The sequence below is a fragment of the Dermacentor andersoni genome, chromosome 11, assembly GCF_023375885.2.
Source record: "Dermacentor andersoni chromosome 11, qqDerAnde1_hic_scaffold, whole genome shotgun sequence".
Lineage (NCBI taxonomy): Eukaryota > Metazoa > Arthropoda > Arachnida > Ixodida > Ixodidae > Dermacentor > Dermacentor andersoni.
This window is the reverse complement of record NC_092824.1, coordinates 112,691,046-112,763,134: the sequence shown is the minus strand read 5'-3', so window position 1 is coordinate 112,763,134 and position 72,089 is coordinate 112,691,046. Positions and strand designations below refer to the sequence as shown.

General features: G+C 44.8%; 2 protein-coding genes and 2 non-coding genes across 4 annotated transcripts; all 4 read left to right on the top strand.

Moving 5' to 3' along the window:
- Nucleotides 1–18,058: 18,058 nt before the first annotated feature.
- On the top strand, nucleotides 18,059–18,131 carry TRNAA-AGC (transfer RNA alanine (anticodon AGC)). The gene has a single exon. It is a non-coding gene; the product is annotated as a tRNA-Ala (tRNA).
- A 4,068-nt stretch (nucleotides 18,132–22,199) lies between these two features.
- Nucleotides 22,200–22,272, top strand: TRNAA-AGC (transfer RNA alanine (anticodon AGC)). The gene has a single exon. It is a non-coding gene; the product is annotated as a tRNA-Ala (tRNA).
- Nucleotides 22,273–27,748: 5,476 nt separating this feature from the next.
- LOC126539507 (carbohydrate sulfotransferase 11-like) lies at nucleotides 27,749–38,057 on the top strand. Its single transcript, XM_050186377.2, has 2 exons — nucleotides 27,749–29,386; nucleotides 32,153–38,057. The coding sequence occupies exons 1-2, from the start codon at nucleotides 29,294–29,296 to the stop codon at nucleotides 33,152–33,154; spliced, it is 1,095 nt and encodes a 364-aa protein (XP_050042334.1). The 5' UTR covers nucleotides 27,749–29,293; the 3' UTR covers nucleotides 33,155–38,057.
- Nucleotides 38,058–38,906: 849 nt separating this feature from the next.
- On the top strand, nucleotides 38,907–67,696 carry LOC126539509 (uncharacterized). Its single transcript, XM_050186379.3, has 7 exons — nucleotides 38,907–39,001; nucleotides 40,706–40,792; nucleotides 56,006–56,050; nucleotides 56,484–56,525; nucleotides 57,638–57,658; nucleotides 61,885–61,947; nucleotides 64,362–67,696. Exons 1-7 carry the CDS (start codon nucleotides 38,978–38,980, stop codon nucleotides 64,503–64,505), a joined length of 426 nt encoding a protein of 141 aa, XP_050042336.1. The 5' UTR covers nucleotides 38,907–38,977; the 3' UTR covers nucleotides 64,506–67,696.
- Nucleotides 67,697–72,089: the final 4,393 nt, after the last annotated feature.

Genomic DNA, 72,089 nt, shown 5'->3' with positions numbered 1-72,089 from the left:
TATCATCGACTAACGCCGCTTTACACAGCACTGCTCGTTCTGGTGAAACAGGGTGCAGCTCTTCGCATTAGACGTGTACCTGCCTGCTCATGGGTGTCTTTTCAATGTCTTTAGGCAAGCGTATGCGCCCGGTCGAAAAAGAAACGCGCCTTTTCGCCGAGGATATACGGCGTGCTCCGTATGCAAAATGCCTCCAAGTCACGTCCGACATAGCTTATGTTCGGGAATGCAGCAAATCCCATCTCGTCCCGTTATCCGCGATTCCGCAAATGTAAAATGTCCCGGCGACAGTCTCCGAGATGTTGCGAAGCTGGCACGTGCTTCTGCGGGATCTGTGCTCTTTTGTAACGCGAACGCGCAACACCCCGTCATATTCTACCGTCGCAAATTTGCGTTGCTTCGTTTCTCTTTCCACATACGGTACTGGTATGTGCCGCTTCACGCACCGAACGCGACGTTGACTGTTCTCAATTCCCCCTTCTTTTCGAGGAAGAATAATTTTGTGTCGCTGCAGGTTGTTATGCCACGTATTCGTAAAAGATATTTCTTAACGGTCATTGTGAGTCCTGCTCCGTGATTACATGGACATACAGCAGCCGTGACGTATTATTTTTTTGAATCCGAGAAAGCTCTTTCGACGTCTCGAGGACGTGGTGTGGCTTTCTTCGGAGACGAGATTCGGCGCAAGGGAGCTTGCTGAGTAAGTAGTGTCGCGTCATAGAGAATGCACGAATGCGTTGCATCATACGATACACGTGCAAAATCCGCCAAATTGGCTAGTGCCGTCTAACTTAGCACTTTATCTCCTCTCCACGTTACATAAAAAAAAAACGGTGGATAAGATTCTGAGCTTGTGATCCTGTCAGATTGCGCTCTTTTCTTCTTCTACGGATGGATAACGGTTCAAGAGCCAGTTAGATCTGCTTCTCGAGTAATGCATCCGCACTGCAGCTGATCGTGATCTTGAAACGACTGGGGTAGTCATCTCAAATTATACTCGTGTCTGTCCTGTTTCGTGATGCAACACAGTAGTCTCCCGCCAAATCTGTAGCCTATGTGTCGCTGCCTCTAAGGCTTCACCTGTCTTGGTCTCAATTTGAAAGGTCTAGGTGATACGTTAGCCAGTAAGACGTGACACTTGCAGCTCTGGCTTTGCAACGCGCGTGTGGATAAGCGTCGCCATTCTTTACATTTAGGTTTAGCGGGACGCTTGTAAATTTGCCCAGTGGCCACGTACCAGAAACTTGCTCTACAGAGGACGCATGCTGAAGCGAACTGCATGGAGCAATAAACTCATTTGCAGCATTATAATCATCAACCGCATAGTCATTGTCATCATCAGTCAAACTGGAAGGAGAAAACATTGCTTGTAGGATAAATACGAGTTCATTATATTTTCATTGAAGTGAGAGGAAAGAGGTGACCTTAGACAAGGTGTGTGACGCGAGAAATGGATAACAGGTGGCGTGATAAGGGCAACATTTCGCATATTAGGGAATCGATGAAGAAGTTGTGGAGGAAAGCTATTGATGTGTCGTGATGTCTTTCAAGAAACGTGCACTAAGATAATATGCCCATTGAAACTACAGATCTGAAATTCTCGGCCTGGCAGACAGCATTTGCTTATTTCGTAACTGCAAGAACGTGGGCGCGTCAATTTGGGCTCTATTGTCTTGGACATGACTGCCACAAAGGCCGCCTAATATACAATGCGTTCTTATTTGCTTTTTCCAAATATTTCATGCGTTAGCACAACTGGTATGGCTTAGTGCACCCGACCAGCTGGACTATATGATCAGCTATAAAATGGTGTTCAGGTTACGTAAAGCGTTAATCAAAACCCAACCAGGGTTTCCATCACGCATAGAAAAAAAATGTATGGTTCTGTATATACTCAGTTGGTTATTCGGCTGTGTGTTTTTGCCATGATTTTTATTCCGTGCATTGATGTCTGAGTAGGGACGAAACAGTAGCGAACATGCCGGGTCAGCACGTGCTAATACAAGACCATCAGTTGACTCGAACGACATAAACACGATGGTTTTGTGTGGAAAGATAAGGACACACATGGCCCTCCAACTTCTGTCAAAACACAGGCACTCGGCATTTCAGGACCGCTGAGCTGCCCATTGAATGTTCAAAGCTTAAGCCCATCGAAGTGTACTTACAGTGGTTTAAGGGCAGCATCGTTCCGGAGCACGGGTGAAACAGAGTAAGGACACGTTTGTGGAATACAACACTTGCACAGTGAAGTAAAGCGCAAGACAAGCCGCCTACTAAGCCGAAAGATACAGATTGCCAAGTTTCATTTTTTAATGATACGTATAGTTTGACGTTTAGTGTTTCTTGATAGGCGCTGTCAACTCGCCGCTAACACTGGCGATAAGTTTTTGTACATGGTGCCACAGCAAGAAAGACAATAGGGTTGTTTCCCTGCTCGTCTAGGCGGATTACGTGCAAACGGATTAACGTACTCACGTCCATAAACCTCACACGAGGACGCTCTGCCGTGATTAAGTAACTTGTTAACAACTTTTAAACTCGAATGAACTGAGTATATTGCTTGACGTGTCCAACAATCCCACCTACGCGCGATACCCGAATCGCTTTATACACAAAGAATGGTGCCAACCTCTTATTTAATTTCATTAAAAAAACAATCTAGAAGCGCAGAAGAAGATGTGTCTTCTGCTCGGCTATACCTACGCTGTCCCCAATGAAATGCATGGGGAAATGCCGATAGTTTCTAATTACGTAATATCTAAACCGATTTCACAAAGCTTTGCTTCACTTGAAGAAAAAAGAACTGAAATGTACTCCCTGCTGCAAAAAGAACTCTACTTAGCCGTGTCATTGATTAATAAACCTGACGTAAGTTAATGAAACCTTCGTCGGAGTAATACAAAAGCACAAGGAATTATAAATTTTGAACAGTGTAAAAGACTTAAACTGAACTGTGATAAGGCTCCGCCTGTTTTTGAACGTTTAAAGTTGACTATAATGACTTATTACGGGTAATAATGACTGCCGTTATCGTTTCAGTGCACCTTTTGGAGTGGTACACGCAATAAAAGAAAGCGTTCAATGTAAAATTTATTATGTTTGGTTTTATACCGTATTCAATTTATTAGGTTTCCCTAAACAGAAGTGCAATAGGCTTTCAGGTACAATATTTCAAGGTTAATGTTTTATTCTCCAGACGCAACCCTAATTCTGCCAGATATATTATTACGATATCATCGAGTGATGCTCAAGGGACGAGCCGCCGCGAGAACGACGACGAAGTGGGTCTGTGCTCTTGGCGCGAGTGAGTGTCGGCCTGGCGGTCTGGCTCCAGTGTAAATGGCTCCTGCCCCGAACATTCGCTACAGCCGCTCGCCCTCACCTCGACGCCATCAGTCTCGTTCGCCCCAACCCCGCCGCTTCTCTTCGCCGCCTATCGCCTCCCGGACCCAGCCGGAAAACTAGGCACTGCAGCTTCTGGAGGTGAAGCTGCGTTGTCGACCCTGCCCTCAAATCCTCTGCTCACGTTACCAACGAACCAAAACCTTCTTGACGTTGACGTTGACGGCTATCCTGTCACTGCACTGACAGGATAGCCGTCGGTGCTGTGCGGTACTGTGCCGGTACTGACGGTACTGTGCGGTACTGTGCGGTACTGTGCGGTACTGTGCCAATCGGTATTAGCGGTACTGTGCCAATCATCGGCATGTGTACGGCACGTGTTAGCATCGCCGGCCGCCACACTCCTGTCCTCTTCACCGTGATTGCTCATTGCCCTCACGACCTCATTCTCATCCTCGATTTTCTCTCCGCGCATTCTGCTCTTATTGACTGCTCTGCCAGTATCCTTCGCCTTGAGTTGCCGATGCCCGCAGAACCTTTTGACGCACCTCAGTGCCGCCTACGCCCCACCGGCTTTATTCGCCTGCCACCAAAATCAATAGCCTATATTGAACTCTTGTCTTCCCCACCAGTCCCTGATGGCGAGTACCTCGTCACTCCTTTGCCCGACATATCACTACAGTATGACGTTACCGTGCCTCACATTATACTAACTATTACTGCGAACCGCACTTTCATGCCTATCTTTAACTTTGGATTATGCAACGCCCCTGCCACCTTTCAGCGTATGATGGACTCCTTGCTCCGAGGTTTCAAATGGTCCACATGTCTCTGCTACCTCGGCGACGTCATCGTCTTCTCGCCCACGTTTGACACTCACCTTGAGCTTCTAACAGCTATACTTGACGTATTTCGAAAGGCGAAGCTGCAACTTCACTCGTCCAAATGTCGTTTCGGCGGCCGCCAAATTACTGTTCTGGGGCACCTCGTTGACGCTTCCGGAGTACAGTCTGATCCCGACAAAACTCGCGCTGTCCGAGACTTCCCGGTTCCGAAGACAGCCGCAGACGTTCGAAGTTTTGTAGGGCTATGCTCGTACTTTCGTCATTTTTGTTCAAGATTTTGCGGCAATTGCTAGACCCCTCACTAATCTTTTGAAGAAAGGCGTACAATTCTCGTGGGGTACTGCAGAAGCCGCCGCCTTCTCTCGTCTCGTCACTCTTCTCTCCTCACCACCCATTCTCGCCCACTTCGACCCTGATGCCCCTACAGAATTGCGTATAGATTCCAGCGGTCATGGTGTAGGTGCCGTCTTAGCCCAGCGTCAGCGTGGCCAGGATCGCGTTATTGCTTATGCGAGCCGCCTCCTCACACCATCGGAGCGCAACTATTCTATTACGGAACGAGAATGCCTTGTTGTAGTCTGGGCGGTTGCGAAGTTCCGTCCTTACCTTTACGGTCACCCTTTTTCCGTAGTCACTGACCATCATGCTCTCTGCTGGCTCTCATCGCTAAAGGATCCTACAGGCCGGCTTGGTCGATGGGCTTTGAGGCTACAAGAATTTTCATATTCCGTGGTCTACAAGTCTGGCCGCCTGCACCAAGACGCTGACAGCTTGTCGCGTTACCCTGTTGACGACCCTGACTCCTCCAATATTACCAGTGCTGCTTGCGTATTCTCTGTGTCGCAGCTGCTTCATTTCGCCGACGAGCAACGTCGCGACGCCTACATCAGAGCACTCATCGACCGTTTTTAACACTCTCCGGCCGACGCCACACTACGCCTCTTCGTCCTCCGCGAGGTACTCTGTACCGTCGTAACCTTCATCCGGACGGCTCTGAGTTCCCCCCCCCCCCCCTACTTGTCATACATAAACAACCCCGCTCAACCATTCTAGATGAGCTTCACGACGCACCAACGGCAGGACACCTCGGCGTATCTCGAACCTATGACCGTGTACGTCACCGTTTTTTCTGGCCTGGCCTTGCCCGTTCCGTACGACGTTACGTCGCCGCTTGTGAACTTTGCCAACGACGCAAGAAGCCTTCCCAGCTCCCTGCTGGTTACCTGCAGCGGCTTGACATCCCTGCCGAGCCCTTCCATCCTGTCGGCTTAGACGTTCTCGGCCCATTTCCGGAATCTACATCAGGAAACAAGTGGGTTGCAGTCGCGGCGGACTACGCGACCCGCTACGCCGTAGCCCGCGCTCTTCCGACCAGTTGCGCAACTGATGTTGCGGACTTCCTCCTGCATGATATCATTTTGATTCATGGTGCTCCGTGTCAATTGCTAACAGACCATGACCGTACGTTCTTAGCCAAAGTCATTGACGACATCATGCGTGCCTGCTCAATACAGCATAAATTTACCACCTCCTACCACCCTCAAACGAACGGCCTCACTGAGCGTTTGAACCGCACCCTTACAGACATGCTATCCAAATACGTTTCAGACGACTACCGTGACTTGGACCAGGCTCTACCTTACATTACCCTTGCGTACAACTCTTCCCGTCTCGAAACTACTGGCTTTTCGCCTTTTTACCTCTTGTATGGCCGTGAACCAACGCTACCACTGGACACTGTGCTTCCGTCCACCACAACTTCAACTAGAGCTTATGCCCGTGATGCTATCGCCCATGCTGACCATGCTCGCCAATTTGGCTTTGGTCACCAGCGCGTGAAGTTGGCCTTTGTGAAAAACTGCTTTCCTGTTACGCAGGCCCATATCGCGTGATCCGCCAAGTGACCGATGTCACCTACGAAATCGTTCTAGCCACGCCCACTACGTCCTCCGCTGTGACAACCAGTGACATTGTCCACGTCGCCCGACTCAAACCCTACAACTCTCCACGGGCCTTGGATATTTAACAGCACCGTGACGGCGCTTTTTCCGCCGGGGAGTAGTATTACGATATCATCGAGCGATGCTCTAAGGACGAGCCGCCGCGAGAACGACGATGAAGTGGGTCTGTGCTCTTGGCGCGAGCGAGTGTCGGCCTGGCGGTCTGGCTTCAGTGTAAATAGCCTGTATATAGCCTGTTTCATCTGTGTCTTTCCACACGTAACAATATAAACAAATTATTAATATAAAGCAAACGTCTGCTTCCATCGATCACTGAAGAGCCGAATAACTTTACAAAAATCAATTAAGCTTGCAGCCGCTGAATGAAAATATATCACATGTACATGAACCGAAAATTTACAGTTATTCTTGAGTACGCTTCTGCTTTGAGCAGTGCTACCACAACAGTAAACGAATACTTTTTTGGGTCATACACTAGCGCCTCATTACAGCATTCTGTTCGAAAAGCCTTAATAACCTTGTTTATTGAAAGTGTCATTGTAGCCATGTATTACCACTTAGCATGCACTTATGTTGATTTTGTACTATTCGTCTGGTTTTACTGGTCGACTTCTACCATTGTGGAAACTGTAGAACGAGCCGTTTCGTCGCTTTCTTTCTTTCTTTCTTTCTTTCTTGCACTGTGAAAGCGCGATATAGAATTATTGTTTGTTGCTGGAAGAGTTTTCACTTTCCCTAATCTTATCCTGCGATTGATAAACAATTTATCGCTTGTTGAGAAGCCGATGACACAACACGTGTCATCTTTTCGAATTTCAACCAAATAGATTTCTCAGAATAAGCACTCAAACGATGCATGTGTACCTTTACCCACAGGTTGCAGAGGGGCTAAAACGCGCAGCTATATTAACGACAGCGCACAAAAAGCTATAATTTGAAAAGAAGTCGTTTTCGAACGTCTTTAACGCTGCCCAGTGCGCACAACGTCTCCGGGCATAAGTAGAATCAAAAGCTAGGTGAATTAGACCAAGTAGCATCATGTGGCATCCGTATAGCGTGCCCTTAAATGTAAGTGCACTCGAGCACTTCTGAATGCCTCCTTAATTAAAGTGCGGCCGCCGTGGCTCGCAATCGAACCCGTGACCTAGTGCTTCGCAGCAGAATACGCTATATAAGGCAATATATTTTAGTGTTACGCAATTTTTAAAAATTGCTTGGGGCAGACAGCACAATTCTTGTCCTTGAGCTGGATTATTCAAAGAGGCGGACATTACTAGCACGAGGAATCGAAACACTTATACAGCTAATTCACAAAGATTCACTTATTAACTTCCAAATTAATCACTTTATGGCACATATTGCAATTTACAGATTGTGGCCGGTGAGTTTGCAAGACGTATTCACTTTAATTTCCTGGATGACACCACTTTCGAGATGTTATTTCCCAATGTGTAGGACGAAATACATGGGCGTTTCAGTTACCTTTGTTCTGCAATGCATAAAGGAGCGTTTTGTTAAAATAGTAAGTGGAATAACTGCATTTTTACGGCGAGTTTGATGGCGCATGTCTCCAAACCAGTGTCACTCTGGAAATTCATTCAAAGTGGATACGCCTTGCAAACTCACTGGCGACACTGAGTAAATTGCAATATGTGCCGTAAAATAATCAACGTAGGAGTTAACTAGTAACTTTCTGTTAATTAGTTGAATATGTGCTATGGTTTCTCCTGCATGTCGGCCTCTCTGGATAATCCAGAATTGTTATCGGCAGCAGGCGATTTTTAAAAATTCTGCAAAATTCAGAAATGATCACCCCGTACAGCAAATGAACCAGCACGGTGGGTACAAACGGACACACCTGCTCACATTTTGGGGAATTAGAAGACAAGCGCCCCCAAATAGATCGACTAGTTCAGTCTGTTGTTCGCCGTGGAGAGGAGTCTTCAAGAATTGCTTAGAAAGTCGTGCAGGTTTGCATGCAGTCTGTACGGTGCATTTTATGCTAACAAGGAAATGACACATATCAGCGTTGCACTCGATTTATTTCGTATTTCGTGTCGTTGCGTCGAAGCATAAATCTCGACACTGCAATTTGTGAAATAGCACGAAGAATAAACGCTGATGGCAAATTGCGTTCGGGTTCAAACATAGCTCCTGTATACACGCACTGTTCAGGAAATAGACACGCAAAGTGTAATGTCAAATAGGAGGACAAAAGAGTCAGATTATTTAGGGGAACTGTCGGAGCAGCCATCGATGAATGTTATCCAACGGCTCCTCCCTGCAAGAGGGAAAGTAAGAAAAAAAAGTCAACGAGTGGAGACGAAAAGCTATCGCTCTGAAACAAGACAATATATGTGCTTATCAGGCGTCGCTTCGAGCACAATATACACGACTCTCACTTTCGGCGCTAAGCAGGGAAACACAGTTTGCCGGAACATTTTGTAAGATAGAAGCAAATGCAAATACTATGTATGGTAATTGTTTGTAGACCTTCATGATGTCACTGCAACCCGTCCTTTCTAGAGCTGAAATACCTGCACACGTGTGGTTTGGATTTAGTAATTTAAAGCTAGAACCAAATTCGTTTTCCTCGTATTAGTAGTAGTGGTCGTGTAGAAAGCACAGTAAAAGCAGCGGAACTATAATACTTGTGACAGCAGTAATGGCGGTAATGAAAACATTATTTATTTATTTATTTATTTATTTATTCATTTATTTATTTACTTACATGTACCTTACAGGCCTTCGAGAAGGCATAGTGTAAGGGGGGAAATACGGTAACATATTAGTATGGAATCGGGAAAGAAATAAACATCAACGCTGATGGCAAATTGTGTTCGTGTTCAAACATAGCTCCTGTAGTAGTAATTAGTAGTAAATAGTGATGGTAGTAGCAGCAGCTGAAACAGGAGCTGCAATGGTAGGTGCTGGCAGCATCAGTTGTACAACTGCAGTGGTCGAGCTCGTAGTAGTTCTTTCGCTGCATTTACGGTACGCAAGCAGTAAAAGGGAGGTGGCACTGGAGGTGCTAGCCCAGTACCGATATGGTGGCGGTAGTCGCAGTGATAGTTTTGACTGCGGCGGCAGTAGTAACAGCAAAAACGGCGTTAATTCTTTCATTAATTTACTGCATTCTCGCTACTTAAATTTCTGATGAAGCACGATTTGGGTAGCGTGCAAACTACAAGGCGTCTATTTAACTTTAGCCACCATGATGGCATGGTTGGTTTGAGAGACGTCAGCTAGGCAACTGCTCCGTACGAGCGTACTTTCCCACTATCATCACACAGGCGGTAGTAGAAAATGGGTTATTCCACCTACTATATAAGCTGTAAAATAACATACACCATTAAAAGCGAATAAAGGCGTAAATGTGTCTAACTACAAGTTTTTAAGGTTGTAAAGAATGAGTTAAAAACACATTCACATGAGTCATCACTTTCAAAGGTGGAAATTGGTGTAGATATGAGAGTTACGCGCTTAAAAGTTAATAACGGTGTAAATTTGTCTATAACTCCCGCTCTTACGCTTTTTATGCGTGTAAAGAGTGAGTTGAAAACACATTTACAAGATTTGTAACTTCCAAGGGTTTAAATTAGTGGAAGCATGTGAGAAATACAGACATAGTTACACCCTTCTTCACTTATTGCAGTGTACTAGAATTTCCACGCGACCCGTGGTTAACCTTTCCTTCGTGTCTCACCGTGTAAAGGGCGGTTCCCCTGCAGCAGTTCTGCGAAATGCAACGCGCCTGGGTCACGTTGAGCGTTCGGGGAAGGTACACCTTGTTGAAAGGAAAAATACATCGAATCAACCAAGCCATTTAGTTCAGTCTCAGTCTGTGAAAGAGCCACCCAACAGTTTACGGAAATTGTGAACGTTCAAGTTACGTACCAAGTTGAGGCAGATCTGAAGCTAAAACGAAAGAGAAACCACGTGATCCCGTCAGTAGAAAAGTTTCATGCCGAACGAAGATGAAGTGATCTACTCTTTTCTAGCAAAAGAGTGATGAGCACACTTCAACATTTTTTATATCTAAACTTGATTTATCGCCATTAATAATTTATCAGTGACTTTGCTTTTCTCGTTCATTTCATTTCTTCTCAGTCCTCTCCATTTGAACAATCAAGCCTTGCATAAAATAATGATATCTACAGGTTTTGTTTCACTCGCTCTCAGATTTTAAAAGAAGAATTAAATAGGAATCACCATAGCGAAATGATTATTCATTACAATGCCTTAAAGAGAATGCACCACGAACCGTGTCCCTGAAGTCTTCTCTTGAACACGTGCAACAACGGGACTAGACGCACAGTGTTGGAAAGAGAAAAGAACAAAAACAAGTACACAAGATGGACGGAACAGTTAAGACCATTACGTCGAAGCCACAATTTATGAAGATAGACAGCTGACTGTACCCCCCTTCCATTCACGTTATAACGCTTTGAAATCACTCGCAGCCCTGATTACATCAATAATACTACGGATCGCTCACTGAATGTCAGCTGATTGCCGTCTTTATCGAAGAAAACATGCGTTTCAAGCGTTATATGTTTCGTGTATTTTGTATAACAAGCGCTGCTGTCCCTAGAACACTGAGGTTAAGGTGGCGACCCTCGGGATATTCATATCACCTGCACTTTACAGCTTTAGACACCTAGAGGATGTTGACAGACGCCTGTTCGATGTAGCAATATTAAGACTTTAATTACGTCACTCGAAGCTCATGAAACAAGCGTCCTCATAACCATAAGGCTAAGTATTGCGTTACAGTAGTGCAATTATCAATTATGCAGAGCTTACAGTTTTTTCGTTTGTTAGGGTATCGTGTATAAGTACTCGTGCTTATAATGGATTTATTTCGTGAACGCAGTTCTTACCATTTCTTTGTGTGTCTATAAGCACGTCTACAGCATTTTTTTTCGTCATGCCGTATCCTGAGCAGCTCTAGGTAGTTATGCCAAACTCGTAATCGAACGAAGAAGACGGCCCCTACAAATCACTGTTTTCGTTATATACATATCACACATCCTTCGTATAAAACATACCGCTAGCAGTACATCCGAAAAAGGCGCGCCGCCGGAAATATTCGCTATGACTTCTGAGTAGGGACAGAGAAGCGTACTAAGGCTTACCTCGAAGAACTCCGTCTCGGACCTTAGACAGAAGTACGCTATTCGTCCTGGCGACAACAGCTGTAAACGAAACCACTGAGGTAATTTACAGTAGAAACAATAAGCGCTGTAGTTCAACGTCCCGACATGGCACAGGGTGTTAAGAGGGTCGCCCAAGAGGAAGGTTCCGGATTTTCCACCAACTGATCATTAACGTGCAACTAAACCATAGTACACGAACGATTTTGAATGCGCCCCATCGAAGTGCGGCCACTGCGACTGGGAATCGAACCTGCAACCTCATGCTCGGCAGCGCAGTAGCTTATTCGTTGAGTCACCCCTGCGGTGCAGTACACATGCAATTATCCAATCATGTATTTGGTTTTCACAGAAATTCCAACGAAGTCGATTACGCGACCTACTCTTAATGACTGGCACACCTGGCAGCCAAAGAGATTCAGTCCAGGCACGCGCGGCTCTTATCAATACCAAGAGATATTAGGTGCAATAATGTAGAAAAAAATTAACCCTGCACTGCTGCTACACTTATGGAAGTGCCTATATATAGCAGACGGATGCTGAAGCGCCCTTGCCTTAAAATGTATTGAAAAAATTTTACCTTAGCATTTGAAACTTAGACCTCACTGCGATGTTTCGAAACTTCCTATCTTTCGCATCTAGTAAAGAAGAAAGAAGAACGAGGAGTCATGAACTAATGACGGACGGACGGAAAAAAACTTTAATAAGAGAAGCAGCTGCGAGTTTGCCAGCCCGGGCTCAGGCCACCCGGACTTTATGTGCGGTGAGGCATAGCCTTTGCATGGCTGCCCGGGCCCGCTGGATTGCCCATAATTGGTCGTGTTGTTCCGAGCTAGCCAGAGAGCTTAGCCATCGCTCCTCGAGAAGGTCCGGTTCTATGTCGTCCTCTACGTATATTGCTCTGATATTTGTGCATTTCCGTAAGATGTGTGCCATGTCTGCGTGTTCGTGCTTGCAGAGCTTGCAGCTCGCGTCTGGGTATTGTTTGGAATTTACTCTATTTAAGTGGGCTGGGTTTCGGAACGTTGTGGTTGGCAACCTTCTCCAATATGTTTCTTGAGACCTGTCGATTTGTTTGGGTGGTTTTGGGCATACTTCTCTTTATTTCGTATAGTCTGTCAGTATGAGTCAATGCAAATTAACATGTGTACGGGATGATGATGATCATTGTTACTTATTGGAATTCACTTTGAGACGAGTCACTTAGCCTGCTTGTTAATCATCAACGTCCCCCTGCGGCAGCGCTCCGAAGCCCAGTCATAGTGCAACGAAGTTACCGCGACAAAATCGGTGAGAAGACCTGTTAATAGAGGCTTTAGCGTTTGTGTAAACTTAATTTCGTGTACGTATTATCACTTTACAGGATCCGTGGATGGGAGTAGCAACGCTGGTAGCGACAGGTTGTGGCGTTTTGTCGAACTACAATACAATAAAACAGCTTCTTTCTTTTTTTTTTTTGCTTGTTGTTGCGTTTTGAATTGAATGGCTGATCTCGTCGAAGAGAAAAATCATATAAGAACTGCATTCTAATGATTAAGTCGCTACCGACGCGTTACAACAGCAGTGAAGTAGAAAGTGTTCATCGCAGCATTAGATTTTGGGCTCCGTGGTTAGACTGTGTCACGCGACGTCGCCACCAGCGCTGTTGCTACGTTAAGCTTTCACGGTAGCGCGGCATGCAGCAAATGGTGATACCTTTACGGGCAAGCTAAGGCTCTTTATCGCTACCTAAAAAAATAGCCCGTACGAAGGCATATTAAGAGCAAAATCGATGCGCGGATTGTGCAAGCAGAGTGATGTGCCCAGGTGCCAAACTGCCTCGAGGTCAGAAAAAAAAGAGACGTCCTCTACCAACAAAAAGCCGTAAGAATAGGTATTTATCGCACGTGTCACACCAGACGCTTGAAGTAAGCAGGTCTAACAGCCCTGCTGTCACGCGCCTCACAAACAACATCTCGCAATCAGCCGCCCTGTCACCCATTTCTGTTCATAAAGATCACAAGGCGCCGCCGCCTATAGCCTGCAAGCCCATCGAGGGCGTCCATTTGCCTGGTGGAAAGCCAATTAAAGATCCCGAGCGCCCGCGTCGAATTGTATGAATATTCAAGCGAGTGGCGTTGATTGCTTGACGATGAGAACTCCTTTGATTGCAGTAAACATGGGGGAAAGTGCTATTCGGGAGTCTAATTTAAATATTGGCCCTCTGCGACTTTTTTTCTCTGCTTCCACAGTAAAACGAAACGCGCAGAATAGCGTTAGAGACGTCAATTCATAAATGACATTACTCAGTTTACATTTCGGATAATGTTTCATTCTGCAAGAAAAACACAGCTCTAAATATAATATGACAGGTGGACGAAAGAAAGGACGAAAGGAAAGAAAGAGCACAAGATACAAGGAAAGTTGCAAAATATGAGATAACTTTTTTTTTCTGACGATGGTGTCGACGACGTAAACAGAAAATTTTTAAAACGTTGTGACCTAGTTTGCAAAAGCCGCAGCCATAATTTTATTTTCTTAATAACAATCGGTAGGGACCCTTCAACAAACGTATCGTGTGTCTAAAGCGCTTGGCTTCTAATGTAGAACCGACTTAAGTAAACTTTCAAACGACGACAAAAATTAATTTAAAGGCGACACACAACAGAGGAACGAGGCTTGACCTACTTAATATTATGTGCGAATTTTAAAGGAGCAGCTCACCAAGCACTGATATATCGGAGGTTTTTTTGTTTGATAAACATCGCTTTGATTGTTATTCGGTATCTTCTGGAAATCATCGTATATTACTCTAGGAAGTAGCAGAGCGCACGCTTTTCTCTGGAGCAAATAGAGCGAAAATGATTGCGTAAGTTCGCGAGTGAAAATTACCCAATCGCTCGACGGAAGCCTGTTTTCCCTGAACAGTCTCAGCGCTTTTCTCCCAAAAAGCCGAGTGCGTGACAAACTCCGATAAGCGTTGACCCTACTTTCATACTTTAGCTTCAAGGACATTCTTTAGCAGCAAAATGTAGTCCTTCTGCTCGGTTGAGCTCGTGGTTTTTCTTAGGTAGACGCATGTATAGTGCACTTTTTGCGGTCTTTTTTATGAATGATAGAGATTACGCACCTTTCTATTACAGCCCTACATAGATTGCACTACATTTTCTAGAGGTGAGCGTAACAAGGGTGAAAAGATGTTCAGTGTGATATTCATCTGACGATGTGTGACACCCAATGGCTCAACATTTCGTGCTTCCAACGAAACGCACATCTTCCTCACTACACCCACAGGCGTGTTCAAACTAAAAAAAAAAAAAAAAAAAACTTGGTTTACGGTACACTAAAAGATGACGGATCCACTTCAGGAGTGGGCAGGACATTCGTGCTTCAGGTGACTAAGCGAGCAATCATTGAATCGCACGTGCAGGGCTTATACTAAGGAATTACCGAAAGCAACGGTATCCTTACCTTGAAGAAAATGGCAACCACCAGGTGTGGTGCGATGAGAGTGACGATAACAATAAGCTGGACGCCCAGTCGCATTCTTCACAGCCGTTCATTTGCCTGCACGCAGTTCGGCACAACGCTTCATCAAAGCAAGTCGAAGCACATCACTCCGCATCGACCTGCCTAGCCTAGCAGTAAAATGCTGCCATAAATGAATAGCTACGATTACGTGATAGCTAAGATGCAATAAAAGTCACTGAGTGGTTGGTTAACTCATTGGCTGACTGATGGATGCGTCCCGAACGTAGCAAATGCACTGTTAACTCATTGTTAACGAGTCTCTAAAAAATAAACTCTCGAATTAGCGTACGGAAGGGATAAAAACTGGAGGAGATCCATCGCGGTTATAAAGCGTAACTGAATATTAATGTGATGCAGCTATCTGGCTAAAAAGACGAAGACCAATACGCTGCATGAGCATTTCACAAGATATCCGCAATCAAGCTCACTAAACTATAAACACGAATATAGCGAGAACCAACGGCAGATTGCAAGTGATATTTTTCGAGTTTCAAAGCTAAGAATGCTGAAGCACATAACACCTGTTACTGTAAAGCTGCCGGTAGATTTAACCCGAACGATGAAGAGACATCTTTATAGCAGTTTAACTTTGCCAAACACGAATGTTCTTTGGAAGGGATACACATTAAACAAGTCCATTCCAGGCACCCCATTGAAACATATTCAGCGCCTTCTTTGCAACCAAAAAACTCGCTTGACGTATCTTCTCTGTGATTGCTTTCGTTTCAATGCACTTTGAAGAAATACGCTCTGCACCCTTTTAGACAAGCTTGACATCCTTTCCATTACAGAAAAAAGAAGGAATTATTGGACCTTGGTCGCAGCTGATGTCGGCCCGAGTTGCTCTAAAAGCATCGCAAATGAATGAAATCACTTCCATTTCTAGTGCTCATGTAGACAGATTGTCTTCATATCTCATTTTGTTAGTTAATGTTTTCTAATGTTAATGTTAGTTAATGTTTTCTAATGCAGAGTAGCAAGCCGCACAGCTACTCAGGCTAACCTCTGCATTTCATCTTTTCTCTCTCACCAGCACCCTCCACAGGAAAAGTAAAAGGGCGTTTAAGGCGTGATCGGGTTAAATCTGCGGTGACGGCGACTTCACCTCCTTCTTGCAATGAGCCGCAAAAACCTGCACAATTACGTCACCTCCCGATTTTGAATCTGAACAAGAGTCCTTCACACTTACCCGCATCGCATGTCCACATTCGTTGAGCAGCGAGGGTTCTCACGCCGTGAGCGACAAGGGTTGCTCGCAAACCACTCGACGATCTTTACACGAAGCAGCGACAGAGTCGGCCGGGAACGAAACTGGAAACTTTTCCTTTGGCCAGGTGAGCCTCGAATTGCACGCCGCCGAAAGTGTCACGTACGCATTTTTTCGGGGCGCACGCCACCGCCGACAGCTGGATAAATTCCTCAGTGTGTAAATGGCGTGTCGCCGCGTGAGCGGGGTTTCCACTGGCACGCTAGAATGGCACCTAGATCCGTGTCTCGGCGCTCAAAAGCCGACAGGCGATTTTCGGGCGGACGAGCTTTGGGATGCGCAAGAAGGTTTGCCAGCGCCCGGCATGGACGCGACGATATGCAGGCCACAGGGAGTCGGTGTGGCTGAAAGCCGTAGCGGCGGTGTTCTTGAACTAAATAGGACGGGTGAGTTTGCACAGAATGCTTTAGATTTGAAACGTCACCTTCTAGAGTTCCAAAAATACGCCGCAGAAAGAACTAGGAAAATTAAACAAGTACACTTCTACAACACACACACACACACACACAAAAATACATTCTTTGACTCTGTAGAGCGAGGAATGTACAGAAAATTTTCAGTGTAAAAGACATCAGATTTGAAAACGAATTGTCAACTTGCATTCTTGCACATTTGTTATTATCGGCGGATGTTTATTTAAAAAAAAAAAAACAATAGTTTATAGGTACTGATATTTTTTGTATTTGGTTCTACAAAGCGATACTTGGGAGTGGTTATATCTTAGGTTATATTGCTTGCTAATAGATAAGTACCTATTATACATTGTGTTAAACCTGATCGCAGGCTTCCGAATAAAAAAAAAAAAGAGAAGCTTGGTGAAAGAATGCATTTTTCAGTGCGTGCCATATGCATCGTAGAAAAATGAGTGGAGAGGGACATACAAATTTGCTTTCATGGAACTATTTCGAATGCTTCATCTTCAGCATCGAGCATTTTCACTGAATTTGGGAGAACAGGGATTAGGCTAGTTGCTACGGATTCATAGTTACTACAACGCAAACAAAGAAGGCGAAGGGTACACATGAAACGACAGGACCGTACGCCGAGCTTCAGCTGACGTTTATTTTTTTTATTAGAAATGAATGCGTGCTGCAACGACACGTGCACAGTGCAAAAGTGCTCCTCAAAAACCCTTCGGCAAAGATTGCCGCCTGTTCAGCACAATGTAATTGACATCAAAATCATGCTGATGATCCAAGAAAAATATCGGAACATGCTGAATGTATACAATCAACTAATTACTGCATTCGTTATCTTCTAACGGCCAAGGTAAATATCCGTATTAGGTCACCTTGTCTTTATCACACTTTTTTTCATGAATTTTTCATTCCGCGAACCCTTTGTTGGCATTAGGATCTCCCACAGTCGCGTCCCTGTCTATCTATATAGGCCGACGCCACTTTGTCTCTATCATCATTCTTCATTGCCTACTCTTATTCCTGGAATAATTATACATACTGTTATTCCTCAATATGCATAAAACCGGGTGAGTCATCCATGCTGATGAATTCATTGCGCTTACTTCCATATACATTTTCTGACTTTCACCTATTATACTAAAACGTCAGGTTCAAACCTATTCATCAACAATGACGATGCATTTCTCCCTTGTAAGAAGGTTAACGAGGCGGTATTTTCACCTTCAGTTCCCTCACACGGCGTTCCGTTCGCTTACGAAAGCGCCTAGTACTCGAATTCGTCCACGTGCATGGCAGGCGAAATTCTGTCAGATTCTACAGAAAACTTGAAAATTTACTTTGCGCTACGCACGTCAACCTTTTACACTTTACAGCTGTTCCGAAAGTACAACGGTAATCAAGAGAGCCCTTTTAAAACGCCGCGCGATGCCGCGTCAGACTAGCCTGCGACGGCGGCGGACCGGTTCTTTCTTATACGCTGGTCTGCTTTCCGTGAAAAGTAAGACTCTTACGCGGTAGCTTTTAAAACCGGTACCATTACAGTTTCTGATCGTACGGGGGTGTAGCTCAGATGGTAGAGCGCTCGCTTAGCATGCGAGAGGTACTGGGATCGATACCCAGCACCTCCACGACACTTTTTTTTTCTTTCTTTTTTTTATACTGTCAAGTCGACTGATTTGCTTGAACAGTAGTTCAATTGAGAACGACCTCATTGTGGAGAGCGTTTGGTTAATTTAGACCACCTGGGGTTCGGCCGGCTGGATTTACAACGAATAATAAATCACCAATTTCGTAACCACTGACATCTTAATTTATTAACACTGAAGGAGCTCTAGTAAACGGGGAACGTAGAATAGTAAAAAAAAATATGACAAGGTTTGGGTAAACTGGTTCAAATACACAATATAAAAGAAATAACAAATTCAGTAAATCGGGAACACAGCCATAAAAACGTACAGCGTTATATATGAAAAAAAAAAATAATGTCCGACAGAACATAGATGGTTTGATTAGGATGTCAAAACTTTTTGTCTTCCCGTTCGCGTCCCGAAGCACTTGCGTCATCACCGAACTTGAACCACAATTCCTTCGTCGATTCCGTGGTCGCTCGCGACTGGCAAACCTTGGTACTTTTGTACGTCTTCTAATTCCAAGATCTTTGCGTCGAAATGACGTGATAAAAATGTCGTATATGCCCGACGACAAAAATGTTTGCGGCTCTAACAATTGCTGTGCAGCTTTCTGTGCAGTTGAATGAATATGTTGTAACGCGTTTCAGGCCCCGATGTGTTCCCGTATCTAGGCAGTTCCCGGTCTAGGCAGATGCTCACTTTACCTTTCTTAACTACAGTGACCTTGTGACTTGACCATTCCATCGGGCCCTTTACCTTTGATATTACGCCTTGTTCTTCCATGCGTTGAAGCTATTCTTGAACTTTGTCTTGAAGGGCTACTGGAACTCTCCTGGCTGGTACGACGACTCCTATGGCTCCGGGCTTTGGCTTCGTTGTATACTCCACCTCTTTCAAATTTCCCCGTCCACTGAAAACTTCTGCGAAAGGCTGCGCAGCTAGGTATACCACTTTGGCGTGAACGTTTTGCATACGAGAAAGAAACCCGAGACGTTCCACCACTGATCCGCTTAGAGTCAGGGGGCAAATTTTGTGCTACCACGAAAAACGGCTCTTTGTGCACTCTGCTATTTTCAAACAGGCGCAGCCGAATTTTTCCTCTCAGTAACCTTATGGCCGAAGAAAGCGGTAAATGTGGCGTGGCAGGTTTGGTGGGGCTTGTTCGGCAGCTTTTTAGCATGCTCGCTTGAAATGACGCAACAGTTAGCGCCTGTGTCTAGCTTACACGTGAACTTGCGGCCTTCAATGCCAACTGTTGCACTCCAATGTTCTGTCGCTTCGACTGCGCTGACGGTCAGGACTTGACCTGTTAGCCAGCCATGGAAACATTGCCTTTACTTTTGGTCTCTTTATCCGAAACGAAATTCATGAAACGTCAAGGCTGTCGCTGGTTTGTATAATTCTTCAAATTTCTCAAGCAAAATAGCGACGTTATTTCTATTCACTTCATTCTCGAATTTAAGGCCCTGTAAGCTTTCCTGGCCTCCTATGCAACTGTAACCTTGCTGCTTGTTCTTTTCTGGACTGCTTACTTAACTGGGTAGCCATGGAGAACAATGTGGACTCACTTTTCCAAGTTTTCGATCCAAACCATGCGTCTGCTGACGGGTCCAGTGGCTTCCGCTGGGGTAGCAGCGTTGACGGGGCCGACTCAGCGACAGTGATAACCACCGTGTGTGCGAGTCGACGTCAGGCAATAAACAACCTTATTGTGAGAATGAGAAGGAGTATATATACAAAGTAGTGCCGCACTGGGTCACGCGCAGTCCATACTTTTAAGCGTAACGTCGCGCTTATTAAGCCTTCTTCCAATTGATTCTTGCACAAGAGATCCGCGCGATATGTTGCAAAATTCGAAATAAACGTCCTTTATTATCATTACACGCACACTTGAATGACTAACCATTGATGATGATGTGCAGAGAAGTGGCCGCGGTAGAGGACTGGGCTTCCTTCACTGTCGAGTCTACTTCTGCGACTGCGATGCAAAGTGAACGCAAGCCATGAAATTTTGATTTACTGCGACTGCGAAATATTAAGCAATAAAATGCAGTCAAAACCATCGACAATGGTTGCCAATGGAGGCAAATAGCCAAATGCTTCTCGAAAGATCATACACTCTATCAAAAGAAATGTGAGCTTGCAGGCGAATATTTGTTGCACTGAGGATATTTAGGTAGCGTTTGTCGTTTCATTGTGTAGTACGGTAGGGAACAGAGCCGTTAATCAGCACATCTATAATATAGATGGTTACATATTTAAGCCAATTGATCATATATATGTGTTGTCTCCAGCGGCCAGAGGGCCGGCGTGGAAGGCAACAATAGAAAAAGAAATTCCTGAGGCAACTGCCATCCTCCTCTCCCGCCGCTGCCACAGGAAAAGCAATGCCACCTAGAGAAATTTCTAGGTGGCTGCGGGGGGAAAGGGCGGCGACAGAAATGGAAGGGCTCTCCATCGCAAGCGCTGTGCCGCAGCCTTCTAAAGAAAGAAGCTAAGTTACGGGATGTTAAGTACCACTACCACGAAATTATTACGAGGCACGTCGTAGTAGGTGACTCCGGAATCATTTTGACAACCTGGGGTCCTTTAACGGGCGCTTAAAATAAGCGCAAGAGCTTTACTGCATTTCGCCCCCATAGAAGTGCAGCCGCCGCTGCACGAGTCGAACCCGCGAACTCAATCTGAGCAGCGCAATGGCATACCCACAAAGCTACCGTGGCGGTTAAAGTAATGATATAACTTCCTTAAACCAACTGGCTACCGCAGCCGGAGAATAGCCGCGCGCAACGATGGGGACGTCATTCCCAAAGCCGTCGATCCGCCGGGTGCTCGGTGTGCTCGGTGAAAGAAAGCTATTCATAGATGGCGCGACTGGCAATGTACACTACTTTCTTCAATTTGTAGTTGACATTTGTAGAACGTTTGCACGCATTTTTCACCTGTGAAAAGGTGTCAACAAGAAGTAGTCGGCGATGAGGAAATTTCGGATATTATCTTCGATAGCGACGTCAGTGACGACTCAGGTGACGACACTCACATCCTTACATAGTCTCCTGAAGACGAAACAATGAAAACAAGCGGGATTTCGAAAACTGCCGTGCTGCTCTCCATGCCTGAATTTTTGAAGCTGTTTCATAGAAAAATGAATCCAACATTCACTTCGGGTTCAGAACTGAAAAGTGTTGGTTCAGTTTGTAAATAGAAATTATTTGTTCGTATTCATCGAGGATTTATTACCGCTTGAACATTACAAAGGACGTGGCAGCAGGATTTACGTGGCACTACTATGCGGCAAGAATAATCGGTATGGTGTGCGTAAGTAATACTTGGTCGTCAGTGGGTTAAAAGGATAAAACAAAAACCGCTAGATCAAAATATTCTTGAAAAACTTTATTTTAGTAAATTATGCGCTGCATGTAGGTTGAACGTTAGAGAAGAAAGAAAGGCAATTTTGTTTTAATTTCTTGCCGAGACCGCAGCGTTAATGCATCAGTGTGACGTTGCGAATTCAGCTGTTGGTTTCGTTAGAGTACAAGGCAGTCCATCCTTAACGATAAGTCCCAAACTGCCTATGTTAAAACCCATGACATCACAGCAAGTTGCTGCGGGATCTTCTAAGGGGACGTCACCACTTGTTCGTTTTTGCATATTTTCTGGCTCACTAGGGCTCTTCTTACGGTAAGAGGGGCTTTTCTGGTATTGCAAAAGGGTAATTTGCTGCTGCAGCTGATATTTTGTTTTCTCTATAGCGTTAATTTAAGGAATTTTGGCACCACGAGTGATCGAACCGATAGATCTATCAATAGCCTAAACAGAACATAATAGTTCATACTAAAAATGGAGGAAACTGGTTATCCGCTGCAGAAATTAAAATTCCCTATGGAAGAGAGAATGGCGGTAACGCGACTGCAGTCAAAGGCCTCGTTTACACCCCACTGATGGCACCACGCCCAGTGTGAGTTGCTCGTCAGAAAACCGGTCGCGCTGCTCCACTTTGTTCGAATACGAGTATTCCAAGGTAACGAACCACAAGGACTCTTCCAGTAGAACAGGACAGCGTCCGGGGGTGTAGCTCAGATGGTAGAGCGCTCGCTTAGCATGCGAGAGGTACTGGGATCGATACCCAGCACCTCCACGACAACTGTTCTTTTTTTTCGCTCTTTTGCAAATTGCCGTCATGCTAGAGTCACTGTTGCTGAAGTTTTATCGAATAAAAATGTGCTGTGTACACAGGATTGTGTGGAGTTCTGGGCGAATTACACCAGCTTGAATGTCGGCATCCGAATCAATATATTGATGATATTCATAGTACTAATGGGCAGTACAGGCTTTAGACACAGATAAACGCAGAGGCGCACTAGTGTGTGCGCGTCTGAACAAATATTAGAATAAACAACAACAAATATAAATAATTTCTTTTTTGATTCTGTATCAGTTCTTGTTGCCGGTGGTCTGGAAGAAGTCGCTTGTTGAATTCGGAAAACAGGAGTCATGGAATTAGGCAGCTGGCATACTGTATTATCTCGGCATCCCCTAGATATCGTTCATCGTTAGGATGTAAAGCGAATATTTCTTTCCGTGTAACTTCGCCAAGCATTCTATTTTAGTTCCTGTGCTTTGTCCCACCTAATATTCGGCATTTGAGGCCTTGATTACTTAAAAGGCCAAATAATTTCAACTCCTTACAGGGAGAAGTGCTCACTGTAGTTGTTCTTTTCACTCCATTTGCTCATTGTTCTCAACCTGCTCTTTCTTTGACCAACTTTAGGACTTCCTGCAGACTGAAATGACGAGTGTAAACGTGTTTACTACTTTTGTAACGGGTTGATCGTTTGGTCGATTACAAGAAATTCGTCCTGACTGGGTGATTACTGGTTTTAGTGATCCAGGTATACGGTTTCAAATACAAGGCAGCCCATGATTTCCAAAAAATGGCTACATGGGATGCCTTTAATAGCTGTCAGTTTCGCTTAGATTAAAATTATTGTCGCCCACACAGGAAGGCAGTTATTACGTGATCAGAAAGGTGAACCTTTCTGATAGACAAAGAACAACAAAGTTCCACAAGATCCATTGCTCCTCCAAATATCATCGCCCGCAAACAGGAAAGAAGGAAGCCATGTACAACTGATTTAACACTAAAGAGACGCTTAGTCACAAGAGAGAGAGAGAGAGAGAGAGAGCGAGAGAGAGAGCAATACTTAATTTCAGAGACGCGGAGAGGTCAGCCTAAGCTATAACTAGCTCTGGCCTGCTACTCGGCACAGAGGAAAAAAGACCGGGAAGAAAAGTAGTAGTAGCAGCTGTAGTAGTAGTGGTGGTGGTGGTAGTAGTAGTAGTAGTAGTAGTAGTAGGAGTAGTAGTAGTAGTAGATGTAGAAGTAGTAGTAGTAGTAGGAGGAGGAGTAGTAGTAGTAGTAGTAATTATTATTAGTAGCGATAATAATAGCAGTAGTATAGTAGCAGTGATGACGATGAGAATGAGGATAATGCTTATATACTTGTGAGAACTGACGAAAGCTCAAGAACATCAATTTTTAAGTCTGTTCTCATTAGAGACTGGTATGTTACGAGGGTAAGTATTAATTAAAGAACTTCTCTTTCTCTCTCACTTCCATGCGTCTCTGCATGCATCTGAATTCATATTTATGATGGATAATTGTTTACGTAATTATTTCACAGTACATATTGAAAATAAAATAAATGAATACTGTTAAGCACAGTTTCCGGACGGGACAAGAGAAAGACACCGACGCACAGCACAAGCATTTGTCCTGTGCGTCGGCGTCTTTCTACCGTCCCGTCTTGAAACTGCGGTCACCAGTATTCATTTATTAGCATGAACCAATTAGCCCAGCAACAAGATTTGCTAACCATATTGAAAAGATTTGAGGGCCTGTACAGTGTACAGCCTCCCCAAAATTAATATCATATTCTCACGCGAGCGAACAGCTCACGGCGCGCCAGCGGCCTTGTAGAGGCATCATCATCATCATCATCATCATCATCATCATCATCATCATCATCATCATCATCAGCCTGGTTACGCCCACTGCAGGGCAAAGGCCTCTCCCATATTTCTCCAACTACCCAGGTCATGTACTAGTTGTGGCCATGTTGTCCCTGCAAACTTCTTAATCTCATCCGCCCACCTAACCTTCTGCCGTCCCCTGCTACGCTTCCCGTCCCTTGTAATCCAGTCCGTAACCCTTAATGACCATCGGTTATCTTCCCTCCTCATTACATGTCCTGCCCATGCCCATTTCTTTTTCTTGATTTCAACTAAGATGTCATTAACTCGAGTTCGTTCCCTCACCCAATCTGCTCTTTTCTTATCCCTTCACGTTACACCTATCATTCTTCTTTCCATAGCTCGTTGCGTTGTCCTCAATTTAAGTAGAACCCTTTTCGTAAGCCTCCAGGTATCTGCCCCATACGTGAGTGATGGTAAGACACAGCTGTTATAAACTTTTCTCTTGAGGGATAATGGCAACCTGCTGTTCATGATCTGAGAATGCCTGCCAAACGCACCTCAGCCAATTCTTAGTCTTCTGATTATTTCAGTCTCATAATCCGGATGCGCGGTCACTACCTGCCCTAAGTAGATGCTTTCCCTTACCACTTCCAGTGCCTCGCTACCTATCGTAAACTGCCGTTCTCTTCCGAGACTGTTAAACATTAGTTTTCTGCAGATTCATTTTTAGACCCACCCTTCTGCTTTGCCTCTCCAGGTTAGTAGTGGGCTTCGCTCTTGTAGAGGTAAGGTCACTCCTAAAGTGAACAGGGCAGCAGTTGACACTCAAACTGGAAATCGCCTTGCACGCCTGCGCATACTGTCACCGATCTCCTCACCCTTCGCCGCTACAAAGCCGCTGACACAGCGTACGGTCGACACTTGCACGATACTTTTTTGCGATGCTGTACAAGTTACATCACGATGATATACGAGCACACTACGTTGCGGCATCTCTGAACCCATGTGTCAAGACAAGAGGCTTGTAAAAAGGCAAAAGCTGCCCTCATAACCCTGTAGGCTTTTAGTCGAGCCACTGTGGATTTTAGCCTTGGCCGCTTCTTTCAAAGAGAAAATAATATTGCTTGAGTGATTGATTGATTGATTAAAACACTCATAAAACGAGTCAAACACGTTACTTTTGGTTAATTATAGTGGAACACTGCACAAGTTGAACATCACCAAAGAATTTGCACGAAATCCACTTTTATGCAGATATGGCTAGATCTTTGTTTAGATGCCGCCTTCCCACTCAAATGACATGTTTTCATACGTGGACAAAATATGGGGTCGTGACAGCCGAGCGTCTAAGATGCGATGCAGAATTTGCACATATTTCGGTGTCGAGCCTATGTTACGCAGATGCGAGCAGTCTCAAAGCGCCGTCGCAGCTGTCGGCACGTCAAAACGCAGGTAAAGCGCCTTAGACAGTTTCACTTGCCACTTTCTTTCATCGTATTCAAATGTTACGTTCACGACACCTCGCAAAAAAGCGAACCGTTTGCAAAATTCAAGGAAAAATAACACTACGTGTGTTTTCGCTTTCACTCAGTCGCTTCGCTGGAGCCTTAGCATCGTCCTTTATCCGTTCTTTTTTCTGCTGTCAGAAGATAGTTATGCGAGGCTTTCACGAAGCAGAACTAGTGCCACGCATTTCGTTATGCTTGACGAAATGTTGGCCACACTTCCTTCGCTGTCTCAGATGCGGGGCTCTTTCTGCATAAGACTCAATGGCTATGGTGTTGGGCTGCTCAGCACGAGGTCGCGGGATCGAATCCCGGCCACGGCGGCTGCATTTAGATGGGGGCGAAATGCGAAAACACCCATGTACTTAGATTTAAGTGCACGTTAAAGGACGTTATGTGGTCTAAATTTCAAGAGTCCTCCACTACGGCGTGCCTCATAATCAGAAATTGGTTTTGGCACGTAAAACCCCATAATATAATTTTTTTCTTGCACTGTGTTTCAAAGCATCGTTGCTTACTGTCAAGTCTTCTTGGAGGGTATCGTCAAGCTGATATTTATGGCTTTAAAACAAGTAACTAAAAAAGAAGCACGATGATCACGTGTACGCGCTAACGTCGCTTTGTCTCTGGGTGATGTGGTAGTTGCTGCACGCCCTAAAATGCGCGCCTTCAAGCATACAAATATTGTTCGTAACATAAAAGTTTATGTGCGCATTCAATCATAAAATGTGTGTAGCTTTCGCTAAAGTACAACTGTAAATACCCTATGAGTGTGGCCGCTATGTCCGTTTTTTTTTCTTTAGTTATCTGTTGCAGTCGCATAAACACGAAACCGAAAAGTTTGTAGTTGCAGTCGACACAGTAGCTGAAGGCGATGTGATTGAAGTTTCACAAGAATTCCCTGCGAAGTATACATTCATTAAAAGCACACAGTTTGTAGATTTACTTATGGGTCACTCGGCACAGCCTTGATCGTTCAATACATCCCGACAGTCCTACAGAAGTGCATCTACAGTGACATACGTTGCTAGAATCAGACGAGACCTTTCTCTCTTAGTGATGAATATTACTGCAGGAGGGTAATTTACTCAAGACATGGGAGCCGTCGCATCATTCCGACTGACATAAAAAAATCTGTACACAAAGAGTTTCTCGACTGTGGAGCCACCGCTGCACTTCCACGAATGCTATCCTTGACGTCACAAAGTTCAAGGAGCCAGCCAACTACTGCATTCGTAAAAGCATCTCACGCAGTGAAGCTCCCCCGAGACAGATAGCGAACATAAATAAATGCACATAAAGGGGCCGCACAAAAGGGTTGCAGCTTTATTATTTCCACTATCTCTCTTGCTCTTAGAACCCAATTTCCTCTCACTATCAAACCATTGAGGAACTGGGTTAGAGGTGCAATGGCTTCCACGTATAGTTCCGATCGAACAGCTGCGAGCGAATCTTCCCCAGCGACGAACTTTTATGCACCGTCGCTTATGACCATGAGGTCACGACGTCGCTATACGAGAAGACGGGCTTGGACTCGCGCGCTTTCCTCCAGAGTGGTAGGTGTAAATCAAACGCCTTGCTAAGAGATTCACCTATACACTCCGCACGCCGGCTGCTTTAAGAATGCAACGGAAGCGCCGCTTCTTTCGTTCCCAAAGAGGGGTCTTTTCCCGTCGGACAACCAAGAGGTTGTCTCGCTCGCACGGCGGAGCGCACGAAAACTACCCAGAAAATGAGAACGTAGCCGAACAGAGAAGCAATTGCGAAGAGGCGTGATTTCTGCAGAATCGGCAGACACACGAGACGCGAGCGGGGAGAAGAAAAACATATACAGACGTACGGTAAACCAGCACGCAGCATGACGTTCTTTGAGAACAGGACCGCGTCTCGGCGTGCTCGACGGCTCTTTATTGAGGAGCGGCAGGAGGTCCTCTCGGGTGAAAAAAATAAATAAACCTCTCAGACTTGGGTGCGAAGGGCGTGGGAGCGCGAAGAGAACTAAGAAAACAAAAGTGGCTCGGCCAGAAAGCATCAGTCTCCGACAGGCAAGAGGGAAGGAGAGGGAATACGCGCGCGTGCGCGCGTGTGTGTGAGTATTCCTAGACGTAACGAGGAGATGTTTTACCACCATTTTCTTTCCTCGTTTATTTTTTTCTTCGCAAGAGACTGCACATGCTGGAGATCAGCGGCAGCAGCCGCGGCCGCAGCAGCAGCTGTAGGCATAGCGCGAGCTATAACGGAGTTGCACGCCCGTGGTCATTTGTGCCGCATCTCGAGGGAAACCTGCGGAGACGACGTCACTTGATCCTAAGACACGATCCGAGTGAGACGTCCTCAAGCAGTTAGTTTGTCTCGCGCCAGCAGAGCAGCAGAAAAGGCGTCCGCCCCGCATCCGACAGACTGAGTCCCGGGTTGCCAGCTCACACGCGGATTGAAGAAACAGGCCCGAAAATATGACTGCCCGACCTCCTGCCTGGCGAATGCATAGGACGATTCTACGAAGAACAGCATCGGAAGACACTCTGTGATGACTACGCCGGTCACGTAGTGTTTACCAGAGAACAGAGCAAGAACCACAGCGAATCCCATCGGCGTGTGGGTCGACCTCGTAGACGATGCCAAAGCGTGGCTGCCGGTCTGAACCATGTTTATCGTGGGTGCCTGTGTGTGGTTCGAGAGCAGTGTAACCCGGATCGCAATATTACGGGTGTGACAAAGAAATACACGTAGGACCTATCGCATTGATGGCTGAGTGGTGAGCTGTACGATGGAAGAGAAACTAAGAAATTCCCGACTCCAGGACAAAGAACCAATCAGGGAAGTCAGTCGGATGTTAAAGCGCGCAAATCCTATCGTGGATCGTTTCTTGCATCCCGTCTAGACTATGCACGTCTACGTGGTCCAGGACAGCGGACACAAGGAATGAAAGAGTGATATTAAGATTGTGTTAACGACGGGGTGTATGTTTTTTTCACCGCCGGAAAGTATCTAATTGTTGGTATATTTCAGAGCCGACCGACAGCAAGGGCAGTATGCAAGGTGTATTATGATAATTTTTGCGTGTTGCCTTCTAATCACGTTAATGTCCGAAAACTTGAGACCTCAACAGAGCTAAGGATGGTCTTATGGCTGAGATCGGGTGGAACGTAGAAACAAAGCAAAATATGAAAAACAGTCGCTCGAGTGATATGAAAGTCGCTTAAGAGGTAAATCAAGATTTCGCGTTATTGTGGTGCTGAGACTCTCGCGTATATGAGTTGCTACGGCTATTGCCAACTGAAATGACGCTTCTACTATGATTCCGCAGAAGACATCTGCCGCAAGGTGTAAGCTTTGAAAACTGCACGCCCCCATGGAGTGATATTTATTACGACGTGAACTGAGGTGCGGACCGTGTACTGCGGAGACGTCCTGCCCAACGGGCAACTTCCTCTGTGGACTAAATTATTTGCAAGTTTACGCCAGCCACTACACTGCGACAGAAGCCACGACAGTGTTGCTAATGTGATCACGGGGTGTTCGTGCAAATAAGCTCGCGGTGAGCATTTTCGTTCGTGCGCAGCATACTGGCGATCCCTTATTGAAATTATTGATAGTGCACAAGACCTGAACGCGATGCGGCTTCGAGTACACTTGCGTGACCATCTCTGAGATGTGAAGTGAACTTTTTGTTGAAACATGAGCGGAGAGTCACCGAGCTGTGAGCGATTGACGTTCACGTGCTTGTGTATTTGCGGATGTCTTTTCGTCTTCACGACCGTGTTTGTGCAGGTAGGAATAACCAACATCCACTGTTTTATAATCTTTACTTCACTTTCTATGGGTTATTACTCACTCTCCCGCACGTGAAGGCAGCCATGATTGCGACCAGCTTCCCGCGTTTCTGTACGTCGTTTCTGTGTCTCTGTATAGTAAAGGAGCAGAAGACCTCCTCAATCTGTTTAGCCGACGGTCGTTATTTTACAAATACCAAATCTGAGTTCATGAATTCAAACGGGACGCTTCACCGCGAGAGATCCTTAACATGATCTCATGTGTAGTCACCCAGCAAAAAAAAAAAAAAAAAAAAAGAAAAACGGGTTAGCGTGTCGACGTTCACTAGGGTTGCAATATGGGCTTGTTGGTAATGCATCTTCAAGGGGTGTACGGTAGCGCGATTAAAAGACGGGGCAAAAGAAGACACACAGGGAAACACGTCTATGACTCGGAAAATAACGCGTTGCTCACGGTGTTACCAACCTGGTCGAACCTTCCAAAATACACATGCGGCTTGATCCATTCGGGGGCATAAACTGAAGTTTCCATTTCTGCATTACCGACTGTTTTACAGACAGCTGTAAGAGGTGACACGGTTCAACTGCCAAGTCTTAATTTGTTCAGTGGGGAACCATGAAAATATAAAGGCGTTGCTTTGTGCTTCGCGCCCATTTCAGTTTTGTTTAAACGAGCCTACAAATCTCACCCGAGGTTGCTAATAGTGTTAAAGTAAATTTAGATGTTCTTAACCCGTACATTACTGTTTCTAACTGCAACTGGAACATTTATCATCAGGTGAAGAACATTCAGCCTATAAGGAGTTAAGACCTTCACAAAGTACAAAAAGTACATGTACAGTTAGTTGACGCACGAGTTGATTTACCATAAACGTGAAATTGGGATGTCATGAGTGCCGTCACACTAAAATGAAGACTATCCCTCGATCGAATATATTTACCGCATTCTGTAAATTAAAAAAAGAAAAGAAAGGAAACAGATAAGCAGGCACTTATCTATAGCAGGCTGAATATTGCCACGTTGTAGTGACAGTGACGAACACAATAGCAAAAGAATGAACAACCCTTCCCCTACCGGAACATGGGGGTAAGCGAAGCTTGTCCTGCGTGCACCTGACCTTTGTCGCAGTTAAGTAAGGTAATGGTGGTGGATTGCTTTGGCCTCCAACTCCCTCCACTCGGGATCTTCTTCTCGTTGTTGTCGGATTGCCTGGGCTCGGGTCGCTCTAACGGCTGGATCGGCGCGCCGACGGCGAAACACTTTCACGGGCGAGTTCTCGCCGCTGCTCGTCGAAGGTTGCCAGTTCCTCGGGGGAACGCACTATGCATGGCCGTATCATCCGCTTTCCGCAAATGAACTGAACAAAAACGAAGCCGGTGCAGCGCACGTGAATTTCCTTTCCTGCCATTTCCCTCCCCGGCTGAAACGAAACGGTTCTGATTGCGCGCGCCTATGCAGCTGGAATCGTTGCTGGATTCACGCTCCGGCGTCGCGGCGCAGCTGTCAACTCATGAAACCGCCCTTTCCTGCAGCTGCTTTGTTCCGGGAGGAACTGATTTGTTTTTTCTGCGTGACCACAACGCCACCTAATCTTGTTAGCCAATACAAGCTTCACCGGAAAAAAATGTTAATCATGAAACTAACATTTTATTGGGAGAACCTGTGCCTACAAAAGCAAGTGCCACTCAAAGCACAACAATATCGGCAAGCACAGTCGGCGATAGTCGAAATCCGATCTGCAGGTCAGGCGCGTCGGCCTTTATACACGACTCGCGGAAGGTTCCAGCGTAAACGTTGGTGCTCACAAACCTTTTTGAAAGTACGACACTAGTCGCGTCGCACACGCAATCTGATTACACAAGGTTCAGCAAGAACGTAAAGAACAATAGAATCAACGATAGCATTCAAGTAAGTTGCAAATCATGCCGGTACGTCTTGCACTGAACAATAACATTAGGTAGCTAGCGGCTGAAATGGATCCCCGGGATAAAGTAGACCTGAATATGAAGCCTATAAGTTAAGCATTCGAAGACTCCGAGACATGTTCAATATTTCGTGCCACAGTCAAAGGAAAATATAGGAAATATGTCATACGGTAAAATTCATCTTGAAATCATAGCGCCGATAATGACCAAACAGGACAAAGCCATTTTAACCACCAAATGATCATTTCAGCTACATTGTTTCATGTACTATTTGCAGAAGAAAAGGCGGAATAGCTAAAGAAATCCTGAATAGGAAAGGGAAGTAAAGAAAATAAACGTGCATATTTACACGGGCTACGGTTATTAAGGAATGGATGAATCAGTTATCCCAAAACGTTTGCAAATAGGTTGTCGATGCATGTGACTCACAGTTGTGAGTCATCGCCAGTCTCGTGTTCTTCTTTTCCTTTGTCCTTGTTTGTTTTGCGCTGTTAAATTCCGAAACATGAATCACCACCAACTCGCCCAAGTTTCTCTTCTAGTATAGTTTGTCGATGGCCTCTCCAGAAAGTTTTAATTGTTGAATGAATAAAAATAAGGGCATAATAAGATCGAAGGTTTGAAAAACTGCAGTTCAGGAACATTCGTTAGCTTACAGTCCAAACCATGTAGCTACCTGCTTTTGTACACTTCACTATAAAGTTCTTGAATATAGTGTAATAGGGCACAATAAGTAAGTACGGGGTGCTATATGAGTTAGCAGGTTTGTTAAGATAAGTTCACGTAAAAAACAGCGTGACCAACGCCCTCATTGCACTTATGCTATTTCTATTGACAGCTCCCAAGATTTCGTACCTCCATCCGATGGGTCTACGATTCTCGAACTAGAGGAAGTCAGCCACTGGTCTCTGACAATACACTTAAGGAGTACAGAACTGTTAAATCCACAAGCACACAAGGGCCAAGTCATGAAGTTCAAGATCTCACGGAACGTGTGCGCAGATTCTGTCAACGTTATACCGAACAGCAGAACAAGAGGCTAGAGAAAATGAACGAGACGACAGCGGGCGCGTTGAAGTTCATTTACAAAACCTACAAGCACCTGCTCTACGCGGTAAATCCGAGCAACAACCGCAGCGTGCTGTACTGCTCGATTCCCAAGGTTGCCAACACGAGCCTAAAGACTCTCCTGTTAAGCCTGAACGAGAGCCATAGGGGCAAATACACCGATTCAACCATGCATTACTACGTCTACTCAGCCATGGGCCTTCCGTTCATGTTATACAGGAACGATGTCACCGTTAGCGATCTGGCCAACGCATTCAAGGTCATGTTCGTCCGCCACCCTTTTGAGCGTCTCGTATCCTTCTTCGAAGACAAGACGAGACGTACTGTGCCAACGGGAAAGTACTTCTATTACAAGTACTGGAACAACGCCATGGTTCGCTTCAGAGGGGTCGAGAACGTGGACACGCAGAAAGACCTCATCACGTTCGAAGAATTCGTCGACCTTCTTCTGAGCATCCACCCATCCAAGTACGACTTGCACTGGCAGCTGTACAGTGATCGTTGCGAGCCGTGCCTCGTTCCTTACGATTTCGTGGGTACCTTGGAAGACGTGCCAGTAATGTACAGTGCGCTTGGAGTGACGAATCGTTCTCAGTTGTGGGTGAACAAGGGACCCAGTGACACTAGGAATGTAGCCCTGTCATACTTTTCTCGACTGCCTAGGTCAAAAGTGGCGGCGCTGTACGGTATCTACGCTGTAGACTTCATGATGTTTGGTTATAGCGCGGAAGAGTACCTCAGCACGGTCACCGGCCCAACGGATGCATTCTAACAAGATAAATAAGCACGTGGTTTAACGCAACGATCTCGCAGTGGCCAGTCTGTTGTGTGGACAATGTGTTGTGTCCGCATGGCAGAGTTGCATGGCATTTTTCTACCTGGTCAGTAAATCAACGGTACGAATGACAACGCAGCTTCATTATAGTCAAAGGATGAAGAACGCACATATAACACACCCTATGTTTGCGCCCTAGAGTATTCGAAGATCGCGCTATATGTGTGCTGAAGCGATGAACAATATGTTCGCTTTCAATTTTATTGCCCAGGGTAGACAATGAAGAGGGATACCTCAACACGTCCAATTCATGCGTCCGCTGCCCAGTGCCTTGCTACAAGATTACGGCATGGTTTGTTTGTAGAAGCTTATGCAATACCATCATTCTGTCGTTTTCATCCCCATGAATCGCATTAAAGGCGCTATGTTATCAACTACTTTGCACTACGATGAGAAGCAACACGGCCAACCTTAAACGCAAGCGCTTCGGTTCTGAAAGGAAGATGCTTCTGGACAGCACGAGAAGAAAATGGTTTCTTCATTAACGTGCAGAACAGTTAGTTTTCGTGAAAGGACCGCGGACAGCGCGCAATAGAATATCGCGCAATCTACTCACATTTCTGCGATAAACTCGACCGATGAACTCATGGTGGCCTATGGTGACTGGTGACTGGCGTTGTTAAGTGAATAGAGTAGATACAACACACTTCTGCTAACTCCTTTAGCTTTTCCCCACCGGGTTATGCGCAGCATGTCACCTAAGGAGAGCACACATAAGTGCTGCCTAGTAAACTCAGTCATGAACGCACGGCATAATTAGAGCGATCATGACAATTATAGCCATGGATAAAACGAACTTCGCGTGGCCTGAACCCGTTGGAGATTAGGCCAGTTTCGTGGTTATGTAACAGTGAAAGGGAATGTTATGCATTGTTGAGAAACGCAATTCTACACAAGCCGCGACAATATGCATATCGATAATGAGGGAAAGATCTTGCGTTCGACTGGTAGAAGGATCATTCACATAACTAAAGGTCTTAAAAACACAAGGTAGCTCAACAATTAGGCTCCAGTGGCTACGTTTCTCGCACTGTGCAGGAATTCAGTTTTTATCAGTCTACACACCTTGTCAGCAGCCATCTATATCGTACAGAAGTACATTGTGCATCGTATTCTATTTTCTTGCTAGAGTCGCTTAGCGTACCCCCTTAGAAACGGGGTCGCTAGGCAGTTATCATATGCGCTGTCCTTTTGGAACTCGAACATGACGTTGTGAAAGTACAGCAGTCTATTCGACCATTAATGAGCATAAAGAAATGTATATAAAAAGATGTCGAATGTTAAAGGTGTTGATCACTGTCATTCGAATCACAAACATTTAGTTTGTGTTCGAAACATGCAGTCTTCGAGCGCTTATAATAACTGAATCAATGACACGCCTTGCCACCATTTTACCGGGGCAACTTCACGCAGTGCCATTAAGGAGCAGGGAAACAAACCGTTAATGCTTCAAAACAAACCATAAGAGCTGTTTCATGACTTCAGTAGTAAAGGATCAACACTGGTTGAAAACAAGCAATGTCAGAGGCTCCAGCCAACTTTCCGACAAACGGGACTTGCCTCGCCAGAGAAACAACGAGAAAAATTTACGAAGACAAGTTTACTTGCCGACACGTGGATTTCAGCCTGTCACATCTCTCGCTCGGACACTACAGGCGGCGTCCAAATCCACGCCCCACTGATGGTTGGCTCTGAGTAACAGAAACAGATCACGAAGGCTTCGCTTTCGGTAACTGCATTCGCTGGAAGCGATTAGGCAATGGTAGACACGTCATAGACGCCATGTTTTAGACATCACAAATTGTGAACTTCAGGCCTCCCTCTTTCTGTGAACCTCTATCTTGTACAACCGGAAACAAGGAGGTTAGGCAGGAATCAATTCAGATCTAAAATCAATTTTAGCTTATGCTTGTTCTTCAGCGAGGTGGTATAACATTGCGTTCACGATGAAAGAAAACAGGATTAGTTATTCCTAAACATAGTATCGTATTAGGGCCAGGTATGACATTGACTGTACAGAAAATTTTATCAAGTTTTACCCATAAGCGATAGTGAAACCCCCAAATTTATCCCAGCCTCAAAATATAGAAGAAGTGACTTACGTGGCCTTGTTTCACAGCATCCCTGCTGGGTGAAAATTAACGAGCATGCCATGTCAAAGAAAACCCATCTCACGGGCGCCAGGCATAAAGCTGTTTACGTGCTGCTTGAAATACTGCTGACTAATTGACGAGATGACATAAGCAGCTGCCTCACGCGCTAATGAAATGCCGCGTACTCAGTTTCATAGGCTCCGGAAGCTCAGTTTAAATTTAGCAGCCGTCAGCATGCAGCTATGTCAACTCGGAAGACTATTACCGACCGCGTTTATGCAACTCAGTACAAAAATAAATCAGGCAGGCAGTTAACGCTTGATGTTAAACACTTGAGCGTCGTTCCTGTCGGTGAAGGCAGTTCACAGTAATCACACAAGTGTGGCTCCTGTCGGCGAGGCATCAAATTGCTATTGTAAAAGAGCGATGAACATCGCTGCACTGTCAGCTACACAAGGTAGCCTTCTAAGTCATCGTTATGTTTTCACGGGCTTTCAACCGTCTAACGGAGCTTCTCGAGATATCTAAAGCGACAGTGTGCCGGCCACTCATGATCATGTCGAACTAGGCTTGTCAACCTGAAATTTTTGTCATAAAATGGAGAAAACAAAAGAACAAAACGAAACACATGTAGTTAAACAAAGTGCTTATTTTTTAAAGTTGGTGCGTACTCTGGAAATTAAATTCAGTGCCTACAGACGGGACAAGAGGCAAACGACACATACGAACGCTGCACCCCTATGTGTCATCTGCCTTTTGTGTCGTCTATAGGTGCTGTCTTCTGTAACTGAAAACGCAAAAGTAATAGAAGGACCTCTGGGAAATGTTTTTCTAAAAGCGTCTGACAGTGTTTTCTTTCTTTTTTTTGCGCATGCCGTTTGCGCGTATTCACATAAGGTATATAATTGTGATAGCCAGTGTTGACTTTAGGATGAGAATGATTTGAGCACGATCATAACAGATATTCCATTATAAGCTGGCAGCCGCTGAAGCACGAAATGTGGAGACTTGGAACACTCGTGTCTTGATTTAAACTCGATGAACAAGAAGTATTTGGAGAAGTAAGGTACTTGAAAGGCTAATCAACCCACAGGATGTAGCACGCAGCCCCAGTAACCAACTACGCACAAAATGCCGCCAAGGCACCGAAGACACATTAGGACGCATGTGTTAATAGCGTGGATTTGACTGTCATTGCCCAAAACTAATCGGAGATGCCTTAGAAATGCCTACATACCACAAGATCTTTATTTAGATTGATAATGACGATGCTCAAACATGTGTCGTTGGCCTTACATACGCGAAGGTTATAACGTAGTTGTTTGATTGATGAAAAACAAGGTGAACTTTATTGAAGCTCAGCCGTTTAATCCCACAGCTTCTCACGAGGCAGCAATGATGAGAGCACTCATTTCTCCTGGGTCTTGCGCACATGCCTCTTCCAGCATTTGGGCTGCAGGATATTGCGTTAGCTCAAGGAAGCGTGAGCAACGTATAACAAGCACAGGGAACCTAACTACATCAGGTTCCGATTGGATATCCCATGTTGAAATGAAAAGTGGGATTAATGGCGGTGAATTGAACACAAAGGGCTGAAAAAGAAAGGAAACACGAGAAGCTTTCGAAAATCGCCACGTCTCTTTTTGGTCACGGCCATAAACAGGAACCAGACAAAAAAAAAAGAACGTTCGTTTATAACAGATCCACGTGCCGTGAACGAAGGTCCGCAAAGTGCGCTTGTGTCAACAGGATCTCCGCCGAGCGATACCGCGCACGAAAGCGACCCGCCGTCACACAGAAGCCAAAGACAAAACAAGCGAAACGCAAAATTCATTGTGGAGAAGTACCAGCGACGAGCAGAACGAAAAACCGGGCACGGACCGGCGATTTTTTTGTAAACACCCATTCGACAAAAGCCGACACACTTTTCACCGCATGGAACGCCAGCGGCGGGACGGGCATTCATCCTTTCACGTCCTTCGTGTCACCGCATAGCGAACAACAGAGCGAGTGCTCTTGAACACGTGTCTATTGAAATATTACTCTCATGGCTCCCGTTAATATTTTATCTTTGCCATTTATCGTCTAATGATGCCCACGCGGCATTCAAGAAAGAAAGCGAGCGGCTACCACAAAAGAAAGAGAGAAACTGCTCCTCTATCGAGGGTTACGCGGGATCGTAATTGAAATCTAAAGTGGCGCATTTGTGGTCGCATGTTTGCCGAGAAAGGCTCGTTTACGCCCCAAAAAAAGCGATATCCGCGTGGATGATGCCCACTGTTTACGCGTTAATGTCATCACCTTCTCGTGACGCTTCTTATTTTCATTGTGAAGATAAACAGTGCTCGTTATAGCGTAGCTTTACAACGCACAACCAGGGGAGACGGCTCCACTGCGCCAGCTTACATTGCCTGTAAACAAGTGTTGTCGAACGTGAAGCCTCTTCAGTCGAGTGCATAAGACCACAAGAGGAATATGTTCACTCAACTTTCAATTTTCCGATCGCTTGTTCTCAGCCTTTTGCTTGAAGCAAGCTATGAAACAAAGATTGAAACATTCAACGAAAGAACGCCAAAACGAAAATAATTTTCTCGAAGTGAAGTCTTGCAGCTTCCGTGTGTGAATGGATTCTGCATTCTTCTGTAGATGTTAGACCACTCACTGTATCCTTCAACACTAATAAAGGAGTCACTGTCATTGTCGAACATACGAAAAATATCACTGTGCGCTTCCTGAAAAAAAAAGAAGGAAAACCCCACTGTGGGACACTGAAGTGAAATTATAACGAAAGGGACGAAACTACGAACACGAAAAGTGGGGAAGGCGATCCAACTGCGCCACGAGTGGCGGACATCAGGGCCACGATGGAGTACAAAAGGAGCACGCTTTGGCCGGAAAAAAGCGCTCACGCAAAGCGGGAGGAACGCAAGCGCTTCGAACGGATGTGGCGCATGTAGTGAATAACGTGATTCCAAGCTTTTTGTCGCAGATTGGATATTTTTTTACGGAGTTTATGAGGACAGGCAGAGATGCAACCGTGTTGACCACGTGGGCGACGGTTCCGCGCGCGCCCAGCAAGCTAACGCATCACATACTCTCAAAGCGCAACCGACACACGCAAGTACAAAGCCAGACACATGCACAAGCGTATGGACATGCACTAACATGTTCTACGTTCGAACCTGGCGTCCGCAGGTCTATGTATAGGTAGTTTCTCATATATTTGTTACAAGCATACCTTTTGAGTGTGAATGCGCGTTCGCAACCGAATTACACATACACGCAATCCGTCATATGACGCATTATGCTGTGCGTGCGATTATTTTGAATCTTCATTTTTGCCAGCAAGCTCGCACGCACACGAACGCCTCCCCCCCCCTTGCACACGCACAACACACAACACACACACACACACACACACACACACACACACACACACACACACAAACACACACACAACACACACACACACACACACACACACACACACACACACACACACACACACACACACACACACACACACACACACACACACACACACACACACACCTCGAAACGGTTTCATCGTGTTCGGCTAAAATGGACGGAGAGGGCACGCCGGATTTGAGCGGCTGGTGTTCGGCGTGGTGCACCTTTTTTTGCAGCCATTCGACTCGTGACCCCAATGGAGATGCGGCCACAAATGGAGGTAAGCCGCTCGACATGCATCCTGTAACATGGCGCTAGTGCGTAACCTACTTTTGACAAAACAAGTACGGTTAGTGGCGCTTATAATATTACTAGACTCCCGTAAACGCGACGCTTCTTCAGCAGGTCATATGTTTACGCTATAGGGATGGAAGTACTGCAGCTCCTGCAAGACGAGACGTCGGGTAAGCTTCCTTGGTGCGGTGCCTGACCGTAACCTACTTTTTGCTAAACAACTGCAGTTACTGACGATTCAAATAACAGAGTTTCTGAAATGCGAAATATCTGCGTCAAGTCAAGGTAAATTGTTTCTGCAACGTAAGTGCAGAAGTTTTCATTGTTTGTCCCTGAAACGCCAGTCTGTGGTTTGAAAATTTCCAACTTATGAATGTGTTTGTCAGATCTGTTCTTAGGACACTTATAAATGTTTCGATTCGACGTTTGGATATTGCGGCTCAGGTCATCACATAAGTGGTGTCAGTGTTGTCAGACACCTGAATAGTTGCTTGACAGAAGGGACAATGGTAAAATGTAAAAGATGAAGACATGATATTAAGAAATCTGAAAGCTTAGCATGGGTTTTTTGACGTAGGGAAGATTGGGGTACCGAGGAGGGGGGGGGGGGGGGTGTTAAGCACCCTGTCTTACGGTGACCGAGACATAAGTTATAGTGATGGAGTTTTTTTTAGCTGACTTTCATTATAGGACTAAAAGGATGTGTTGGTGATGACATTAAACAAGGTAGAATACGAGAATAGTGACTTTGGGGAGATGGCCGAAATGCTAGCGTTCGAGGTATCTGCTTACCAACGCTCCGCTGATACATAAATTCCCTGATCAATAAAATTGCAATTTTGGTGTCAGTGATTGCTTCCGTAGTATGCCACTTAAGCATGTTTTCAGTGATGAAGACTTTTTCTTGATACATAGATACACACATTCAGAGAAACAAACAATTTAACGACGCTTTTGAAGAAAGCTGAGTCACACATGGAGAGAGACAGGTGGTAGAGGAGAGATAGAAGCCGTTCTTGTTAAGTAATGGCTGCCGAAGACATGGCTCTACATCCTCCGGAGACCCCTTGTGCATTATGAACAGATTGTCCGAATGAACAGATTATGAGCAGAGTCTTTTCAGAATTAAAACGGAAGCGATTAAGTAAGATATTGATCCTAGATATCAAGTTGGATGCAATCTAAACTGCGTGGCAGTGTTTTAAGTATATACTAATCGGTAGCTTTCCTTAAAATTGGCTTTAATGTAATCTAGGGCGTTCTCCCGTCACCGACGACACATATGAACTGCAATTTGAATACCGCGCGAGTTGGCATGTGAATCCAGGACGTCACCAACAACATGCCAACCAATCACACGATGTTACACTATCTCTATTGGCAAAGAAGGGTGACTGTGACGGCAAGAAACAGGAAAAGCGATTATGTCTTTTACCTGTCTTCAGCCCGAAAGAGAACACTGCGCTCAGCTCTTTACGCCTCGCTATTGGCAAGAGGCGAGAAAGTGGGACAAAGATTCGCTCAACTAAAATGATTGAAAAAAGGGAACCCATTGATTTCTACTTCAATTTCGCCTTTATTTTCGCCCTATTAATACTCTCGCCCTACTGCTACTTTCGCCCTAGCTACTAACCGTTTCCAATTTCTATTGTCAGTCAGTAATTGTTCTGATGTTTTTCTTTTTTTGCAGGTGTTTCCACCGTTCAAAACTCTTGTCACTTCATTATCCCTTTGTTCGGTGGTTGCGACGGCGTTTTTCCTCGGAGGACTGAATCAGGTAAGTGTTTTTATATTGTGCGCGTAGTGCCAAGAGCGCATCAACTGTCAGTCTTAAGAGCCGTAGAGTGATAGAAGAGCTTAGTGGAAGAAACGAGAAGACGGCTTCCCAGGCTGTCGAAAAGAACCATGTCATTCGAAATTCCCTCGGGGCTTTTTGATCGATGACGAACAAAGGAGAGACGTAGCTCGGTAAAGCACCGGGCTACTGTGATTGAAGAACCCGTAGGACGCGAGTTGGATTTCGCCCAGAACAGGACAAACTTTGAAGGATTCTTTTTTTATTGGAGAGCGGTACATGCTCGGTGGCACATGCCAGACTTGCACGTGGCGAATTACATGTACATGATTACTCGCAATAAATATATCTATGGTAGCTTTATAAGTTACCGATTACTTTCTTTTTTTGATAACGCTCACCGCAATTCACTTACTTTTTTTCTGTATATTAATTACGTTGTAACCAGGTCGTTTATTGACAAAACAAGCTGTAACAAGAGACGCAGATTTAAGCACTTGAAAGCTAGAGAAAGACTTTTATTGAAATGAAGTCGGGTGGAAGTCCTTAGAATTTCGCGGCAGTTCTGCAAAACGCCTCTATGTCTGCAATTCGCATCGTCCAAAGGGACGAAAACATATAGATGGGTTGCTTTCTTGCCACAGTCAGCATGATACAGTTACACCTAGATCATCTGACCGTGGTCGGCTTGTAGATTTGCACTCGTCGTTTGAAAGTTCTTTTAAATGGCATTTATAGACGGGAACAACTGCTGCTTAATTCTTCGCTTAGTGCAGTCTAGACTCCTCTGATATAGTGAAAAGTTCATGCCATTGAACGCACGTTTCGGTCTGTCGGATACATGATTCATATACGCTTAATTTTGCTACTGTAACCAGCGAGCAGTATTTTTAGGGCTCAATTTTACGAAGCTTTGCAGATGGAATGCAGATGAAGACAATGGCCTTGCAAGACATGTCGCGCGAAAAAGCGGCAGGGGAAGATGGAATAACAGTCGATTTTTCAAGCATGAATTAGATATTATGCTTGAAAGCTTGCGACCCTTTGCACACAATGTCTCACGACATCAAATGTACCAGAGAGCTGGAAGAATGCTAACATTATACTAAACCGTTACAAGGGATACCTTAAAGAATTAGACAATTATATGTATATTAGCTTACTTTCAGTAGTGTATAAAGTATTCACCAAGATAATTTCCAATAACATCAGAGCAACACTTCAATCAACCAGCATAACAGGCTGGCTTCATTAAGAAATATTCTACCATGGATCCCTTCCATGTCATCAACCAGGTAATTGAGAAATCTGCGGAGTATAATCAACCTCGCTATAGGGCTTTCATAGAATATGAAAAGGCATTTGATTCAGTAGAGATACCAGTAGTGATGGAGGCATTGCGTAATCGAGGAGTACAAGAGGCATACAGGAATATCTCGGCAAATATCTATAAAGATTACACAGCTACCTTGGTTCTCCAAAAGAAAAGTAGAAAATTACGTGTCAACAAAGGCATCAGGGAAAGAAACAATCTCTCTAATTCTATTCACTGCATGCTTACAAGTATTTAAGGTATTAGAATGGAAAAGCTTAGGAGTGAGGGCCAACGGCGATTACCTTAGCAACCTCTGGTTTGCAGATGACATTGTGTTGTTATGCAACACTGGATGTGAATTGCAACAAATGATTCAGGACCTTAATCGAGAAAGTGCAAGAGTGGGGTTGGACATCATTATGCAGACGACAAAGGTAATACTGAATAGCCTGTCAAGAAAGCAATAATTCATCGTCGCCAGTCAGCTTCTACAGCCTGCACGCGAGTACGGTTACCTGGGTCAATTACTCACAGGGGGCACGGGTTATGAGAAGGAAATTTACAGAAGAATAACAAGGGGTTGGAGTGCATACGGGAGACATTACCAAATCCTGACTTTGAGCTTGTGTACATTCAATGCATTCTACCGGTGCTAACATATGGTGCAGAAACTTGGAGATTGGCAAAGAAGCTTGAGAACAAGTTAATGACCGCGAAAAGAGGCGATGCAACGAAAACTGTTAGGCGTAATGTTAACAGACAGGAAGAGAGCAGAGGAAAGAGGAGAAAGAAAGAGAAAAGCAGAAGGCAGGGAGGTTAACCAGGATACCGTCCGGTTGGCTACCCTACACCGGGGGAATGGGAAAGGAGAAAACAAAGATGACAGGGAGAGATAGGAGGGAACGAAAGAAGTAAATTAGCGGTGGGAGTTCGCTGACGCGTGGTGCTGTCTAATAGAAATTTCATTAATGGTCGCAGATGTTCGCACAAGCCCGTCGTCCTCAAGAAGCAAAAAAGCGCCTTCTCCGATTTATGGGCCGACGAGCGATGGGGGTGGTGTTCCAGCAGCACCTGTACAGAAAGCAGCCGTTTGTCCAGTTTGTGGAGAGCGTTAGCAAGTTCTTGTCTTTCTGGGACATATTGGGGACAGTGGCACAGCAGGTGGTCGATATTTTCTTCGGTGCCACAGACCTCGCAAGCAGCCCTCTCGGTCACTCCAATTAATGTAGAGTATGCCTTTGTGAAGGCAACTCCTAACCAAAGGCGACAGAGAAGCGCAGCTTCACGTCGAGGAAGTCCGAGTGGAGGTCGGAGTTGCAGTGAGGGTTGCAGTGAGTTTGGAGTTGCAGTGAGTTTGGCGAGTCCCACACGGTCAGTGAGAGAGTGCGTGCCAGGTGTCGAAGCTGCTTTGCGGCTTCTATGTGGATCAGAGAGTAAACGGGGAGAGCCGAGCGAAATTCTAGTTGAAATTAAGAGAAACTCGCCGTGGTGGCTTAGCGGATATGGCGGATACAGCACGAGGTTGCGGGATCAAATCTCGGCCGCTGCGGCCACATTCAGGTGGAAGCGAACACAAAAACGCCCATGTCCCGTGCATTGGGGACACGTTAAAGATCCCTTGGTGGTCAAAATGAATACGGAGTCCCACCTTACGGCGTGCCTCACTATCAAATCGAGGTTTTAGTATGTAAAACGACAGCATTAATTCATTTGTTCACATTAAGAAAAAAAAAAAATGGAGTTGGGCAGGCCATGTATGGTAGGTAGACAACCTGTGGCCCATAAGAGTTACAGCGTGGGTGCCAAGGGAAGGGAAGCGCTGTTGAGGACGATAAAAAAATTAGGTGGGGTGATGAAATAAGGAAATTTTAACGCGCAAGTTGGAATCAGCTAGTTCAAGGCTAGGAAATCGCTTGGAGAGGCCTTCGTCCTGCAGTGGACATAAAAATAGGTTGTTATTGTTGTTGATGATGATGATGATTATGATGATAATAATAATAATAATAATAATAATAATAATAATAATAATAATAATAAATATGCAGCTTCATTATAGGTTTGGCCACCTTTTCGAGGGGCTTCCTTTACAATTCCTCGTTTACGTCTAAATAGCGAATGAGTGAAGGAAGCCGGCAGGTTCGAGCTCCACCAAATGTTTGCCAGCGAATCGAAACGGCGCTTCTCCATATGGGTCGGCAGCGATGGTCAATTCAGATATTCATGTCAGAAAATCACCTTTGGATAATTTTTCAGTTTTTTCCTAGTACTACGCGAGCGCTCCCTCCTAGCCCCAGCAATAATGAAGCGCTTCCCATTATAGCAGACCTAGACGCGGACACCACAGCATCGAGTAGCTACTACGTTGTGCGCAAAGTGTTCGTACAATACGGTCAGGCCATGCAGCCAGTTCTGCTTACTGCATTTATGGGATGTTAATACAAGTTGTAAGTAAATTAACGTAAAAACAGTTGATTGCTTTTTAGTTATTACTCAGTTACATTCGTGGGGAAGTAACTGGTCACTAGGATCAATTTCAATTTTGAATGAAGTAGTTGTAATCGATCACTTTTTTCTGCAACGTGTAGAAGTTTGGCACATAGCGAGAGACCCAAACTCTCCTGAAATGGCGACACATACCCAGTGACAAACAACCAGTCCTCGAAGTTGCCGTGAAAGAGCGGATTTGCTAGTGTGGCAGATACACACTTACCGAATGGAGTGAAAGGGGCTAGATACGGACATCATACAACAAATGGGGTGAAGTTCTAAAAAATATACCAATAGTATTAACGATAAACGTGTTTCTCCACCCAGAAGACTGCAAACAATTATTTTAATGGAGGGATGGTAGCTGTAGGCACCTCATTTCTCCATTCATGTTCGGCTGATGAGGCTCAAAATCCAAAGTTCTTGCCCAGATGGTGAGCTTTGCTCGTGCAGGAACGAGTGAACACTATCCCTGACTGAGCCGACGCCAGTTGATTCTCCAACACTCCTGGCGAGGTGGCCGATTCTTTTTTCACACTGTGGTTTAACAAACGCCACAATGGCTTCGAGGAGGTTTAGTTTCAGTTAAAAACGTACAGTAAATGGGTTACAGATAATACACAGACGAGGGTCCCAAAGTGAACGACATTTTTTTTTTTTAGCTGCAACCATTTTTTTTAATTGCGTATGGCAGATAGCACAATTCTAACTCTTGATCTAAATTATTCGATGAGGCGGCCATTACTTTTATGGGAAATCAAAATGTTCAATTGAATAATTAGAGTAACTGCGCTAATTAACTTTTTAATACTCACTTTATGCCACATATTTCGACTACGAATTAAAGCCGCTGAGTTCGCAAGGCGTATCCATTTGAAATGAATTCTCTAGACAGCACCAGTTCCGAGATATTAGTTTTCAATGTGTCCGACGAAATGACTTGGAATTCCAGTAACATTTTAGAGAAAGCGTTGCTTTATGCATTGAAGTACAAACGTAACTCGAACACCAATGCATATCGACGGACGCTTTGAAAAGAATATCTTGGAACTGGTGCTGTCCAGATAATTCGTTCCAATTACGCCTTGCGAACTCGGCGGCTGCAATTCATAGATTGAAATATGTGGTGTAAATTAATTAATTAGAAAAGTAGTTTAGCGTGATTGCGTTAATTTTTCAGTTGAACCATTTGATTTTTCGTAGAAGTAATGACCGCCTCACCGAGCAATTTAGAACAAGAGTTAGAATTGTGCTATCTGCCATAGGCGATCTTTAAAATATTTGGTGCAGCTAAAGAAAGAAAAAGAAACGCCCTGTGTGATACTTTATAACACTCTTCTGTGCCTGGTATATAGCGAAAACTTTGCAAAAGCTAGCATATATTTCCCACTTTCTTGTGGTCATGGGCAAATAAGCGAATAAGATATTAAAAAATTAAACATAAAAATAAATTCGAAAATAAGATATTGAACTCCACACTCTGTGCAAATTTCATTGAGTTAGGTTTATTACTAACACAAGTAGATCTCTGAAGCCCCTCTCCCCTTAACTTAAATAAACAAACATTGCATATATTCAGAACTGATATAACAAAAGTTGATTTGGCAGACTTGGGCCTCAAGGGACGCTTACCTGAAAAGTTAAGCTTAGGCAGTCACAATAACTCTTAACGATGACTGCACTTCTATAGCATGAAGTGAAGTAAGCGAACCACCGCAATGGCAAATACGAAAGGTCTCCGTCTATAGGTGGTTTCCGCTAAACGGCATTTATGCACTTGTGCACCGAAGACATGTAAGGCTACTGGACTTTTTAGGTGCCCGGGTTAAGTTGGGGATGAATACAATTCAAACGCCCCCTTGATACGAAGTGTTCTGCATTAAAGTGTACTGCGTTAGATAATGAGTGATGATTAAAGTTTGATCATTATAAACCCAATTAAACCCTTTATAACGAGAGGTAAATTTGCCAAGGGCGCCGCCACGCCTTGTCAACTGCGTTGTAGGTGTGCTGCTGCTTCGTCGACACGTGGCTGCAGTTTCTGAACCCGCTGTTGACAGTTACACCTAGTTAAAGACTAACTGTCGGGATAATTTTTCGTGTTTAACTCTTGAGGTAAATAAGCGTTACCAAATAAGGACACGTTAGAAGAGATGACCACGATCGCTATACATTTAATGATTAATTAGCAGGTGTATACTTGTTGGTATACACCATTGGTGTATACTTGTTAATAAACATTTGACATTAAATAAACATTTGAGGGGAACATTCATGTGGAAGCTTTTGAATGCGATAATTCACGTCGACGGTCACCGTTATAGCTAACGAGAGCAACCGGAAGGGCAAACATTTGCGCAACTTTTCTTCAGGTGTGAGTCCCTTGTAGGGGTAGCCCTGCGGCATTGCAAGCTCTCTCGACGCATAATGCATTACATGTCTGTAATCTCTAATTGAAATCTTTTAAGCAAAACCTTCTGTGAGGTCTTAGGCATGATGCGCGGCCAAGGTGTGCGCATTGAAACGAAAGCGGGAAAAGCGGCCGCACACTGTGCTTTCCACGCCACATTGAAGACGCACAGGTAGTAAAAAAATTCGAGCTTTCCACTGTGACGCCCCATGTGGTTCCCGGGCGTAGCTTCCAACCGTAGAACTCTTTTCATACAATCATCTTAGTGTGCAATACGACATGGTCACTTAGCACCGGTGGTATACACTTGAAGGTATATGTTAACTTCAGTAAAATATGCTGACGTACATGTAACAAACATACTTGAGAAGAAATTGCTGCCCGTACACAGATAAGGGCGGTGTCTAGGACTAGCAAGCAACAACAAAAATGTCGAACAAAACTTCACGCGACGAGTGCCGATTCGACATGCGTTCTAGATAGTTTGCTACATCACTTGCGTGGTGATTCTCTTCGCACACAAAGCGTCTTGGCTCACGGGAAATGCTGGGGCGGCTCTTGTAGCCGCTTTTGCTGACGTTTTTACGCGAATAATTTAAGCGCGCCGCGCGGAAGGTACTAAACGAAAGCTCTGTTCGAAGAAGACAGCCATTCGCAGAACCATGCAGAAAATAAATCATGCCGAACAGTCTTCGTATGCTTTTCTCTATTCTCGATGTACTTCTGTGTCGTTCTAAGAACATTTTTGAATGATGGTTGCACAGCTATTGCTCCCGTCTCGTAAAACGTTTTTTTGACATACACTACGCGCAGTCTTAAATAGGAAGATGTAGGTACATTAGGCAGGTGAGGTTGGAGATGGCAGGCTATCGGTAAAAGCATAAAAAAATAACAGGAATTGCGACCTGTCTTTATATTAGGCATTCAATAACTGACACTGGGGAAGCGCAATTAAGGGAAATTCGCATTTGATAAACTCTCAAGTCTGCAAGATTACGTGCTTCGTAATCAACACTTGTTATTCCGAAAGAAGCGCTGCAGCCAGTTCGTAGTAAGCTTGGATTAGCTGATGAGCTGAACACTAGCAGTAAAGTGCTGCTTCTCAAAATCGAGCTCTGTTTACTTGCGAATGTTTTCAGCTTTTTCTTTCGGCAATAAATGTATGCAAGATGATGTTGGCACATCGTAGAGGCGCTAGCTTCTTCGCTTCACCAACGTGCGATGAAAGGAGAAAGAGTTTGCAAAGAATAAAGTAGTACCGTTACACGAAACACCCAATGCGGGTCCCCGCGAACAGTTCGCAAGCCGTCAAACACAAGTCAAAGGCTCACAAGCCGGGTTGCAAGTCGGAACAAAAGCCGAATGCAGTCCGTATAATAAAAGTAAAAAGGAAAAAAAAAGAAAAGAAAGAAAAGCACGCTGTGGTAGCTTAGTACCTATGGCGTTGCACTGCTATAAGTTCGAGGTTGCAGGTTCGGTTCCCGACCGCCGCGGTCAGGTTTCGATGGGGGCGAAATGCAAGAAAGCTCGTGCCTTTTTATTGAGGCATGAGATGAGATGGTGATTTCGGTACATGAACGTCCAGAATTTCTTTCTTTTATTTTTAAAGAGGAAAACCGCACAGACAACGCTTCCGTTATTATTGACATAAATCTAAATGAGGGGGGGTATCGTTGCTTGAGTATTCCTTTGTTTATAATTTATTGCTGTTCGCTTTATTGCTTTAAGAGTGCCCTTGCAATGTGAACAATTTGCTATTTTGACTTGTATGTGATAAAGCGACTTTGCTGTAGCTATCCTCTATATTGGTATATGCTATATGTTGCAAATGTACGTGGTACATACCAGACAACTAAGAGCCAAGGATTAGCGGGCGGCGTAATTGTGCGCCAACTTGTTCTGATATGATGTTCATTAAAAAAATAAATAGGCACTAGGCTTCAGTGGACCCTGCTATGCTCTTCGTCACAGGATAGCACAGAATTAAAACACGAGAAGGCACTGAACGACACTGAAAGCAGCCTAAGGAAGGAGGAAGAGTATCGCTTGCTGCAGGTGGACATGTAGCGTTGCAAAAGTTTATGGCAACTGCTCCACCCGACCGCGATTCATCGAGGGCGGTATAGGAACCGAAGCGTACCACATTCCAGCTGGTAACATAACATGATCTGCGAACACAAAAAGCTTGAACCACGGCGCAACAGGCCGTGCGCTATATATTCCTCGTATAGGGCCATATGGTTCGCAATTCAAACTCTAGACCTCTATGACGAATGAACTTTAGGAGCTGCTAAAGCACCCATCTCCTAAATATCCGTCGTCCAAGAGCATGATCAGATGCTAAGTTCTGCAGAGGAGCAAGACGCAGGATAGGGTACAAGGCACGCAGAGATTTACATAGTTCCGTAAATAAGTAAAAATGTTGAAAAGAGTCCGAGAACGCGCTATAATAACTCAGTTCGTGGAGGATAATGTATATAGACACAAAATTAAACCCAGTAGTTTACGTGCTTCTTGAAGTGTACGTTTTGAAAGAAAACAAAAGATCAAAATCAGAACATGAGCGTATCAATGACCGCAAAATCCCCCCCCCCCCCCCCATCCATCTGATCTTCAGAAAATAGTTCTTTCTGCTCAGAAGCTGAACATTTGACCTTAGGCAACCTTCAGGACGTTGTCTTTTGCGAATGACGCGCCCGGCCATGGTCCGAGAATCTGCGCTTCTAATAGCTGTCTTGAGTCCAGTCGGTTTATAGCTATCCGGCGCTGGAGGTCGCAGTGGGAACTAAGACACAGAAGATGCTCAATAGCTTTGGTCCCGCACGCTTCACACGTACTTCATGCGTCACCCATTCCACGGCGGAACGAGCAAGCTTTTGCGAATGTCACACCGACCAAGGGGCGGCAGAACAAAGTCGCCACGGCATGGCACATTCGTGATCGCTGTTGCAGCTTTAACGATGGCGCCAGTTTATGTAGGCGACACTTCGAGGAACTGGACAACGATCACTAAGTGTGCGTGATAGACTAAGCCACCATATAAATTTTCCTTGGAGAGTGGGTTCTCGATAACCTAGCGCTGGGTAGAAAACCGTAAGTTCGTCTGGTTAACCTACCTGTCTTGCTTATCGTCTCCTTTTATTGTAGTTTGCTTTGAGATTCATTTCAATAGGGTAATTTTTGTTAAAGTAATATCTATTCAAAATGTTAACGTAACGGTCGTAATGTTGTTAAATATAGGGTGAATCTCGAGTGCGAATTCATCCATAAACAGTGTTCACCAATAACACAGAGTTGAGTTCATCCGCTAAGAAATCGATGCTTTTATATTTTTTTTAATTTTTTTTCTCACGCTTTCATTTTTGTCACGCTCTTCTTCCGTCTTTACTTCCCCTTTCCCTTCCCCTAGTGCAGGATAGCAAACCGGACGTTTTAAGTCTGGTTAACCTTACTGCCTTCCTCTCATTTGCATCTCTCTCTTATATTTTGTTCAATGTTACCCATAGCCACGCTATATTTAAGTACAATGGAGTGTTTGAGAAAAAGCAGAACCGAGTGGCCCGATTCTTTTTTTAGTTAACTATATGAAGCCAACCGACAATGAAGCAAACGAGACACCTAGAGTAAATTGTTTTAGCTGAAATGTAGAAGTGATAAGGTACCTTATTTTATAATTTCTGGGTGCGGCCCGCTGCGCACTAATCGCGCGCACCGACGGACCTCAAGGAAGCTATTCATCCATTCATCCATACGATGCCATCAAGTATCGTAAGCTACCTCTCCGTATCACTTCTCCATTTCAATTAAAGCAACAATTTACCCTATGCTATCCGTGGCTTCATTGTCCGTTGGCTTCGTATAGTTAATACGGAAAGCTGCCATTTTACCTCAAGTTATTGCGTAATCATTTAATAATTTTTATTTCATGGAGGCGTGTGCGGCAATATACTCGCCAACATTTTTCAACAACGTACAATTGACTCAATATGGTTATCAGCGTCTTGGCGACAACGAATAAATAGCGCTCATTAATAGTTTTCTAAGAAACTACTGGCCAGGAATGTTTTAGATAACTTTGAGAGGAACCGGAGTAGTGATAACTGCGTAAAATGCCCATTTATTTATTTATTTATTTATTTATTTATTTATTTATTTATTTATTTGGGTGTGTGAACATTACGGGAGCAGCACGGGGTCGTGCGCTCGGTTTCCGGCCACGGCGGCTGCATTTCAATAGACACGAAATTTTAAAAATACGCCCATGTACAAAGATCTTGGTTAACGTTTGGGAATCCCACCATGTGGTGAAATTTAATCCGGTGCCCTTCGCAACGGCATCCATCACATATCCGCTGAGCTGCTAATGAACTTTAAACATCATGAATCAATTAAACAACCTCTGTATAATCGGCATATATGGTGCTGAATTCTTATGTGCTCTGCTGCATGTCCTTTTCTTGTTTCATTGGGCAGCATGCATAAAGCACGCGTAGTAAGTCATCAGCAAATTTGGAATGCCAGGTAGTAACAACGGCGTCACAAAATCGCGCAGTGACGCAGCGCAAACTAGCGTAGCGTGAAGCGCGCAGTCTCTCCTGCGCCTCGCCACCGGCGTGTTTCGCTGAACCACGTGACAGACAGCGTTCCTCCATTTAGATAAGCGCTCATTAAATACTGCACCGCTTGGGTACCGCAAGGGCCTGGGTCACGTGGAGAAAGCGGTACGCATTCAGTGCCAAGGTCAGGACGTGCTCAGGAAGCTTCGTCGCAATTCTCCTAATTACCTTTGATAATCTCGCCACAGTAGCCTTACGTGTGCAAACAGAAAGACCTTGCTTGTCATGCTTCGAAGGATTCCACCGATGCAAAAACATTCTACGGCGCTCGGGATAAAGCCGAGAAATGAAAGTTAGCGGCTTGGGCATGGAGTGGAGCACGCTTATAACGAAGAAAAATAAAGAGAAAATTTAATTCTGAGCACTACTTTGTAAGTTTACTTATCATCTAGAACGAAAAAGAAAGAGTGCTCACTGTATTTAATTTGCTAGCGATCATAAATGAGTTCTTGGTTTGGACCGGATTCTGTAGAATTGAATTCAGACTACTGCATTTGATTTTTATTTTCCCTCGGAACGTATTCTCTGGACAGCAGCAGCTCCGAGCTATTAATTTTCAAAGTGCCCGTCGGAATGAATTGGTGTTAGTTATTTTTGCGCTTCAATGCATAAAACAGAGGTGCTGAAAAACCAACTGGAACACGAATGCGTTTCGTCAGATTCTTTAAAAATTAAAATCTTGGAACTGGTTGTGTCTGGAGAAATTGTTCCAAGTGGATAAGCCGTGCGAACTCAGCGGCTATAATTCGGAGATTGAAATACGCGGCGCAAAGGAATTAATAAAAAAATTATTTAGCGTAATTACGTTAATTATTCAACTGAACATTATGATTTCTCGTAGAAGTAATGGCCGCCTCATCGAGTAATTCAGATCAAGGGTTAGCATTGTGCTATCTGCCATAGACAATCTTTAAAAAAGTTTGGTGCAGTTAAAAAAAAAAAAAGGACCCTGTATATATGAATCGGGTTTCATTCCGCCCCACACCGGAGAAATTTTAAAGGAATCTTTTTTCCCTTTCGTTGAAGAATGGCCCACACTCAGTGGCACGTAGTCAGTTAGCCATGTTGACCCGGCGGTTGGTTTTGAAACCGGTTCCCTAAGCACAGCAGCACGACGACGTATTCATTAAACCGTAGACCACCCAGTGACGCAAGCTGGCACGAAAAAGCTTATAGGTACGCGGACCGAGATACCAATATACTGGGTGAAGTTTCCAAAGGATGCGAATTGGCATTAATGAAATACAAACACAACAAATATACTTGCACCTATGATGTGCATATTTGCCAAGTATTTAGTTGTGGTGCTTGAAGAAAGCTAGGCGTTTCAAGTACATCGATTACGCCTATGCGCTTTGCAGAATACGTATTATAAGGCAAGGTTTCCTTCCGAACAGTTCGACGTCAGCACAACCTGCTAGTGGAGCCATACTTTTCTTCATATAGCTATGAAATACTTCCTACAGTGCTCAATATCTTCTGGCAAATCGTGTGGGCATCATTAAAATATTTCAAGAAGAATGGTCGCATATGCGCAGCTAAACCCCGGTTATCATGAATTTCGCACGTAGCGCGCGCGTTTTAATTTACTGTCTGCAATAACGAGAACCGAGAAGAAATACGCGAACCGCCGCAACAACATTTATCTGTCGTACGCCGCAGTGGTTTTTCCGAGTAATACGTCCCGTTATTTTTATCATTTTAGCGAGATTGTACAGCTAGGAAGCCTTTATAGGCACCCATAGGCCCTAAGCGCTTGCGTGTGCGTTCGTACACGGCCTCCAAGTTTCTCGGAGGCCATGGTTCATATATAGCGTCGCTCAGTTTATATTCAACGCGCTCATGAAATGCAGAAAACGCTTTTCGGTGAGGACGCTCGAGGTGCGTTCGCGCCGTCGACGCCGCCGTTGTCGTGCGTTCCCGCTCGATGGCGCGTGCGCAGCATGCGCGCGGAGGCTCAGAGCAAGCACCTAGAGTTCCATACAACTCTATGAGAGCAAGTGTCTCCAAACATGGCGCAGTGCGTTTGGGTGAAAAAAAAAAAAAAAAACACGCAGCAAAGCGGACGCACCGTTGACACTACGCTGGCTAGGCTGAGCCCGCGTAGCGTTCGGCCAGGGTTGTACCTTCGGCGGTTAGCATGAACGTTTCGTGCGCGCGCGCACAATAAGCCCACTCACGTTGCTGCTGGTGGGTGGGCACTGGTATGAGCAGTACCGGGCAGTGGTCTAACAATTCGCTTTGCGCTGACTATCGCCGATGCCTCCTGGCCGGTCAAACCTCGTCCCCTATCGAGCTGTAATGCCTGCGAGGCCGCCTGCCACTAGCTTGCTACTCATCCTGCCAGCGTTGCGAGACGCCTTGTAGCTGCATGCCGGGGATCTGTTCCTTCTGGTCAGCGGGAGCTGCCTTCCTTGCTATGTTGCTCCGACGCGTCGCACCCGTGTACACTCGCCAAACCGGTGGAGGTGTTTAAGCACAAACCTTGATACTGTCCGCCGGACACGCCCAACACCTTGCGCCATATGGTGCTGGAGCGCAGAAATAACCGCGAAGTACCACCGTCATCATCCTCACCAGGTGATGACAAGCAGGAAGAAGCGGATATGGAGGAAGAATCGGAAGGCCAGTGGGAGGCTCTGCTGGTGACGCAAGACCCTGACAGCCAGCTACGGTTGGTGAACAGGGCTCGGGCGGCGGCAGCGAGCCATGGCTACCTGGACTGAGGAGGCCACCCACCTTTGGGCTCAAGAAGCCTGGTCTAACAATAAAGCTTATTTCTCTCTCTCTGATACTGCTGTCAATTTTTTGCCCTTCGAGTGAAACTGCCCAGTCATTTTTTTTAAGTTTTTACTTTCCGTCTGTGAAATGTGCAAGAACGAGCAGAAATGCTATACACGCGGCTTTTCGTTCTTTTCTATAGCCTTTCGGTGCATGATGCCGGTTGATAATGCAGGCAAAACACGAAACGACTGCCGCAGAATTATTACATTGACTTGAGCTTCACAGCATCCTAATGTCACACATCGTCTTCAGCACCGAGAACGTGTGGTGGTGAAGACTACGTGCTTTCGTGTCCAGCCTGTGAACACTACAGCGAAACGGTCGAGCACATGCTCTTGCAGATTCCCGATTTTCCTTGGCTAAATACTGCTAAGCTTATTTCAGCAAACTGATGTATCTCGAATTGCGTCGAGTAAATATTTCTTAAAGGTCGTGTCTGAATTCAATACGAGGCCCACAAGGCTATACTGCAGGAATTCTTAACCACAGAACTAGATGCTTCTGTAGTTCGCACACCCTGTGTCATGGGATGTGTTAGGGTGTTCATTCCTTTTTTTTCCTTTTTTTTCCCATCTCCTGCTAAAGTGGGCGAACATGTTCCTTTCAGCAGACAACTACTAGCCTACGTCCGTTTCTCTTTTTGTGATGGGCATGCATGTTTGTACGTTCAGCGATAATGAGGCAGCAGTAGTCATGATCACAAAGGTGGAAACAGCGAATGATTTTGGAACGATCGTTTCAGTCGCGACAAATGATATATCGCTGGCGCACAATGCGAGATGAACGCACGACGTTACGTAAGGGCTAAATAATTACGTCCGTTTTAATGAAGGAACCTTCAGGTTAATGACAAAGGATTCTAGCGCACTTCAAGCAAATGATTTGTGAAATATCTTAGTTAAATCCGACTTAAGCATTTCTATTTAGAGAGCAAAAAAAAGAGAAGGCCCAATTAACGTCTATCGCTTATAGATACGCTCTCTGAATGCCCTAGAATAAGAAAGTATGATTGCATGCATCTTGCTGCTAATAACAATGGCTGAATGCTTCTTAGCTGTATGAAGTACTGTTAATTAGGTTCGTATTGAACCCTTGTTGTGCTTAGGAAGATTATATGGTTATTCACCAATTAATTACGCTTCGTGGCTCTTTCAAGCAGTGCAGTCTGAGATCTTAAATCCTAGACGGAGCTTCGCAACTTCGACATTATTATGCGTCATATAAAATAAACGGCTAAACAGTACCCAAATGCAGGCTCATCTTGGTTGGTATGATATAGAATAAATAGCGTCCCAGGAAATTAGTGCAGCTCTCATCAAGCCCATTTGTAGACATTCTTATCTGTAACTCTAAAGATTCTATAGAAAAATATAGAAGCCAATGGGCGAACACATTGTTTAGCCAAACCCAGTGTTACCGTAGAAAAGTTTCACTTATCTTATTACTGAGCTGACAATAGCATGTCGCGCAACTCTGGGAAGCTGATTGAGAGTACTTAATCAAAGTTTTAATAGCCAGATAATAAGAAGTTGCAAAAGGGCTGTTATGAGATATTTGAAAGGTTCTTCTGATTTGATTTTCAGGCAAACGTCAGGTTTTGTATGCTGTCTCAAGCGTCCTCGCTCCAGGTAAGCATTCTTGGCAGTACCGGGCACAAAGTGACTGAACACGGTACGAGCTGGTTACGCTTTCCGACTGATGAGTTTGATATGTCATGAGACAAACATAACCATCCGGGACCAAGCAACTACTCTCAGGACGCTACTCCATCCTATCCCACATCATCAATTAAGAAAACTTTTGGCATGCTCGTTGCCATATTTAACTACGCGTATACACATTTTAGTTAGGATGCATTGCTCTTGCTGAGGGTCTTGCTTGTTTTGTTCTTGCTTGCATGTCCATTACATCATAAGTACCCCCTCCTTTAATTCGCGTTACATGAGCAGGATTTTGTGACGAAAATAAGATCTTTGTGTAGAATCTAGCCAAAAAAGTATTTCAGATAGCGAAAGTTACTAAAGCAGCGCATAAAACGTAAGCATGTGTTTTATATTTCAGAGCCAATGCATTTTGTGCAACCAGCAGAAGTACAACACCGCTGTGAGTATGACACTATAACCAAATTATTTCCCTTTTTACTGGACAATCATACGGTCAATACCGTGTTCATTCCTACAGCGATTTCCCTTTCGGAAAGCTTTCCTGACACGGCCGTGTGAACTTGTGCAGGATCTTGATTAGGATTTCTGTGAAAGGAAATCATACTTTTGGACGTCTGCTGAAATTTTGTTGCCTCACAAACATTGCACTTTCGCAGCTTACAGCCGTGTTAAGTACGCTTGGGGCATGCTTTTAGCTTTCGTTCAATGGGAAAATTCTCCAAATGCAGAACGTAACCAAGAATCGAAATTAAATACCCTGACATTCTGTGCCCTAACTTAATTTAGTGTGATTGCGCTCATGAGCTTTTTTTATTATTTCAATATTCCTCCTAGTTCCTGATTACGCTGCGATGAGTTTTACACTGGCAATAAATACAAAGAAAGGAACGGGGACGCAGACCGGCGAAGCTCTTCGTCTGTCTGAGTCCTTGTTCCCTTCCTTGTGCTTTTATTTTTTTTTTTTGAAAACTCAGCGTAACATATTCGTAAACGTGTACGTTCACGAACACGAAGAATGAAGTCCTTCCATTGATTTACCTAAAGCATTCCTCCTAGTGATTTTCACAATTTCGGTGGTCAGTGAGATTTCTATGACTTACGAACACATGTTAGTCCATGCTGTCTACTTCATTCACACACTACCAGATGATGACTGCCGTAACATGAAGGTTGTCTCCTGTAGGCTGCTACATCGGGTAGCTATACCAGCAGCAGCATTTGCACACGACTGAGCGAGTTGGAGCGAGCGCTGACACATCACAATGTTCTGCTCCCACGCGACTACCTTCGGCGTCATGATGCCATACGCTTCCTGGTCCCCGAATACGAAAATGGTTCATAATAACGATAATATGGGGAATTATTTCGGGTACATTGAGGCTTGGGAGTATATTTCTTCTGGGGTTTCACATAATCCCCCCCCCCCTTCCAAAAGAAAATGATCGGTTGAAAACGTTAAGACATATTAATATCGATAGTGATGTTGATGCCTTACCGTCACTTGAAGATGTGAATGTTTGTCACTTATGCTGTAATGAATTTGTTTTCCAGCTGAATGGCTGCTTAAAGCAGGTAAGTCCCCAGCCATGCTTTCGAAATCACGGTTTTAAAATCTTATTCCTTAGCAGAAAGCGGTTTGTTCGCTTAGCGGTCGCCGAGCCTGTCCGCTAGCGAAACGATGCCGCTGACTTTAGCAGCTATTGATGGAGAGTAACCGCTTGTCTATTAACGCGCTACTGCTCACGGAATGCCGGTTTACTAGAGACATGACTGGCATTAACAACGCTGGTAGCGGCATCTTGTCACGCTTTACTAAACGACGACGAGCTAGAAACGTTCTCTTGCTACTAATTTTGTTTTCTTCCCTTTTTTTATTACACTATATTTAGAAGATGCTCAGCCATTAAAGAGTGCCGACTAGTTATTTCCACACACATCGAATATGGCAGATCAGTTCTGAGAAACCCAAATTTTCTTTTTGATTTGGTGGACTTGCCACAAGTCATATATAGAAAAGGTTTAACAAAAGGTGTCAAAAGAAACCCATATTTGGTTTCTTTTGTAGCTTCATGTTACAGACGAGTGGCTGACAATCTGCCCTTTCACCCTTCTTATATCAGATATATATATAGAAAGAATACGCCGACTCTGTAGAAAAGAAAAGTAACAAGGACCTAAAGGTCACATTTGCTGTCAGGTGACAGATACGCACTAAAAACAGTTCACGACAGAGACCACAAGAACACACTGGAACGCAAGATGATCTCACACAAACGCGGGAAGACACCTCACAAAAGAGAGTCACATAAAACGCCCTGAAACGTAAATACAGTTTACACGATACAGTCAGGAAGTCGGGTCTTAGAACGGCACATGAATTCGAGTCGCGAATACGAACACAGAATAAGGTCTAATGAGACACGGGCACTGTACGGTGGATGATATCCAGACTGTAATTCATAATTTCCAGCTACATAATCTTCCTTCCAAAAAAAGAAAAGTGTTTTGGTCGAAGGAAATTACAAACGAAGAACTGCATGTACACGTTTACGTCGCTCTCAACGGTTTACACGAACAGCTAACTACGTAAGGTCATAGCGATAACAGCTCTCTTTCCTCTCTAGTTAAACTCTGGGCCAAAAAGATGGCGCCACGAACGCTGCCACTCACGCAAACGCCTCCTGTAACCCAGTTTTCCGTAAAATTCAATACTTTTACGGAAAGGCTGCTCTTTAATATAGTAGTATAGACGCATGTGATGTGAAGCATCTAGTTGAATTCACACACCTTGTTACCCCCGTTGAGAACGTGAAAAAAGAAAAAAGAAGTTGAAAATGATGCAAGAATGTGAAACTAGCAGTGCAGGGAAGACGTCAGTGGTTCTTGTACGTAGGACCCGCCTCAGATTGCCCCGACGCTATAGGGCAGTAACACTGATTTCGGGTGTCGACAAGTGCCGGCTTTGTGCAGGGCGACTGTAGATGCTCATATTGGATTTGTTCCCGAAAAAGTCGATGGCGTCGGCACTTTATGAAAACTGGACAGAAACGCGGCTATAGTCCCTCCGACATACAAACCTGCATTGTTTTAATGCTTAGGTAGTACGGTTGCGAAAACGACAACAAAGGGAGCGTCCAGTCTTTCGTAAGCGCCTAGGCGTTGACGAGACCAACACTTTCATCTACAAGCGTGAGCCGTAATTTCAGAAAGCGGCCATTGCTTCTTCGATGACGGGCGTTGCGGCGAAAGGAAGGAAATTAAACACAAATATTTGCCGCAACATCCGAACAGCCGCGGGTGCAAAAATATTGCCCAACATCCTGAAATGCGCGAATAACAGACGCCCAGCATCTTGGTAGTTTCGTACCGACAACACTTATATAATGTCAAACGTGAACATTCGGAATCATTCCACGAAGTGAAGAATAAAGAAAAAAAATGCAAAAAAAGCCTAGAAAATTGTGCATATATTTCTGGGTGCTCGAGAATCTTTTTCCCATCTTTTCCCTCAAAATCAAAAGTGAAGAGCCAGACTACCGAACTCATCAAGAGAGGAAGGCACACGTTTTGCAATGTCGGGAAATTGCGTCCGATAAAACGTCAGCAGCAACAACAACCCTGGACGTCTCGGGCAAGCAATGCAGGCGCGAACAAGATCACAACTGCCATCCTCGAATGCAAGCGGCACGTCTCGGGCGAGAATTGCCATTTTTCGCGATAACTGCATTCCAGCAAGTAGCCCGGTTGATAAGCCGGACTACTTGCCGAAAAATAAACTCAGAAGACTTTTCCTTTTTCCTCTATACAGAAAGCTTAGCCGCCTACTTCCTGAGAACATTTACGCGCTGCACGCAATAAAACTAGTTTGGCGCGAGTAAGAAAAAAAAAGAAAAAGAGATTGCATCTGAGTTGACAACATGATTGTGAAATATTGTGTTTGCCATATTTTCGAATACTGGGAGGACCCGAAAATACAAACAGTCGGCGGAAAGTGCATCTGAAGAAAGCGTTACAAAAAATATAACAATGCAACAAAAAACTCTCCCACAGAGGATGGGCGGACGTCAGGGGAAACAGTAAAGCCGCTGAAACGAAATATCTTCAAATGAGACTCAGAAAAAAAAAAACAAAATGGGGCGAGGGGAGGGGAGTTGTGGTGGTGAAGCATTCGAGGATTGTTTGACGAGGCTGAAATGCCCGGAAGAGGAAAAGAAAATGGAACCGCCCGAGGGTGTCCAGAATGATAGGAAAACGGCCGGGCCGTATGGAGACGAGAGAAAACTGAGGGACGTGGTCGATTCACGAAAACAGGCAGTCTGGTATTTTGTGTCCCATAAGAAACTGCCCGCTGAAATGACGCCAACGGGTTGTGTACCAGCACCGAAAACTTGGAGTCGAAAAAGACATGTGCGGGAACCACGCATTTCCACCGACGTTTTCGACATACGCTTAATCTTCTAGCTTTCTCTCCAGCGTCGACCGCGTTCGGCTTGCGCTAGCGCATGCTTTTCTCCGCACCAGACAGTTTCGAAATGAAAGGAGCGGCGCCTAATGATACACCACGCGTCTCCAGTTCGAGATTTGTACTTAAATATTCGGCTCCCTTGTCCGCCTGGGTTGATCGCTTACGGGTTGCACTTTTCTTTCCTCTAAACTTTAAGTCTTCTATATTGCATTTCACGCTAATACATGCCCATAGACAGCGTCGCCGGAGACTGAGGTTCCAAATGAAGTGCGAAATAAATGTATTTGTCGCACCCTTCTTTAAGTAACATGTGTGCCAGGTAGAGCACCCTGCCGCTAGCGTGACCATTTGGTGAGCGCAAACTGCCGCAAGTGCCTTGTACTAATCAGACGCAATAAGTTTGCATTGGTCGCTGAGACCTGCGTGTGATGATGATGCCTTTTTCATCGGAAATATAACGCACCCACTCAGTGCTGAAACGCAATGCGACACGGAATATTTCACAGTGGCCACGTTTCGCAAATAATGCTTACTTGCTTAGTTAGCTGGGGTTTTAAGGTGGCCGACAGAAGCTTAACGCAAGACAATCTATTATGCTCAATGCGTTAAAGAAATATCAGCTTCGGCAGGCGAGGACGGTGAAGAATTCACACGATTGAACTTGTTGAATTCCCTCCGCGGAGTAAACACATGCGACAGAATAAATGGCAAGCCTCAGGACCGAAGATGTCGCAAACCTTCGCTTTTCATATTTTACACCAATCCTCCGTCTTACAAATTGCACTTATTCAAGCTAAAAAAAAAGTTTGCCCCCTTTGAGGTGTAACGCACCCTAACAATAATTGTCACCTGCCTTGCTTGTCTTTCCTTTCTCGCAAACTCTGCGCTCGCTACTTTCCTGTCAAGAATGCCATGTCACGCTGATAACACGTGAGGCGTTTGTGACCTGTAACTTTCGGGCACACAGCGTGTTAAAGAAAGAAAGGCAGGAAACATACATGATGATTACTGCTTAGGGATAAAATAAGCCGCAAGGGACGCAAACTTTCTTTTTTATTATCCGCGTGCCTTTCTTTTCCTTAACGCTGCGAAGCCAGGCAGAGAATACACGATATCCCAATAAAGGCGATATCAACGCCAAGGCTAATCAGACGCAACACTAAGCTTTTCGACATCGTTGCGCTTATTTTAAGTCAGCTGGAGCGGGTGCATAAATTTATGGCTGATTCACTTTCTACGTGGAGCAACATAATGTTCCTCTGAGGATACTAGCTCAAACGTGCTCTACGTGGAGTTACGAGAAATGCTCATCAACATGCTCTTCATTTTGCAGAACTCGCTGCCGGCTAATATCTCTCAAGAGGAAGCATTCTGCATTCTCGCAGCGTGCATCGACGTAAGTGCGAAATTTGTGTGGATTTTAGCTAGTTCGATAAAACATCTACCTGTATGCGTGAATCAAACGACGAAGCCTGTCGTCATCATTGGTCTTTATATATATATATATATGTATACGCATTGACATAATGTAATAGAAGAGGTTTGTGCATTTAGATGGCACCGCCTACCCCTCTCGTCGCTTGGCAATAAAAAAAATATCTTAATAAAGTTTGTTACAAAATGCGGTGCAAAAGTATCACAAAAACAGTCAGCGATACCACAAAGTTATGTACATGAGTTCAGGGACCCACAGAAGGTGAACATGTATACAGTTGCAAATGTGAACATATGTGCTTCGCATTTTTCTAGAGCACACAAAGAAGTTCCGTTTCACAAATAAACAAGTCCACTTTCATCCGTACTAACCTACCACATAAACTTTAACAAACTAACAAGCATAGACTTGTATGATACATGTATTTTTCGGTGGACACTAAAGTTTACTATAAATCTAGGATACTTGCGTTTTCTCAGAAAACCTTTAAAGCGAAAAGTGTTGTTCGCTGAAGCCTTGTTATTGGCCATGAACCTGACTATATTTTTCAGGACGAATGGTCGTCGATTTAGTAGCATTAAATCTGCTCTCAAATTCTGTCTTGGCGTTTCTAATGCCCAGATGAAAAACAAAGGCATTCTCACGCGGACATCTCTAGTTACTTCAGTATAGCGTCATCTCACTCCGCCCTAAGGCTACAAGTTTGGTAATCTCACCACCGCACTTAATCATCTGCGTAAGAACGGTCAAGCGCTGTAAAGGTCACCCACAAGCGAGTGTGTGTACTTTACAGTAACTGAGAGCTATTTCACAAAAATCACCAACAGCACCCGATCTCAGCTCTCAAGAAATCCTACGCCACTCATTGGCTGCGTATACTTTCTTTTGCCACTCATTCTGTTACTGAACAGACCACTGCCACGTGCTCTCTAGATTGCGCCACCTTGAGCTACACTTCTTCCTCTTAATATCGACTAGAGCATCAGCTGCTCCCGTTCGCTCTCTAATCCGTACTGCCTCCTCCCTGCCTCTCTAAGGTTACTCCTATAATGTCTCGTTCCATCGCTCGCTACGCTGACTTTAGCTCATTTTCGAGTTCTTGGTTATCCGCCAAGCTTCGACTTTCTAAACTACCAGTGCTTCAAGTTAGCAGGTCATGCGGCAAATTAAGCCCGTCGTTATTCACAGTGTTGTAGAGGGAGTCAGCAAGGAAGGAAGGAAGGAAAAAGTGGAGAAGGAAAGGCAGGGAGGTTAACCAGTTTATCTCAACCGGTTTGCTACCCTACACATGGGAGCGGGATGGGGGGGATGAAAGATGGGGAAGGGAGAGAGAGAGAGCATATAACACAGCACACACATCGTCAGTTAGAGTCCATCACTCTTGCGTGGTACACGACATCACTGTCACAGCCGCTTGTCCAATTCCGTCTGTTTCAAAAACCGAAGTTGACACGTATATACACAACAAGAACTGTACGACCGCGGGCGATTCCTTTTGCGAGAGTAAATTATTGTGCCACATTTACCTACGTTTTCTAAAGTTCTCGCTTCCCGCCATACCAAAAGCAGGGCACGCATTTGATCGGGGGAGGGGGCTGGTGGGTGATGTCGCATGTCGTTTTATGGCAGGTATCCTGGTACACAATTTTCTGTGGGATGGGAGGTCAATTTACCAATGCGCCCCCCCCCCCCTCCTTGCTACGCCCTTGGCTTCCTGGGAAGGGAGGCGCACGCAGGGGTAATTGGAGATCACCGATAGAAGCCTTCATTCTGCAGTGGACTTAAAATAGGGTCACGGTTCAAGAATCTCCTTTCATAAGGCGATTTTTCGTAAGAAGCGAGACGAATTTGTTGTAACAATACCTTGGTTCAGGCGAATTCATTCATCTTGACAGTTTTCTTAAAAAACGCTGAAGACGAAAACAAGATAGCACGCATACGACAGCGCCCGTCCTGGCGTACGCGTGTCGTGCGGGAACTATTAAAATTAAATTATGGGGTTTTACGTGCCAAAACCACTTTCTGATTATGAGGCACGCCGTAGTGGGGGACTCCGGAAATTTCGACCACCTGGGGTTCTTTAACGTGCACCTAAATCCAAGTGCACGGGTGTTTTCGCATTTCGCCCCCATCGAAATGCGGCCGCCGTGGCCGGGATTCGATCCCGCGACCTCGTGCTTAGCAGCCCAACACCATAGCCACTAAGCAACCACGGCGGGTAGCGGGAACTATGAAATGAGAGAAAACGCAGGGGATGTTGACTTCTTTTTATTAGTATTATTGTTGCTGAAACGTAGAAACAGTAAGGAAGAAAAAGGGGGACAATGAAGTGAGACGAATGTGTAGTAATGGGTGACGGGCAACCGACTTCGCAGAGTCCCCGGCAGACTCCGATAACGCTTGGCAAAAGGAAGCGGCGTGAAGGCGGGACCCCGGCCGAAGACGAGAACGTGGTCGACGAGCAAGTCGCCCACTTGGTGATGGAAGACTACGAGCTCGACGACGACGGGAGCTTGTGAAACTCCTGCGACATGTTGGTGCGCCCACGCGCACGCGCGCCATCGACCAATACATTCGTTTTCTAAGGGGCCAATGGGCTCTTCAAGAGGAATAAGAAGTCCTAGTAAATAAGTGCTCGCACCGAAGCTGCCATTACAAGCGGATTCATTCCGGGGGCAAAGATGAGCTTATAGACGGCAAATATCGGAAAAGAGAGAGAGAGAGTGAGAAAAAAAAAGGAATTAGCATGAACTACTTAAAATTTTCACTACTATATACCCTTAAATTCATCATCGCTTGCTTTTGAACGCAGAGACAACTTCTTTTGCAGGGGAACTAGATTCATCTTATTAGAAAAAAAAACAAAAAAACACTGAGACATTTTTGTTGTAGGAAAAGTGTTAGCAATTTGGCTACTGATGACGCGATCATCAAAATCGTAATTGAGAAAACGTCTGTATACGAAGATAAATAAATAAAAAAGCACTACAGGAAGGAAAATAAAGTAAGGCACTTGCCTTACTTTATTTTCCTTCCTGGCATAGTCCTGGCATAGTCTTAGTCCGTGCATAGACTAAGAAGAAACAAAAAAACGCAAAACAAGATTGAATTTCTGGAAATATACGGTACCACCCTTGTATACAATATATGTCAACACGATATGTTATGGTATGAAACGAGTATGAAACTGTAAATAATTTTTCGACTGGTATTCGCTTTGAGTCGCCATCTATCTTCGTCAACGTGAGGTTGGCTTGTTCACCCAAATACATGCTTGAATTTACAAATGAGCAAAGGCGCTCATAGCGCTAATAGCTGTCCAAGTAAATAGAGATGGACGCGTGGGAACATTATCGTTCACCTTTTATTGTAAGGCTCGAAGGTTTGCTTCTGCTTGAAAATTTTATAAAAACGAGGACTGCGTGCTTTTTGCACCGCCGTACATTGCCGTTAGTTACGAAATAGATGCATGGGTACATATAGATTTGTTTCAATATTTTCACGCCTCTTGCAGCGAGCACAAAAATGTGGAAGCGACAGAGTTTTTGATTCTGTCAGTTCTATTCCAGTATGCGGGGCACTGGCTGGGACACTGCAGTGAGTCAGTATCAGAAACACGCGCTTCTATTATATCAAACAAATGTGCGCGCGATGGATATCGGACGAAGGCGTATCGTGCACAGGACAAATTCTAGAATTTCGCTCGGTTCAGGCGCTCCTGCAAAGCCGTATGACCGCCGAAGGTCTCAACTCCCTGATCGCCGGATCAAACTGACAACGTGAAGTCAACCTTGTGAACTCGTAGCGCAATGCATGCTCTCGCGAAAAAACAAAAAGAAAAAACAAGGACGTTGAGTTGCTTCACTTATGGTGAATAACTAAACACGGGCAAAAATACAAAGCCAGCGGAAATGTATGCCACGGCGAGTTGAAGTGGTGTCATCTATGGCCCAGACAGTGACGCGAAAAATGAAAAAAAGCGCAAATAAAATAAATACGCATGGGAGGATGGTGTACAGTGGCGAAGAGGCGGGGGAGGGGCAGCTAGCGTGCGTTCCTGATTTACACCCCCCTTCCGTGGAAGCCATTGTCCACGCCGTAACACGTGCTATGTGCCGGGTCGAATCACATATACTCGCTCCAGTAACCACAGACACTCGCCTTCCGTTGCCGCTCCCACTTTATTACTTCTTGATATCTTCCTTTCTTTCTTTCTTCATTTCTTTCTTTCCTTCTTTCTTTCTTTCTGTCTTTCTTTCTTTCTTTCTTTCTTTCTTTCTCTTGCTTTCACTACCACAAACCAAACACACTTGTGATGGTCGAGTGTACTACGGCAACGATACACAGCGACTGTACACTGCACTTACAAACCAACCCGACTCTTTGCCGACTCTCAAACACGCTATTCGTTTTCTTGTTTTCTCTCCTTCGGACATTTTGTTCCCTTTATTGCGGCGGGCTCGCAGAGCGCGAAACCCCTGTCCCGGTCGAGATAAGAGACCAATGGTTATGTTCCCCCCGGGGTACATTGACCCCCGTGAGAGACGGGACGCGTTGGTGGCCGTCCGGGGGAGGCTGATTCCCGGTCTCTGGCGTGACCCCCTTGAATGACACTAAGAGAGAAATGCAGCCACCGATGCTGGAAAAAAGGCGAAAGCAGCTCTTACGGGACCGACCCGCACGAGGAGGGCCGTGCGAGAGCGTTGGAACCCTCGCTCGGAACCAGCCCACAGACGGACAGGCTAGTCTCGAGAGAAGAGTGGTTGTAATGGATGAAGCGAAATGGCCGTCATAAAAGCGGCTATGGCCGAATCGGACACGCGGTCTGGTCGGGACGAGGAGTGTGTGAGAGCCTGCCGAATTTTCGCCGTAAGTCGATCCGGGAGCGGCGGATGCCGAGATCGGGAATATTTCGAATCTTTCGCAAATGAGGCCACGCAGTCGTGCCCAGTCGGCCAAACGACGAGTTGCGCCATTCGGGCCACGGAAAGAAAGCGCATATATGTATATAAGCGAGCACGAGAGTTATGATCGAGAATGTCGAAGTGTCGACGTGATTTCGTACGGGGGCGTGGAATAGAGATAAGCGTGAAGCGCCGATTCGAGCTGTACGCGCTTCAGCAACACTGCGCAGTGTGATATCGGCTAATGAAACGCGATGATGCGTGCCCACTCCATAATACGCGCGCCGTGTGACGACGTTTAAAAAAAAACGATTGTTGGGAGGTTTGAAAACGCGTATGCCACTCGTATTCATTCAGTTGCCTCTATAGCACTATGTACACGGCAAAAATGGCCCATATGTGAGCCTCTGAAACTTTTCTTGCAGCACATATGCTGTATTATTGTTCATACTTCGCGCATTATTCATACTGTGACCTGGGAGTATTACCGTATGTTGAGCGTTTTGATATTGAAGAAAAAGGCAGAGGAAGCTTACAGGGTCAAGGACAACGCCGGGCACGCAAACACGCTCACGTGACCTGCGTTGCTCTTATCTTCCTCACACATCGGTTGGATATTTGTATTAATTTGCTGATTTTCTCAACTTCCTTGTTTGTTGGTGCCTTTTCGCTTTATTATTTGTTGCAGTTTTCTCTTACCGGTGCTTTGATAGCTGTAGCCCTTTTTTCCCTCTACTAGATTGGTCGCTAAATCCCATACATGTAATGCCGTCGGAAATAAAAAGAAGATATATGGCATGTCTGCACTTTTGTGCTATTTGTTTGCTTTTTCCTGGAGTAATGACATTTAATGAGCAACACGTCATAGTTGCTTAGCGGCTATCGTGTGGGGCTGCTGATCACGAGGTCGCGGGATCGAATCCCGGCCATGGTCGCGGCATTTCGATGGGGGCGAAATGCGAAAACGCGCGTGTACTTAAATTTAGGTGCACGTTAAAGAACCCCAGGTGGTCCAAATTACCGAAGTTCTGCACTACGGCGTGCCCCTTGATATAATCCCGGTTCTGGCTCATAAAACAATCGTCCACTATCAGAACTCAAAGCTTTAGGTCAGTGCTCCGAAAGAACATCCGCGTTGAAGGCCTTTCTCGCATTATTAAGGTTCCTGCGGCCTACGGGGCTTCAGGACAGACTAAGAATGCCGCCCCCTATCGCTCTATAGTGTACGCGCTTTGTCCGTGCTCGTCTCTCTATCTCCCCCTTCCACCCTCTTCCTTTTTTTATCCCCCTTAACACTTCCCCCCGTGCAGGGTAGCCAACCGGAACTACCTCTGGTTAACCTCCCTGCCTTTCTCTGCATTCTTTTCCCCCTCTCTCTTGGCTCGTAAAACGTTATAATTAGGAATGGCATTTAGCACAAAGCAGGTGATAAGGGGAGGGGGGGAAGAGCCTTAAAAGGTGAAAAAGATGACAAAATTAAAAAAGGGGAAGCAGCACAGATATTCATTAAAGAATGCTTCGAACAGTGAAAGATTGTATATATATATATATATATATATATATATATATATATATATATATATATATATATATATATATATATATATATATATATATATATATATATATTCAGGCAAGTAAAGCTTATGGCTTTCGCATAAGAACAAATATTGCAGGCATTACAATTTGTCGAACAATCGCGAATATTCACTAGGAAAAAGTTCACTTAAGAAAGCTAAATTGGCAATGTTGTGTCCCGGAGAAAGTCAAACAGAATAAACCAATGGAACAATGAAAACCGCATAGTGACGTCAGGGTAACTTGAACGCGACAAGGATATTTACTTGATTATTATAATAATTAATATGAACATCATAATCATCATTATCATCATCATCATCATCATCATCCGGTGAACATTTCTGTGCTATAAAAAGCAGGTACAGAATCCCGAAGGTAAGTTCTAACACTCTCAACTATGGGAGCTTAAGCTAAATGAGCAGCGCTACTACAACAGACCAAGAAAATGCAGTTTATCTTCCCACTTAATACCCGTTAAAGTACTTCTAGATCTTCGCACGGCCTCAGATAGGCCGGGAAGAAAGGGCTGCCGTATTTTCTCCTTTCAACCGCAATACCGCGCGCGTGCTATAAACACGACAAAAAAGAAATTAAAATAAAGCATGACGCAGCTGCAGCTGCAGATCACCTATCGAACAGCAATCTTATGACGACAGCGCACAAGTAAGTGCCATGTGTTCTCTAACAAATGATGTGTGAGCGTTTCGCAATTGTGCTTTTGTTACGTAGTCAGGTGGGGCACACCTGCCCAGTCCTGCCTGAGAGAAGCGTAACGCAAGGTACGCGGCGTCACCAAACGCTTTCACCATGGTTCAGAAGCAAGCTGAGAGAGGATGCAGACGAGGATTGAATACGCGTTGATTGGGTGCAAGACGCCCTCTTGATACATTCGCACACAAAACTATTCGTTCTTCTTTTATCATTGAGGCGTTCGTTTGGGTAAACAAACAGGCCACTTATGCTCCTCTAAGAATAACAGAGCCCGCTTTGGTTTAGCAATAGCGTAATTTCCTGATACAGCTAAACGAAATGTGTCTTTTTGGTCTCTTCATATAAACAAAAAAAGGTATCTAAATGATAGGGTCTCAATTCCGTGGCAAAACCATGATATGATTATGATGTAGGCCGTAGTGGGAAGTTCGAGGTTAATTTTAACGACCTGGCCTTCTTCAACGTGCTACAAAATTTAAGCACACGAGCATTCTTTCATTTCGCCACCGTCGAAACGCGGCCGCCGCGGTCAAGATGAAATCCACGACTTCCAGCCCAGCAGCGCAGCGCCATAGCGCCAAAACTACTGCGGCTTGTCCGTTAAACGGAGCAACCGCACGCGTATATCTATGTGCGCTAATGCAGCAGTCCAAATGCTTACTCCTCGCTTCGTAACAGAATAACAACACGATCATGGTAGTATCTGCCCAGGCGAATAGCGGTAGTGAGCAAACAAATGGTTTTGTCTTAATCACCGCCACCTGTGTCATCCGTAGGACACAGCAAACACCACAGAGAAGAGTGGCTTGCTGGGCGAGTACCAGCAACGTGAAGCAACGCCAAGCAACGTGCCCACGTCAAGACAGAGAACTTTTTTCACGCGTAATAATAACTTCCGCACGATTATACTGCTAAGAAAGGTAACAACTGTCATACCCGAATGTAGCACGAAGCTACAAGGGGCACCCACACTGCTTTCTCATAAAGAAAGCTTCAAGTTGAAAAATAAATTGCTCTGGTCCGGGATTCGAACTCGGGACCAACGCCTTACCGGGATGGTTTCTCTACCATCTGAGATAACCTTCGTTTCGAGCGGACGACAATCTTGTTCCTTTCATTAAAATTAATCAACATTGCGGGTTTCCACATACCTGATCAGCTATATTTCTAAGTTTTTCTGTATTTTGGAATAACACGAGAGCTTCAGAAAGGTGCCTCGTGCAGCTTCACATGACAGAATAACTCCGCAGACAGATGGACAGAAAGATAGAAAAGGAAGACGATAGGGGAGAAAGAAATGAATAAGAAGTGGCGACCGCGCACAGAAAACAACATTCACCGTCCAATCAAAAGCGATAGCAGTCGTACTCTGGCTGGCTTGTATGCCCTGAATAATCCCTGAATTTGTTTATGGGCCCGTATAGGTGGGTTAGAGCAAGAGAACGGTCGCTCCATCTGCTATTATAGATCCACGTAAGACTGCACGTCGCGCCAACGGATGGCGCGGCAGTCATGCTGCCGGTTTTTTCGGGCCGTGGCAACAACTTGTCCCGACAGCTACTTTAGCGTTAGGTTTATTCCTTATGAACTCGCCTTCTGCGGTGAGAGTCCCTGACGTTATTGAATCGATAAATACTCCGTTCGAAATATTGACGAACATATTAAGGGAGGCTGGAGCGTTCCTTGTCAGAGCAAGCGTTAGCTGCAGTGCGATGGCGCGTTTTGAAACTGCCGATTACCAGACTCTTACCACTGTTGCGAATCATTGACTGGCAGCAGCTACTTGCTGCAGGCCGACCTATGATTCCTCTAAGGATGCTGCCAATTGCACCATACGAGCGCCACTTAGCAAGTGGGGTAGAATTTCAAACCCATCACAGAACATCTGTGGACTTCAGCTGAGGACAAAAGAATAAAGCAATGTCGAAGAGGCATTTGACCGAGGCACCTTAGCTTAATTATCGCATGTTAAATTAAGTTTATTTAACACACCTAAACGCTGACGAACGCATCGGTACACCAAGATACAACCCTGCTATGCCACCTATTTAGGCTTATGGCGCATTCAAACCCACTTCCTTGCGAATACAGCTTTGTCAATAGAAGTTCAGCTGCGTCCCAGCGCTTGACTTCCCGGATTATATCGCTTGTCCATCGTCTTATCTCACTGTGTTTTACTTGACCGAGAAAAATTATTTGAAGCTAAACGTATACGAACGAATAAAAATTATGAACATTCCTCAGTGGTATGGAGGCGATTACGAAGTCTTCATGTATACACACAATAATTAACACCTAACTTCAGGTTTCTAAAGGTACAGTTAGTAGAAAGCTAAGCTAAGCGGCATTAGTAAATGATATTTCTAAAGTACAAAAAATACCTCTTTTACTGGGAAAGGAGACATGCATTAAGTCAGAAAAAGTGCAAAGTGTAAGTCGGCTGGTAACGCCGCTAGTTCACCGTGTCGTCATCGATTAGGACAGCATCTGCTAAGGCCCAGTTGATTTTGGGGTCACTACTAAACATAGAACACATGATATTATAAGTAGGACAAGGACTGAACCTAGCAAGTTTCGAAAACCTATACTGAGCTACAGCGCCACAAATACGAGAAAAATTGAAATCCGTGACGTCTCACTGACGTACTGGGCCGCATCCTTTTCTAGTATTGAACCTCTTACCGTAAAGTTAGCGAAAATATAGTTCTGAGAAAAAACTTAATCAGTCTAAACTAATCTCGTGTGTTTATCCAGTGTCCCTGTAATGGTGTGCTAGGATATTTTGCAGAAAGTCTAAATGAATTCAATGCGGGATAAAAGGATGGCGGATGGGGCTAGTTTATTTTTCATGGTGATAAGAGGTGTAGCGCGAAACAAGAAAAGAGGACCTGTAAGACCGAGAACAAT

Excerpts from the sequence above, each read along its gene's own strand:
- LOC126539509 (XM_050186379.3), top strand. The coding sequence starts at position 38,978 with ATGGAGATGCGGCCACAAATGGAG. Across the intron at positions 39,002-40,705 it reads AGATGCGGCCACAAATGGAG|GTGTTTCCACCGTTCAAAAC; the intron begins GTAAGCCGCTCG and ends CTTTTTTTGCAG. Across the intron at positions 56,051-56,483 it reads CTCAAGCGTCCTCGCTCCAG|AGCCAATGCATTTTGTGCAA; the intron begins GTAAGCATTCTT and ends TTTATATTTCAG.
- LOC126539507 (XM_050186377.2), top strand. The coding sequence starts at position 29,294 with ATGAGCGGAGAGTCACCGAGCTGTGAGCGATTGACGTTCACGTGCTTG. Across the intron at positions 29,387-32,152 it reads TCACGACCGTGTTTGTGCAG|CTCCCAAGATTTCGTACCTC; the intron begins GTAGGAATAACC and ends TTCTATTGACAG.